The following is a 72089-nucleotide window of genomic DNA, read 5'->3' on the forward strand; positions in this document are numbered from 1 at the left end:
TAATCTACTCTGTAGGAATTTCATTCTATTTCCTCACAACTTTCTCCATCTAAAATTGTTGCGATCAAATGCTAGAAATCCCCTTATCTAATCTTGTATATGAAAGAAAACAATGCTACGATGACGCCACAACGATGGTGCTACTGCAATATTATACTTTTTATTGTTGGTATGTTACATTTTAATTTTTATTTTGTTAAATTTATTTTGATGTATAAGGTAATTTGAACTGTTAATCTTGAAATTGTTAAAAGTTTTATAAATTCGTTTTTGGATTTGCATGCGTCTTTATTGGGTATATTGTAAGGAGTTCTTACAAGTATTTGACCACTATAATGAACAACTAGATAATCAACCGGTTCGGCAGATCGAACCAACTTGATTGGGTATTTGTAAGTTTGATTGGGTATTTTGTATGGGATTCTTAAAATTATTTTTTCCTATCTTGTTTTTCTGGGTTGCTTTGAGATTGTGGGTTTGGTTTAGTGGGGGTGGATGATTGAATATTGTGGCCGGGATCTAGTAATATATTTTTTGAGGGGTTAAATTGGTGTGCTAAATTAATTTTGTTTAAATTATTTTTAGTTTGAACATTGTATTGATGAACTTTCTATGTACATTACGGGGTTCAAGCAAAGGAGGAGGTGAGTTTTTCTCTAAATTTTTTCCTGATTTTCTTCGTTCAATCTTACTCAGTTGATACATTTCCTTTTCTTTAATAACTTGTTTTTCTTGTGAATTTTAATTATGTATTTTGTACAACCCCTGTTTTTATATAGTGTAGTTGTAACTAAATCTTTTGTTTTTATAATACAAGATCTGATTCAAGAACATTTCAAATGAAGGAGAACAAATATGGAGTACTCAAGCCATTCTATTGATTGTAATTATATTTGTAAATATACGATAAGTTTATACATTTGTTTTTTAGAATTTCAAAGAGCTGATTTTGTTCATATATAACATCAATTATGTTGGTACTTGTATTTTATTAATCTAAAAGTTACCATTTTCCGCCATTGGAATAAAGATTATAAATTCAAATTTCAAAATTTAAATAAGACCCAAAATGAAATTAAATTTGATAATTTTTTTTTTTTTAAAAAAAGAACAAAGAGACCCGTTGTAAAACATAAGAGGTCTGTTAGATATGACTAAACATACCTAATATTTCTAATAACATGTCTCTTACCCTTAATAAATTTTAACTTTATACCTCACATAACATACCTCCTATCTTTAACAACGGGTCTCTTCGCCTTCTGAAACAGACCCCTCTCATGAGGTGGTCTGTTTAGCAAACAGACCCCTGAGATAGAGAGGCGGTCTCTTAACCATATTTGAACGGGTCTCTTCGCCAATTTTTTGTAGTAGTGGAGGGTTCTTACACGAGCCTTCCTATATATATATATATATATATATATATATATATATATATATATATATATATATATATATATATATATATATATATATATATATATATATATATATATATGTATATATATACATATATATACGAATTAAAACTAAATTATACCTCACTAACCTTAGTATTGTAGTGATTCACTCAAATTTGAACAAAAAATTGTGAGGATAAGCTGATGAGAGAATACGAGGCTGAGGGTATTGCTTCTAGAACGGCTTTGTTCTTCGGTTATGATGGGAAGCGTCTTTGATTTTTTATTTATAATTTCTTTTTTTTTAATTATTTATTGAGGAAGCCCCGGTTATTCTCTAGAATAAACAAAATTTGTTTATCACATGGCATTTTGGTAAATAAATCAACAACTTTATCCAATCATCATCATTGTGGGAGCCACTTTTATTAAAAAAGTTGTTGATTTATTTACAAAATTGCCATGTGATAAACAAATTTTGTGTATGTCCGAGATTAATTTGTATTTACCTTTTTTTTTTGTGTTTGTTAAAAAAAAATTGAAAAATAAAGTTCCCATTTAAAAAACATACTCGTAAATCCTTAGAAAAAAAAAAAATAATATATATATATATATATATATATATATATATATATATATATATATATATATATATATATATATATATATATATATATATATATATATATATATATATAGCTTTTCCAACAAAAAAAAAAAAAAAATCCTGAAAACAATTTATGTATTATATATAAGTGCTACCCATAATCAAAAGTTTTACACAAAAGTGTTACTATATGAAAAGTGTTACTTTAAAGTGTTATAAATTACATATGTGTTACATACAAGTGTTACCTATTATGTAAGTGCTACAAAGGTGTTACTTAAATATCTGTTTATTTCTTGAAGTGTTACCACAAAGTGTTACATTAGGCCAATTTTGTAGTAGTGTGAAATCCAGTATTAGTGCTGATAACCTTCAGAATTCTGGAAAGATATTCAACACACAGCACAAAAAGTAAAGAGGATAGAGGATCTCCCTGCCTCAAACCTCTTTTTGATCCAAAAAAGCAATGTAAAGAACCATTTATCATCAGTGAGAACCTGGGGGATCTAACACACACCATAATGAGCTTAGTGAAGTGATTAGGAGACTTTAGAGCATTCATCATTTCTTCCAGAAAATCCCATTCAACAGTATCATAAGCTTTCATCAGATCTAACTTGATAAGGCAGCTTGGAGGAGCAGCTTTCCTATTATAATTCCTTACTAGATCCTGACAGACCATGATAATATGCACAATATATTGGCTATGCACAAAAGCACTCTGATTCTCAGCTATTATCTCAGGAAGAACCTTCTTTAATCTTTCACACAACACCTTTGAGATGCACTTGTAAACCACATTGCAACAAGCAATTTGTTTGAATTCCTTGACATTTAGTCTTAGGAACTAAGGTTACAGAAGTATCGTTAATTTCTTTAAGAATCTTGCCAGTCTTTAAAAAATACAGAACTACTTCACTGATGTTTGTACCCACTATATCCCAGCATTCCTTAAAGAAATTACTCCTTAAACCATCTAGCCCCGGAGCTTTGTTCTCATCAATGTCAAACATGGCTGCTTTCACCTCCTCTTTACTAAAAGGAGCTGACAAAACATTTTGTAGATCTTCATTCACCAGGGGACCTTGCTTGACAATATGCTCATTTACAAGCATTTTTGTTTTAGCAAATGTTCCCAACAAGAACTCATAATATTCTAGGAATGCCTTGGGAATATCATCACATTTTTCACCTTTCATATTCTGAATGGTATAAATTCTGTTCCGAAGCTGCCTTTTCTTCAATGATCTATGAAAAATCATAGTATTCTGATTACCTGCTTTTATCCAGTCTACTTTTGCTTTTTGTCTCAAGTATGATATATAATCATCTTGAGCTAGAATCATATTCTTTCTGGTTGTCAATTCTTTGTCCCTCAGCTCCATATTCTTAGGATCACTATGAAGATTAGATTAACATTTATCTAGCTCAGATTTTGCCAGATTATACTGCACCTCATTATTCAAGTTCCTATGCTTATTCAGATTAACAAGCATTTTCTTCACCTTCTTGAGTTTATGACAACTTCATACATTGGTGTGCCCTTCACTTCTTCCTCCCAGGCTTGCTGCACATTATCCCTAAATTCAGGTTTCTTGCTCCACAAGTTGAAGTACCTGAAAGGTTTTTTGTCCTCCCTCTGATCTGGGAAGACATAAACTACTCCAGGACAGTGATCAAAATTAGGGTTGTGCACAATAGGTTAACCGTACAGTTTAGCCTTAACAGTACGGTTAACCGTTATGTCAGTTACTTAAAATTGCGAACTGTAAGCGGTTAACCGTTCCTTAACGGTACGGTTACAGGTTAACCATTAACCGTTTAATAAATTTTAAACCCTGCATTACTTCCAATAGCTCCAAATATCCAACTCTAATATAAACTTAAAAATAAAGTAATAAACAATAAAATTCATATTCTAATCAAGATTACAAACCCACAAACCAAATAATTACAAAGTTTTAATTAGTATTAAGTTTTTTTAAAAGCATAATAACTTAAATATTAAGTGATCCTCTTCAAAATAAGACCATGGCAGCAAGCTTGAAGATCAAATTGCATCATCAATTATCCAAAATGGAATTGGATTCATCTATCACAATTGTTGGTTGCTAGGTAGTTAAATCCTTCATCCCTATAAAATTACATTAAAGAACGAAATAGGCTTAGAAGTTAACATCAAATTTATATAATAATACAACTATACAGAAAAATAAATAATTTGAAAAAAAAAATAGTAAGATAATAGAAGACTGACCTTCCTCTAATTCTTCCAACTTAAGAAGACTCTCCTCTATTATTATAGGAGATTGAGATTGACGTAGTCAATCTTGTGAGCAAATAAGTCCTTCTACCATTTTTGAAGTCAATAAAGTTCAAAAAGAATCAAGAACTCGACCTCTAGTGCTAAATGCTGACTCAGAAGCAACAGTAGAAACAGGAATAGCTAGCACATCTCGAGCAATTCGAGCAAGAATAGGATACCTTTTTTGTGACTCACTCCACCAAATTAAAAATATCAAAATTAGGATCATTTGGCTTAACATCATCACTCAAATATCTATCCAACTCAGTTTTTTTCTCTGAAGTTCCTAGTGTCCCTTTTTCCATTCTATACCTGTTATAGTAATGATCTTGCACATTTAGATTCCCGTCCTCGCTTCTCATGTCATGAAGTGCAGATTTACTTGAAGTAGGAGTGGTACAATTGTCATCAGGCTTCTTCTTCTTTGATGAAGGCATTGAATTTTCATAAAACTTATATACAGTTTTGATAGTGACTTTAATGGTGGAGCATAGCACATTAGCATTTTCAACATCATAAGTATAACACACAACCCACTAAACAAAATTCCATTTATGCCTCGGATCAAGTAGCAAAGCTATAAATAAGAAAATGTTGATGTTATTTACATTAGCCCAATACTTGTCATGTTTGAGTTTCATTTGTTGAGCCATTTGTCTAATGCTTTCATTATCATGATCACAATAACTAGAGATCAAGTCTCCAACACCATAGATCCGAGGCACATAAGAGTTACCTGAAAATTTTAACAAAAAAAAATAAATCATGATGAAGTAGTAGGTAGTAGCTACATATCAAGTTGAGCACCATAAATCTGAGGTAAATAATAGTTACCTATCACATGAAGACTTGCTGACATCTTTAATGTAGCATCATAAAAGATGTGGAGGAAAGGTAATAAAGCGCTAACTCGATTCCAATCATTGTCATCAGGAATACCAATATTCTTTCTCAATTCTTTAGTATATGCACCACCCTTGGTGTACAAATTATCAAAAGCATTTTTGAACTTGACAGCAGCTTCAAGCATTAATAAGGTAAAGTTCCACCTAAAGGATTTATGTCTTCGTCGTGTGCAATTACTAGATATATAAATGGATCAAATTATGGAGATAATTAAGTTCGGACATTTGGGTCGTCGTTGTATCATATCTAGAGGTACTAACAATCTTTGGGCTAGTAAAATAGCTCAAAGCCCAATTGGACGGATCGTATAAGGTCACACAAAGGGTCTAGATCGGGCACGAGAGGACAAGGCCCATGATGGGCCTCATCCTCTAGTATGGCCGGCCATATGGAGTAAGTTTGAGGGTTTTGGGCTTCCTAACCCTAGTCTAATTATAATGTGATTATAAATAGACTAGGTGCCTAGGGTTTGCTAAGAAGTATGCAATTATCTGATCAGTGAGATCAAACCCTAATTAGCAAACATGAGACCAACCCCTCTCATACTCCTCTCTATCTCATGGCTCTCTCCTCCTTCCTTGCGCCGGTGTGGTGGTTCGTGGTGGTGGTGGATCGTGGTGGTCGGCCTAGTCCATTAAAGGTGGTGATCGCGGTTTTCCTCAATCACTCGACCAATCTAGTATTGGTGGACGGCTCATTCGAAGCTCGTGGACTAAGTAGAGGAGCAACGCTTGGGGCTCTATTCTCTCCCTGATTTGTCAATCAAATTGCTATGTGGAATTCACGCTTCAAAGGTATGATTATGTGTCTTGTGTGTTATGCATGTGTTCTTGGGATTAGGTACTTTTATGAATATGATTCATGATTTTCCGCTGCGTAGTAACTATAAAATCCTAAAGTGTTATTAGTTAGCCTCTTGCATGAACGCGCTTGATCATATTTATACGATTAATTTGAAGTCCATGTTAATTTTATAATCAACTAAGAGGGAGAAATTAATTTAATTATGGTTCAATTATCATATTTAATGTGATTAAACTTTTGGAATTGATTAAATGTGATTTAATTATGCTCAAAATAGCCATGAAGAGGACCGAATTAAGCCCTAGATCATTCGAAATTTTCGAACCCTAGAACCCTAATTTTTGAATTTTCGAAAATCCTAGCCCTAAAATATGATTTTTGTGCTTGATTTTTGATTTAATTCGAATTGTTTTATGTTTCATAATTTTAATCGGATTGATTTATGCATAAAAATGTTTTATGTATGATCATTGATTTAATTTTAAGAGTTAGAATTAAATTGGGATTAATTTTATGATGAACCCTAATTTTAAAGTTGAATGTGATTTAATTTTAAATTTTGGACTGATTTGATTTAATTTTGATAAAAGTTATTTTTAATTAAATTGAAAACAAAAAAAATGTTTTAAGGCCGGCAGCCGCGGCTGGGTGGCGTAGCCACGGTTGCCGACCTGGTGGCGGTCCAAGAGGGAGGGGAAGGGAGGGCGGAGGTCCGTGGTGGCTGTAGGCAACAGCGTGCAAGCGTTGCACGGCTATTGCCACGGCTGCCAATGCTGCTGCCACGTTGCTGCCCTTGCGGCAGTGGCTGCTGTTGGCAACCAACCACCGTGGCTAGCTTCGGCTAGCCAACCACGGTGGCCGGCGGTGGTGGTGTACAGTTTTTCAAAAAAAAAAAAAAATTGTGTTTTGAAAAATATTTCAAGATAATTACAAAATTATTTTGGGATAAAATCGGTTTTATTTGGATAAAATCTTTTATTTAGGATAAAATCAAATCTTGCAAAAGTTGTTATATTTGATATTATCCATATTTAAAGTTGTTAAATTGGTAATTATCCATAATTAAAGTGGTTAATTTTGGATAAGATTGATTATGATATTCTGAGCATATTCTAAAAGGATAATAATTTATTTAAATAATGTGATTATCCCATAATTAGATTAGGATATAATTGATTTTAAAAATTATTTGATTGGCTAGTAATTAGGATAGAATCTCCTAAAGTTGTTAGGATAATCATGAAAGATTAAATATGATTTATCTTTCTAGATTAAAATAAGATTTGATTCTATCTCATGCCTAAATTAAAATATATGATATTTTATGATTGGTCATGAATAATATGCGATATTATCTAATTATGATTAAAATATAAGATATTTTAGGAAATGCGTTGCCCTAATTATGAACATTCGATGTTGTAGTTTAGACAAACATGTTGAGTGATTTATTATATGACACTTTTATAATATATGATATTATGTTGCTGTATATAAACTGGTATGACCCATAGATTCTAAAATACGATATGCGCATCGTCATGTATTTTTGTAATCTAAAATACGGTCTGCGTACCGTTAAGTATTTTGTAACTTTTATTTAAAGTAAATAGATTAGTTATTTAAATAGTGTTAGTCCATAGAAGCTCATGAAGTGAAGGCCCAAATGAGCAAGGTGGATGGAGATCCATGATGATTCAAGTGGGACATTTTCATTTCTAGTTTTCTTAGGACTAAGGGGCCATACTATGTCATGTTTTATTGCATTAGTAGATTATGCATGTTAGATTTTATTTATGTTGATTGATGATGCGCTAGAGTTCACTAAATAATAACGACATAATTGAATCTAGGTCCCTGTAATATTGAGATTGCTTTTCCAATTAGATACCCAACAATCCTTCGATCGTGAGTGATGGGTCGGCCTCAGCAGAGTGTCACTTGTTATCTTGGGTAATTTGGGGTAGAACACGTTCTACATATTTAATTGGTTATGCTCAACAAGGTTACCTAAATCGTTTAGAACCTTGAAGCAAAGGGTAATAATTAAGCATGTGATGGTTAATTATTCAACCAAGAGTTACAAGAATTGTAATCAGTAAAGAGTTTACTCACCTTGAAAATGTAATGCTTGATGGTAGGGCCTCAGTCCGATCAACTATTACACAAATAAAGGATCTTGGAATCACTTAAAATTCAATTGGGATCAATTAATGTTGAATAAAGTGCTTTAAAGTTACCTAATTAATTCGTATATGGTACTTTAATGTTAAATTAAACATAAATTATTAAACTTTACCTTATTTTGACATAGATGGGTAGCCGTAATCATAATGACAACAATGTTTACAATCTTCAACCATTCCTTGAGAAGGATCGGTTGACAGGAGAAAACTTTTCCACTTGGGAAAGAATGCTAAAGCTCGTTCTGAAATCTGAAGGTAGAGAGGATGTTATTGACACCCCATTGCCAAGACCTCTGCCAGAAACTGTAACTACGGCAGAAGTCAAGAGGCACAAGGAAGCTCATGATAGAGCTGTGCCTATCACTTGCTTGATGATTGCTACCATGGAACCTAGTCTTCAAAAGCTTTTTGAGGATCAGGATGCGTACACAATCATGCAAGAACTCAAAGCCTTGTTTAAGAAACAAGCAAGAGTTGAAAGGTACGAGCTTCATCGTGATATTCTGGATTGTAGGATGGAGAAGGGTGCCACAGTTCATGATCATGTTTTCAAAATGATCGGCCTTATTCAAAGTATGGAGAAACTGGGGCACCCATACAGTGATGAGATGGCAAAAAACATCATTCTCCACTCACTTCCAAAAAGTTTTAACCAGTTTATCATGAATTTTAACATGACTGCGACTGCTAAGACTATGAATTAATTGCACGCAATGTTGGTTAGTGCTGAAAAGCAAATCCCTAAGGAACCTAAGAAGGAAGTTCTTATGATTCAAAAGGGAAAGGGGTTCAAGAAAAAGGGGCAAAAGGCTAGTGCTAAGAGCAAGGGCAAGCAAGTTGCCAAGGCTCTTGAGAAGCCTAAGGCGAATCCAAAACCCAAAGCTGTAAGTGAAAGTGAATGCTTTTACTGCAAGAAGAAGGGGCATTGGAAACGCAATTGCCAGAAATACCTTGACTTCCTCAAAAAGAATGGAGCATCAACCTCAGGTATTATGTTATAAACATTTTAACTTTCACTTAGGTATGTGATACCAAGTTGCAGTGCTTAACATTATGAATGTTGCGTAGGAACTGCAAGCAAGTGAGGCTAGCAAGGAAGTGAAGCTTGAAGGTGCACTAGAAATGTTTGAGTGGCCAGAGATAGCTTCATAGTTTTAATTTCTGAATTTTATGATGACTTTAGAACAATTTCCAAGTTTGATGAGACAATTTTCAGTGTTAGTTTGAATACTGATTTTTTTTACTTGGCTTGGACAAGTGTTGATCCATGACCAAGATGATAAATTGTTTTCATTTTGCTAGATATGAGTTATTTTTCTTTATGACATTGATATAAGTAGATCCCAAAAGCAAAGATGGTTAAAAGATAAACTTACTTGTAACAAAGTAAGATTAGGTCACATAAACCATTTGCACATCCAAAGTTACATTGGATGGACTCTTATTCTAAATTGATTATGAATCACTTGAGAATTAAAAGTCATGCTTGATAAGGTAAGATGACCAAGTTGCCTTTTAGTTGAAAGGGTAAAGGAGCTATTGACCTTTTAGAACTCATACATATGATGTGTGTGGACCATAAGTTCGAGAATTAGCAAAGAGTTTTAACTATTTCATTGCTTTTACTAACGATTTAAGTAACTATATCGATAGTTACTTAACGAAGTAAAGCTTGGAATCATTGAAATGTTCAAGAATTCCAAAATGAAATGTAAAATCAATTTGAGATAAACAATTTAACACCACAATATGATTGTTGTGATATATATTTAACTCAAAATCAATGATCATCTAAAAGGGAATTGTTGAATTAATTCACAATCCAGAAACATTACAATTAAAATGTATGTTTATAAAGAAGGAATCAAACTTTGCTTGTCATAGTTTGCTCCTAGTTTAGCTTTAATGATTTACAAATATCGTTTTGAGGATATACATTTACAACAACAATTGCGAATATACTAAACAGGAAACTTAAACAAAGTAGTAGAAAAGATGTCATAAGAGTTATGATTTGGAAATGTTCCAAAAGTTATCTTTTCTAAACAGGATTAAGGGTTATGAAATTAATGTAAAATGTTTACAAAGACGACATAATGCACCCAAAATCAGACAAATAGTTCTTCATGGGTTTTCTCATGGAAACTAAGAGGATTATTCCTACAATCGCGTAAAAACAAAGTGTTTGTTGCTCGCGATAGTGTCTTTATAGAAAGAAATCTCTTCCTACAAAGCCAAGTGGGAGTAAAGTTAGATCTCGATGAGATTCGAGACGAGCAACAAATGGATGTGGATAACACCACATCAGAGAAGAAGGCATATGAAATCAGTTAATTTGATAAACCATGTGTCGAAGCAAGCTAATTCCACTAGCGAGACTTCTATCGTCCCAACTTGAATGAAAGGCTTCAAAGAGTTGAAGAGAATAATTCTATTGTTGCTCATACCTATCTAGGATCAAACAAAAGTTTGTTGAAATCTTGAGAAAAGGTGGATTCTAAAATTTTCCTGTTGGAATGGTTAGAACCCATGCCCTACAAGCAAGCTTTGGATAAGTGCCAACTCAGAAAGTGGCTTAAGGCCAAGAAATCCAGTATGGACTCCATGTCTGTAAAGATGTGTTAGTTCATGATAGTCTTACAAATAGGGTCAGGCCTATTAGATGCGTAAGCGTATTCGGATTCTTCTAGTGATTGCTGATTTCGATTATGAAGTTTAGCAATGGAGATCAAAATCACCTTCTTGAAATATTCTTGATGGAGGATATGTATATGATACAACTTAAGAATTTTGAAATCCAGAATTCACAGAAAGTTTTACAAACTTCAGAAATTCATTTAATGGATTGAAGTAAGCATCTGGGAGTTGGAACATTCGCTTCGATTAGGCAATCAAACAGTTCGATTTCCTCAAAGAATGAAAAGGATTCTTGTAGAGACAAGAAGTTTAGTGGGAGCAATTTGTCTTCTTGGTCAGGTATGTAGATGACATACAGTTCATATGAAATGACATATCAATGCTTGAGTAAGTCAAGCAGTGGTTAGAGAGTTGTTTCTATATGAAAGGCTTAGGAGATATTGAGTACATATTGGGAATCAAGATCCACAAAATGAATCTTGAAGAATGATTGGAATGAATCGAGAGACTTATGTTGATAAGGATCTTGACAAGTTCATGAAGCAAGACTCTAAGAGAGGAGTTTCCCATGTTTCATGGTAGTACGCTCAGTAAAACTCAGTGCCTTTAAAAGCTAATAGAGTTGAGTTGTATGGATAATGTACCTAATGCTTCTGCAGAAGGGTCCATTATATGTGCCATGATATGTACAAAGCAAAATGTTACATATGACTAGTGCATGTGTAGCAAGTTTCAAGTAAATTTAGAATAAGCATACTGAAAGTTGCAAAGAGCAAATCCTTGAGTACTTAAGAAGGACTAAAGGAATTTTTCTAGCTAATGATGTTAAAAGTGAATAAGTTGTCAAAAGGATATACGGATGCAAGTTTCCAAACAGGCAAGATGGCTTTAGATGGTGATCTAAATACATTTTGAATGGAGAAGAACAGTAAGCTTGAAGAGTTCAAAGCAGAGCACTGTTGCATACCCAATATCAGAATATATGCATGTAGCTACAGTAAGAGTAGTTAAGGAGGAAGTTTGGATCAAATTGTCTTGTGACTAAAAGGACACCTTTGCCAAAACAAAGGAGTCAGGGTCACATCACAAATCCAAACAAATAGGTATGAGATATCACCTTGTTTATGAGATCAATGATAGGCGGAATGTCGTGATCTGCAAAGTTTTATTATGAGTGAGAAATCACTAAATCCCTTCCATAGACTAAGATATGAGAGTCATATTAAAGACTTGGATTGAAGCAAGTTATGTAATTCAAGTTGTATATGTTTTGAGAAAGCATATTACATAAGGAATGCATCAATTTGCAGAATTATGTTTAAATAGAAATTTCATTTCTCTTATTTAATTATGGTTTTGGAAATTAAATAAAATGTCCAAAATAATTATGGATTGATGGGCTCATTAGGTTGATTTGTTAATGACTTGGTGAATGAAGCCCCACAGGTGAACAAAATCTATATATTATTCCAGTTCCTAGTTCTGAATCATTAAACTGGACATAAATGATTTCAATTAATGGACTAGCATGTAAGATTGATTGGATAGCGCAGTTTCATGGGCTATAGGGGCATAGAGATGCTCGGTCAATCACTTGGATATGCATGAATGATGCATGATCGAACTATTGACCTACTTTGAAGTTCAAGTGTAGAGCTTGTAGATATATTAGTGGATTCCTTTGACATGAGTGGAACATTGATTTCATTCAATGATTGATGTAACTGTGTACATTCAAACGTCTTCCCGTAACTGGAGATTATAAAGGGTGTTTCCTGGTTACCTCATGATTTGAGTGGGAGCCTTGTTGCCACAAGATTGGATTGAGTCTATCTATTAAATTAGGGAATGTGTCATGGCCGCTTGAAGAGGGAGAATTCAGAAAATACGTGGCCGCGTTCAAATGCATTACTCAATAATCATTTGGTTTTGTAATTCTAACTCAGATTTCAAGAAACGATTTGTAGATTAATATGATCTCGACATGTGATGCAATCATATTATCAAATCGACACATATTGACTTAAGGAATTTGAATATTGCACACTTGTCTCAAACAAGCGGGAGATTGAAGGATTTATGTCTTCGTCGTGTACAATTACTAGATATATAAATGGATCAAATTATGGAGATAATTAAGTTCGGACATTTGGGTTGTCGTTTTATCATAGCTAGAGGTACTAACGATCTTTGGGCTAGTAAAATAGCTCAAAGCCCAATTGAACGGATCCTATATGGTCATACAAAGGGTCTAGATCGGGCACGAGAGGACAAGGCCCATGATGGGCCTCATCCTCTAGTATGGCCGGCCATATGGAGTAAGTTTGAGGGTTTTGGGCTTCCTAACCCTAGTCTAATTATAATGTGATTATAAATAGACTAGGTGCCTAGGGTTTGCTAAGAATTATGCAATTATCTGATCAGTGAGATCAAACCCTAATTAGCAAACGTGAGACCAACCCCTCTCATACTCCTCTCTATCTCATGGCTCTCTCCTCCTCCCTTGCGCCGGTGTGGTGGTTTGTGGTGGTGGTGGATCGTGGTGGTCAGCCTAGTCCATTAAAGGTGGTGATCGCGGTTTTCCTCAATCACTTGACCAATCTAGTATTGGTGGACGGCTCGTTCGAAGCTCGTGGACTAAGTAGAGGAGCAACGCTTGGGGCTCTATTCTCTCCCTGATTTGTCAATCAAATTGCTACGTGGAATTCACGCTTCAAAGGTATGATTATGTGTCTTGTGTGTTATGCATGTGTTCTTGGGATTAGGTACTTTTATGAATATGATTCATGATTTTCCGCTGCGAGTACCTATAAACTCCTACACCACCTTGTCTCAACATCCAAGCAAACCAAACTCTTGCTTTCAATATTTTCTTCTTCAATGCAAGCCTTAAATTTTTGAAGTCTAGCTGGTGAAGACCTCACAAACCTCACATCACCTCGAATTCGAGCAATTGACAAATCAAGATCCTTTAACCTATCTCTTACAAGTTCAATATATGTGCGGCACATCTCATATGCAAATACTTACCATCTAACACACAACCCCCCCCCCCCCAATGAGTGATTTTTCTTTTGGATGGCCACATCATTTGAGCTAGCATTATCTACGGTAATAGTTAAAACTCTTTTAATATTCCACTCTAACAACCATTTTTCAATGGATTTTCCAATTACTTCACCTGAATGACCCGAGACATGACAAAAATTGATTATCTTTTTGTGCAAAGTCCACTCATCATTAATAAAGTGTGATGTGAGGCGCATATAACTTAGGTTCTTGCCAAAGGTCCAAGTGTTAGTAGTGAGACACACCCTAGAAGACAGATTACTTAAAAAGTCCTTTAACTTACTCCTTTCTTCTATGTAAAGACTATAACAATCTCTTGTTATTTTTGTACGTGAAGGTGGAATAAATTCGGGACACAATTGTTTACAGAAATATCGAAATCCTTTACGCTCCACAAAAATAAAAGGTAACTCATCTACAATAAGCATTCTAGCAAGTGCCTTCCTACAACTATCTGGATCAAATTGCCAAAGCTTAGGGACTCTAACAGTTTGTGGGGTTCCATCTTCAGCTACAAATGTTTTTGTTTCAAAATCAATGAGATTTTGTTTTCTATTCAAGTTGGCAGGATATAGTTTACATCTATTAATATGATTTAACATGCCACTAGTCCCATTTGATGACGTATAAACAATTAACTTCTTACAATATTTGCAAGTCACCTTAGTATCACCAGCTTTATCAAAATGATCTCAAGCTGCAGATGTCTTTTTTCTATCAATACTTACAGAAGTTCCTGCTGACTTTTTCCTTTTCTTTTTGGAACCTTCCACAACGGTCTCTCCTTGACTTTCAGCTTCAAAAGTTTCATCTTCTAAATCTTCACTCTCGTGTATTGAGTTATCATTAACAACACTTTCCATAATCTGAAAAAATAATCATTAATTGGAAACAAATTTAATTAGACTGGTCGTATAAATGTTCAATATAAAGCTTAACTAGAATACTTGTCACATGCAAGAAAAGCATTTATAAATTTATAATTATAGCAATTAAAAACTTAGAGTACTTGTATAAACACTACAAATCAAGCACAACTATTAGAATCAAACAAAATCTACCAAAATTCATAAACAAAATTAACAAATAATACTACAATTAACATTTTCAACACACTAATTCCAAAAAATAAGCATAATTAACCATCTAATACTACCTAGTAGTCAAGTACCCAATTTCTCCAAATTGATTTGTACACTAATTCAAAAAAATAAGCATAAATCGAAAAGAGACACTGAATATTTGATAGATCTAATGTTCCAGTGAGTTAGTGAAGGCTCCGATGAGTCGATGAACGCTCCGGTGAGTCGGTGAAGGCTCCAGTGAAGTCTGAACTCAGTAAGTGAGGGTGAAGTGAGGGACTGAGGGGAGTGAGGAGTGGAGGCTGAAGAAGTGAATTGGGAAATAAGAATTTTTTTAGGGTTATCATTATATATTTTCCCTATAAAAATTAATATATATATATATATATTTATTTATTTATTTTAATGGTTAACCGATGGTTAACCGTTTACTAAAACTTGTAACCGTAACCGTTAACCGCTACATTTAGCGGTACAGTTAACCGTAACCGTTTAATTTAAACGGTTTTGTAAATTAACCGTTGAAATGAGCCAGTTACACTGGTTAACGGTTACGGTAAACAGTTACGGTTTTTTTTTGCACACCCCTAATCAAAATCACCCTCATTATGATAATACATATCAGCATGCTTGAACAAATCTATCCATTTATCATTCACAATCCTCTATCAATCTTAGAGAATACTCTTGCTGCACCTTCTTGTTTATTATTCTAGGTAAAGTAATTGCCCCCATACTTCATATCATACAGATTGTAATCATCAATACAGGCCCTAAAGTCTTCTATCTCTTTCATAGTTATAGCAGCACTAATTCTTTCATCAATCTCCAACACACAATTAAAGTCTCCAAGAGCAATCCATGCCCCATCTATCCTACCATTCAATACTCGAAGGTCATTCCACAGCACCTCTCTTTCAGCCTTGGTTTTAAAAGCATGAATGAAAGTGTAGTGAAAATTTTCATCCATACCTTTAGGTTTCATAATGCAATGAATCAGTTAACTAGCACACATAACTATGTTAACCTCAAAAGATTGAGATTTCCAAGCAACCACTATTTTGCCTTTATTACAGATTATTATTACAGGTGAAATTCCAGCCATCAAAAACCCCCAGATAGAAATTTCCCATGTTCTGAGAATTCACCATGGTTTCCAGGAGCCCAACCAGACCAGAGTTTTGAGCAACAAGAAATTGCTTAATCTTTTTATTCTTGCTGGTCAAGTTGGCACCCCTTACATTCTAGGATAGAATTCTATCCACTGCTGTTAGAGGGCTTTCCACCCTCTACAGCTTTGGTGCTTCCTGTATCAGCATTTTGAGCTAGTACCAAACTGCTTTGAGCTATCTTTCCTTCACACTTGTCTAAAATAGCAAAAGGGTTACTAATTGTGATCTTGGACACTGGTTCAAATGGTTTCCTTGAGGATTTTGTCACCTCATGGAACTCATCTTCCTTCTCCTTTCCTACAGGTCTCACATCTTGTGTAACCTTATTCTTCTCTAGAACAGGTTTATCCACTGCTGTCTTTAGGTTTACAGGTTTCTTCTGCATCTATTCTTCCTTAGGAACCCAAACCTTCTTCTTCTTGCCCCTGCAAACATCAGTTGTGTGTCCTAACTTCTTGTACAAAGAGCACAACACTAGTCTCTATTCATACTTCAAATTGACCAAAACTCTACTACCCTTCTCATTTACAAAGCTCACACTATCTGGGAGTAGTTGATCCACTCCAAATTCTAGCATGACCATTGCATATTGCAATTTCTCTCTTCTAGCAGTAGCTTGATCCATTTTCACCCAATTACCCACTAATCCAACAATCTTACTCAGAGATCTTTCCCCTTAATACTTCAAATCCAGATTCTGCACCTGAACCCATACTAGGATTATCTTGAATTCCTCCTGTGAAATTGTCATATCTGGGCCCTATGGTTTCAAGAAAACAGGCTTATTATCAAAGAAAATTCTGGGTCCAAGTAGAATCTTGTCCCTGTTCTCCATAGTCCCAAACCTAACAATGAAGATACCCTTATCCTTCATAGCTACCTTATCAATCCCCAAATTCCTCCAGATTCTTCTGAAAAACCCCTCTACTACATAAATTGGCGGATTTGCCCCACAAATGTAACACACTATCGACTAATTCCAAAAATCAATTTCTTCTTGAATGTCATCCATATCAATTTTAATGCAATCAACACTTGAATTAATGTTTTCAGCATAATCATTAGTAGTTTTATCATCATTTAATTCAATTACAACATCAAATTCCCTTGTAAATTCTTAGAAGCAGAATCAACACGAAAAACAGAGGGTTGTGTAGACACATGATTGTGCCTCCCCAAAAACCAAACCCAATGATGAGTACTTCTCACGTCATTGAATATCAAACGAGGTGAAATATTGAAGAGTCTAGTGGATTCTTCTGTTTTAATAAAAATAATTAATTTCTGTTTTTGAAAATCATTCATTTCGTATCCTATTTATGAAAAACGTCCAATATAGTTTAGTTTGATCCATGATATGGGTCCAATAATTGTGTAGTTGGATGGGGTTTGAAAAGAGCTTTCCAACGATATATTATAAGCCCAATTTCGAGTTATAACGAGGAAGTTATGGCCAAAATACTAAACTGGGTCCTAAATGAGTTTTATGGGCGGTCCAATGATCATGTGGAGGGTCCATTAATTATAATTATATTCCCAAAGTCATTAGGATTTATTCTAGTCTTCTAGAATCTTCTAGAAGGTTATTTTAAGTTCTAATGGGATTAGGATTGTTAATTATATTTATATTTGATTTTGAAAGATAAAGAATTCTATTTGGAATAAAACAAGTGTTTCAAAAGATTAAATTGGGTTTGATTAAAGATAAGTACGGACTCCAAGTAACCTAATTTTATTAGGAGCAGGACTCCGTACGGGAATTTTATCATGCAGCAACCATCGCGTCGCGATAGGTCCATCGCGTCGCGATGGGCTTATCGTCATGCGATGAAGCTATCGCTTCGCGATAGTCCTGTCGCGTCGCGATGGAGCCAGTTTTACTCCGAGTCTGATTCTGACTCCTTTTTTATGGTTTACGGTCAATTTTTCTCTATGAATAGGGTCTTTTTCCTCCGTTTTCAAATCAACCACGATCATCAACAATCATCTATTCTCTTCTCTCTCTCTCTAAGCTTATTCTTTCTTTCTATTCTTTTTCTAAGCCTAGCCTTTTCAAAATACACCATTCCTCATTCACGAGTCTTGAATACACCTAACCAAGCTCGAAGTTGCCTTAGACCTCGACGTGAAAGGTTGATAGTTCTAAGGGTGTGGTCCTAAATCTAATTTCAATTATTATTGTTTAATTGTATGATTTAATATTTTCATTGAAGTTACTAACGTGTGTATTGTTTTGATAAAAAGAGGTACGAGACATCAAAGTAAGTAATTTGATTACTTAATTATTCTTTTGATATAGAAATCATGTTTAGATTATTTTATTAATTCTTAGTATCATATTAGGATGCTTTTATTGCTTTCTAGTATCATGTTAGGGATCGGAATTAACTAATATTTCTAATATCATGTATCTTTTTAGTATTATGTTAGGGATAAAGCTTTGATCTTTATTGTTTAGTGACATGCTAGGATTTGTTATTAATCTTGTTAGTATCATGCCTAGGATCTTGCTATTATTATGCTTTGATGAGAATATTGAGATTGATATGATGATTTGTGGAATTGATGTTATTATGTTGCTTGATATACTATTGTTATTGCTTGATTATGCCCTGTCTTGCAGGTTTAAAGGGAATTTGTCCTTGAAATCACGCTTAATAAGATAATTATTAATTTGATTTAGGCTAATATGATTTTAATTCAAGTGATCGCCAATAATAGATTTGTTTGCGCATTAATAATCAACCAACATAGATTAAACAGGTTTAAGATTAATATATTGATTGTATGTTAATTGGAAAGCGCACATGAATATGAGAAGAACAAAGTAGAGGTCTATTTAGGGCAGGTTCAATCTTTTTTAGGTTGGATTTGTACCTTCATCCCCAAATATCCAGTCATGGTTCGGGACCACTATGGAGTTAACGATCTATGTGATCGTGAATGGTTTACAAGTTCCTAAAACTTGTTGGAGACTCTTTTTCTCTAGCTTCCTTCCCTTTGGACGCCACCATGCTTAAGTGTATGATCACAAGTTGAAAATTCCCTACAGGTTGAAAATCTGGGTTACCTTGCATGTTTGATTTGACCTTCGAGCTAGCTTTCACAGCACTAACCTAGTCTGAAAATGTCTGCCTAACCCTGTCTCGCTGCTCCAATTCTTCCATCGAAGCTTCTGGTGAAAGAATTTGCTCCTCCATGAACTTTTCAATATCTGGGTTTATACTACCATCCTCCATTATTTCACTAGTACTACATTTCTCCTTATTCTTCTTCGAGTTCTTAAGTTTGTGTGTGTATTTCTGTTTATTTCGCACAATTTCCGAGGAAGATTGAATGCGTGTGCCCACTGCCATGGCAGCTCAAGCTCATGCGCTTGAGCAAGGCTACGCACTCTTTCTCTCTCTAGAATGTTAGTTGTAAATAGTTTTTGTTAAAGGAAAGGAGGGATTTTTGGTAACTATTTTTTTTATAACTTTTTTGTTTTAAGTTTGTCATAGTTATATTCGTCTATAGCTATGACATGTTTGTTGTTTGAGTCATTTTTGTTTAATATATTTTTTATTATTAATTTTGGTTTTGATTTTTTTTTCAGTTTGCCGTAGTTATAATTATCTATACCCATGAGCTATGACACACTTGAATCCTTTTTTTGTTTTATTTTTTTTAAAAAAGTTAGTTATAGCTATCTATAGCTACGACATAATTTAGCTATATTATACAACCATATGCAATCAATATATACACTACTATACTTACACTACTAAAACAACAGAAAAAAAAAGTGTACACTACTATACTTAAAAACCAAGTTGTCTGTTGCGTGCATTGCACGTGGTGGTTCAACTAGTAACTATAAGAAAAAAAAGAGTCAAATGATCAGAAAAAGAACATAATTTGAATGGAAGTAACACTGACTTTAACGCGCTACGTTGGGTCTGACGTGCCGCGTTGGGTGTTGATGCGCCATATTGGTCCTGGCGTTGCGCAATGGTTCTAAAAAAAGATATTAAAGCCGTACGGAGTTTGATTTATAATGGAATTATGTTTGTGAAATATATCCAGACGTCTTTTAATTTGAACGGGATAAGGACTATCATATGAAAATAATCGGCTTCGAACTCTTTTGATCTTCATCTTTTTGGAAATGATATATTAGAACCTTCTAGAGGATTCTAGAAGTCCTAAAGAATCCTAATTGATTTAGGATTGGAAGTATGATTATATAGGGCCTAAATAAAGTATTTGGACCCCATATAACCATTGTGTCGCTTTTATGGTTTGGACACGAAAGATTTGAAGGACACAAAATAAATGATTTTGGGTATAAAAGCACGAAATGAATGATTTTGGTTAAAAACACCTTAGGTAAGGTTAGAAATATGGTTAAGGCTTGAGGAAACTTCTCAAGATTTCAACTCTTTACTGAACTCGTTAATCAAAACGTGAAAGGTACTCATCATTGGGTTTGGTTTTTGGAAAGACGCAATCAGGTGTCTACAATGGCCAACAATCTTCTACACAACCTGGGAATTAGGGAAAATTTGTCAATTACTACCCCAAAAAAGCGTTTTGTAAATTACTACCCCTAAAAAAGTTGTTAATTACTATTGATAAGTGACTTTTATGTAGGGCTGGCAAAAACTGACCCGCATTACTACAAAATTGGCCAAAGAGATCTCAAGTAAGAGACCATTTAATTAAATAGGCAGTCTCTTAGTTTCAAGAGACCTATTATCTCAAATAAATGGTCTCTTTGATATTTCGAGAGACCATTTATTTGAGATAATAGGTCTCTTGTAGTTTTTCAAAATTTTAATTTAAAACGGGAGAGACCATTTTTCTACATAAGTGGTCTCTTTTTTTTAAGTACATATAAAAAAAACAAAAAAAAACAAACGAGAGACCGTTGGAAAGCTAGTATGGTCTCTACATTATTTTCCCTTAGCTTTTTTTTTTTTTTTTTTTTTTTTTTTTTTTTTTTTTTGGAAGGAATTAGTTTCCCTTAGCTTCAGTCAACACATTCCCAATTAATTTTCATTTTCACGCAAAACCGCCAAAAACAAATTTCCAGCAACCTAGCTTCCTCCGCCATTTTCACCTTCGTTTTCCACCTTTTCCATTTTCATCTTCCTCCATTTTCATTTCCAAACCCATTTTATGAAATTCATTACACTCTTTTGAAGTTCAAAACCCATTTCCAAACCTTCATCGTTGTTTTGGAGTTCTATATTTCTCCAGACCACAAACCCTTAAACACGCACCGCGTGACTCTCGCAATCGCTCCACCACCTAGGGTCGCACGGCTAGCCGGAAAACACCACCTACAGTCGCCTACTGCGCTTCTAGCACCACATAGGGTCGCAAGGGTAGCAATTGATTGATTGTTTTGGGCATTGAATTTGCAATTTAGTACTACTGCCCTAGTCGCACAACATTGCTAGGCTCCACAATCGACTACTGACGCATTCTACCTCCGGCCAACCACTGCCAAGAGGACCAGACGAAAAACCCTAACCAGCCCCATTAAGGTTACTACAACTAAGCTAGGTATCATATTTATTTTGATTTTTTTTTGCAGATATTATTTTGAATATGAATTTTGTAATTGTGTTTATTGATTGTTGTTCCATATTTCATTTGGCTTATTGTTGGAAACTCCCGACAGCATTCCTTATAAAAAATATATTTTAGTTTGAATTTTGTAATTGTGTTTATTGATTGTTTTTCACTTTGATTTTGCTTGCCTTTATTTATATGGGGTATCTTTATTCATTCCTTATAAAAAAAAATATATTTTAGCAAAGTATGGTAAAATTTTCCAAAATGATAGGAAGAAGATATGGTCTTCTCTCCAATCATTCATTCACGAAATTGTATGCTATTGCCAAAGATTAGCATAGATTTTATGTCACAAGTACTTGATTAGTGACCATCAAAACAAAATAATACGTTGTCAATACATTCTTTAGATGCTATCAGGAAGTCTAGACTCTAGTGTACGAGAGTGAGGAATAGCTTAGGTGGTTAGAGTATATTAGTGTGGATATCCAATATGTATCACTTTGTTTGTGAGTAATCAATAAGTTTTATTGGTTTCAATTTTGTGGAATGACATTAAAGACCCGTAATCAAATCTTGTCTATTTCATTTGTCTTTATAGCTAATAATTTTGAGCGACCGAGGAATTGAAGTAATCCGAATCCAACTACAACGAAGTTGAATGCAGTACAATGAACTTTATTATGTTACAAAAACATCCACGTCTCTATTTGAAGTGTGAAATATGTGTTGAAAGGCAAGGAAGTGGGAAGTAGGGAAGCTAAGATAGTAAGCTAGAGTTAAGTCTGATTGTATAGGAAATGGACCAGCTTTGCCATTTTGAAGGGACATATACAACTACTTTTCAAATCTAACTACAACTCTCTGGAAACTTGTTTCTTCTTCAAAGAGATAGTTAAGGTTCCGCGGCTGACACCCTCATTCACTCACTAAGATGCATGGAGAGTGGATGTCTTTTGCCATTGCAGTTGCTTCTGTTTCTGTATTGTGGCTGCTCCTGTTCAGTTTCCGCCATTGTTCTATTTCTGTCTTCTGTTTCCGTTTCTGTCTTGTGGCTGCTTCTGTTTCTGCTCTTGTGGCTACTCTTGTTCACATAATCTTAATGTTTTTTTTCAGTTTGCTTAACAACTTAATCTATAGGTTGTATTATATTACTAATCCTTATGTTGTTGTTGTTAGTTCTTGGCTTGTCCTATTTTCCTCTCTTTGTACTTCTCTACCAAGGCCTTATTTTGGACTTATGTTTTGTGGCCTGGTAGAAGTATTGATTTTGTTGTAAGATATACTCTAAGGCTGTTTAGCCAGTAATATATTGTTCTTTGTTGTGTGTTAAAAAAAAGATTGTTTGCAATGATGTTCTATTGTTATAGTAATCTGCTCTTGTTCACATATGAATCCCATTTTCAATTACTATCGCGATAATTGAGATATTGTTCTTGTTAGATTTGTCTTGAGGTACACCTTCAAAATACCTTTTATGATTTTACTTGTTAGAAGTGAAGATTTTAAGGAGTTCGTGTTTTGTTCTTTGCGCTTAGAAATGGATCGAAGTTGGATAACAACAACAAAGCCAGGTGACCCGGAATATCAACAAGGTGTTAAGGAATTTATTAAATTTGCATTTGAAAATAGTGGAGGTCGCTCCAAGCTACGTTGTCCTTGTTTTATGTGTCATAATTTTTTGCATAAGAGACCGGATGAAATTCTCAATCATTTAAATAAATGGGCATTTGATAGAACATATACCCATTGGATTTGTCATGGGGAACGTAGCGACATGCATGCGAGTGATAGTGGTGAGACTAGGGATAATGTGCGTGGAGTTCATGATGTTGATGAGGGTGATCAGTTGGAGGACATGTTGCATGCGGTTGAAGATCAATTTGATGACAACCCTTCAATGCTTGAGAGCTTGTTAAGCGACTCTGAAAAGCCATTGTATGAAGGTTGCACCAAGTACACGCGATTATCCGCTATTCTCAAGTTATATAACTTGAAGGCGGGTCATGGTTGGACTGACACTAGTTTTATTATGTTATTGGAGCTAGTGAAAGATATGCTTCCCAAAGATAATGTTCTTCCTGATGGTACATATGAGGCAAAAAAGACACTAAGCTCAATGGGTTTAACTTATGAGAAAATCCATGCATGCCTTAATGATTGTGTATTGTATTGAAATCAATACAAATCATTAGAGAGTTGTCCAATTTGTAAAGCTTCACGGTACAAGAAAAGGGAAGGAGCAGTACCAGCCAAGGTATTATGGTATTTTCCTATAGTACCAAGGTTCAAATGATGGTTTTCAAAAGCAGAAGATGCAAAGAAGTTGACATGGCATTTCGATAGTCGAGTAGACGATGCAATGCTTAGACATCCAGCCGACTCTCCGCAGTGGAGGTTTATTGATGGAAAATTCCCTGACTTTGCCAATGAAAAGTGTAATTTACGCCTTGCATTGTCTACAGATGGGTTCAATCCATTTGGTTCCTTGAGTAGCACATATAGCACATGGCCAGTTATGTTGGTCACCTACAACTTACCTCCTTCATTGTGCATAAAGAGAAGGTATATGTTCTTGTCGTTGTTAATTCAAGGTCCAAAACAACCGGGCAATGACATCGATGTGTATTTGACACCACTTATTGATGATTTGATTATGCTTTGGGAAGAAGGTGTTGAAGTGTTTGATGCACATCGCAATGAGAAGTTTAATTTGAAAGCAATGCTATTTTGCACTATTCAAGATTTTCCGGCTTATGATAACCTTTCGGGGTACACTTTAAAAGGGGAAACAGCTTGTCCCATCGGTATGGAGCATTGCAAGGGAACTTGGTTAAAAGCATCTAGAAAGCATGTTTATCCGGTTCATCGTCAATTTTTGCCGCCTAATCATCCATATCGCAGGAGAAAGAATGTGTTCAATGGGAAGCAAGAGTTTAAAGGGCAACCAAAAGTCATCTTAGGTGAAGAGGTGTTCGATAAGGTGAAAAATATTGAAATCACATTTGGCAAGAAACATAAATCGACCCTTTCTACGAAGGGGTTCAAAAAGTGTTCATATCTTTGGCGGCTTCCTTATTGGAAATATCTTTTTGTGAGACATTCACTTGATGTTATGCATATTGAGAAGAATGTGTGTGATAGTTTGATTGGTACCTTATTGAATATCAACGATAAGACTAAAGATGGCAAAAAAGCCAGGGATGACTTGAAGGATATGGGGATTAGAGGTGAACTCCATGCTATTGATAATGATACAGGTCGAACGTACTTGCCTCCTGCTGCTTACACTTTGTCAAGAAAAGAGAAAATCTAATTCTGTGAAAGCTTGGCAGGAGTGAAAGTGCCCGAGGGTTATTCTTCTAATATTCGCAGCCTTGTGAATATGGAAACCTTGAAACTTGTAGGCCTAAAGTCTCATGATTGCCATGTTTTGATGCAACAGTTATTACCTATGGCGATTCGCTTAATTTTGCCTAAAGATGTTCGTTTTGCTATTATCAGGCTATGTGGCTTTTTTCATGCGATTTTATAGCAAAGTCATTGGTCCTAAAGAGTTAACTACTTTGGAGAATGAAATTGTTTCAATTTTGTGTCAATTAGAGATGTACTTCCCTCCATCATTTTTTGATATTATGGTTCATTTACCGGTCCACTTAGTTAGAGAGATAAGATATTGTGGTCTGGTTCACATGAGAAATAAGTGGTGTTTTGAGAGGCAAATGAAAACCTATAAGGGATATGTGACGAATGCTTTTCATCCGGAAGGTTGTATAGCTGAACGACTGTTTTATGAAGAAGTTCTTACTTATACTGGTGACTTTTTTTTTTGAATTCAAAGCAGATTGGGCTTCCTATATCTCGTCACAGTGGAAGAATGGATGGTGAGGGGACCATAGGTCGAAAACAGCGTGACTTATCTAGTGATGATTGACATAAGGCGCATTCATACATTCTTCATAATGAGGATGAAGTCATGTCATATGTGGAGCAACACATGAGTTACTTGAGGAAGTGCAACAGAAAGGCAAATGAGAAATCATTAGCTGCCGAACATAGCAGATCATTCATTAGTTGGTTCAAAGTGCAAGTAATGACAGAGCTAATGGATTCTTCTACTGTAATTTCTGATTGATTGAAAAGTTTGGCATTCGGGCCTAATTTCAATGCTACTTACTATTCTGGATATGTTATAAATGGTTGCACATTTTACACAAGGTTCCAAGATCAATAGAGTACTATGCAAAATAGTGATGTTACTTTAGAGGTCGAAGCCTTGCATTTTGCCAGTGCTAAAGACAAAAATCCCGTGAGTGGTTTGATGAGGTACTATGGGGTTATTGAAGAGATTTGTGAGTTACATTACTCTACTTTTTCAGTACCACTTTTTAAATGCCAATGGGTTGATAATAAAAATGGGGTCAAACATAGTAATTTTGGGCTTACATTGGTTGATCTCAACAAATTTGGGCATAAAGAAGATCCTTTCATCTTAGCAAGTCAGGCAAACAAGTGTTTTATATGAATGACCCGTTAAACAAGAAAATGTCAGTAGTTATAACACCGAATCCTTGACATATTGATGATGATCATGGCGATGATAGTGTGTTAGACAATGGTTATGTTACGCATAAGGTACAAGGATATAATGAGGATGATGTAGCCAATGATGTTTCAATATATGTGAGAGATAACCACAATGAAGGCGTGTGGGTTGAAAAAGAAAAAAATGGAACTAAGCAAAAGCGTGATAAAAAAACTTTGTAGGTGAGTGATAAATGTGTGCTTGTGCAAATCATCTTCATTTCCTCGTTACTAAACTAAACTTCTCCATTTTGTTCAGTTTTTGACAAATGGTTTTTTTGTTTTGAGTTTAACTACTCATGTGACTCTAAATGTTATCTTGACCTTTTGTAGATGGCTCGAAAGAAATCGCAAGTGCACGCAATGGATAATTCTGAGTGCGAGGAAGAAAGAGGTCGTACCATACTCCGAATGGTTGGGAGAGCTATTCAGGTTGGGACAAAAATCCCTTTACAGTGGCATACAACTAGGAGAATCCCTATCGGTGTTCATAGAGGTCATTTCTCCACCTACATTGGTGTAGTTGTCCGTGAAAAAGTGAGCATCACCTACAGAAAGTGGTTAGACCTGCCGAAAGCACTCATTGATGATTTGTATGAGAATATCACGGTATGAAAATAACGTTTTTAGGTTTTAAATGAAGAGAAACTGAATTATATATAGATACTTTTACATATATGACGAATGTCTAAATTTCTTTTGGATACAGAGGGGGTTTCATGTCCTTGAGGGTCGCAAAGGTTGGATTATGAAACGAGCTTGTGTTCGATGGAGAGCTTTCAAGACTAGATTAAGGCTCAAGTGGTTGTCCCTGAAAGATGGAACAATCAACGATTCTCCACCATTGAAATATCCTTTTATATCTAAAGATGATTGGGAAAAATTCATTCAAGCTTGTAATTCTAGGGACTTCAAGGTGCAAGCTCACTACGTTGGCATTCATTTTGTCAATATTTTTTTGTTTAAATTTAAAATTTTTGTGGATTAACTCTGACTCAAATATAATTATTGTAGAAATTGAGTGAAAGAAATCATGAAAGTTCGAAGAAGAGGACCTCAAAATATCGAGGTGGGAGACTTGGCTATCAATATTTTGAAGAAACAATTGTAAGTATATGGTAAACCTTTTATAATTACTTTGTGGAAACACTGAGTTCTTATTGTTGTAACCTTCTGTTTCTGTCTAAAAAAAAATTTAATACCTGCTGTTCTAACTACTAGCTGGTGTATCATATCCTTTTATAATACTTGTTGTGATCAGTTGATGTTAAAATAGAGCTGCAAAAGCAGGTTTGAAAGCATACTATACTTGGTAGAAATGGTGTTCAAGTGTAGCTCCCAACTTTTTGTAAAAACTGCATTCAGTTCTCTCTCTGCTATTTCATGATTCAGAAGATTTTTTGCTTTCCTTCCCTGTAATATTGTCCCTAATCTGAGATATATTAATACAGTAGTTGGGAGAAAAGAGAAGTGTTCTGTTTTTTACCTTTGCCTCGTTGCTTAGCTTAATAGTGACAATCCTCACCATGCTCTTTCATGTTAATTTAATAAAAGAATATTAGAGAACTCAATTGAGAATTTTAGAACTTTTGAAATCGTTTGTGCTTCAGCTATACATTCTATTTTTATTTCCAATGGTAGGAAAAAGAGCTAGAGAAGTAAGGAGTACATGTTTCATACGTGCCTCGGCATTTGACTTGGATTAAAGCTCATTCTCACGTGAAGAATGGAGTTTTAACTTTTGATAATCCTGTAGATAAGGAAATCCATGATGCAATAGTAAGATATATATTCATTTGTTTTTGGTGTTTTTCAGTCAATAAGATTATTATTTGGGCACTGATATAATTCTTTGTGATAATTTCCAGATTAGGTTGGAGGCGCAAGTTCAAAAAGGTGAAATACTCGCTACAAGTAGAGATGACATCTTAGCAAGAGCGTTGGACAAGCCAGAACGGGGTGGTTCTGTTAGGGGTGTTGGATCTGGAGTAACTAACACAGTACTTTGGGTTCAACAAACCACCTACACCTAGCGAAGTCAATGCTAAAATGAATGCGATGAACTCAAAGATGGCATCTATGATGAAGCAGCAGAATTTTATAGTGTCATTCATGATGTCATGCTTGAACCAAGAGCAATTGAGAGCATTCATGGCTGGTGGTGCTCAGCAAGGTGTTTTTGGTGGTGACACTGACACTACAGATTTAAATGGCCTGCTTGGTGTTTTTGGTAATAATTTCTGTTTTGGTGGCGACTCCAATAGTTCTACAAACCAAGGGGAAGATGGTATTGGGTTCAATGATGCTCATATAGACAAAACTTTTGGTCATGAGATCCCATTGACACAACTCTTAATTGGAGGTATGGAACGCCATGATGGTAAAGGGCCACAATTTAGACACGATTCACCAGGGGATAAATCTCATGAAGAGGCCCACTATGCACATGAAATTGAGTCAAATGCAGATGCTCATCATACAAACAACCCTATTGTGCATCAGCCTCATCTTCAGAACCTTGAGACAGAGCCATATCGTGTCTAATGGCATGAGGTGAACCATATCCATCAATTTGCACATACCACAACCCCCGCACAGCTAAGTCAAGTTGTGGATACCATTAGCAACCATACATTTCCCGAGGTCAGCCATACTTTGCACATATGTTTATGTGAAATTTTAGCTATGTAGCTTTAATAATGGTATTAGCAGTAGAGCTTATATCTGCATATATTATGAGGTTATGTCCTTCCTAATAGAATCTGAAATCTAGCATAATCATCAGAAATTGAAGTTTAAAATTGTAGATCTGAACTGAACTTTAGAACCCATAATTCAGAACTGACCTGAAGATCAAAACTTATATATGAATTTGCATTGAACCACCGAGTCTACACCATATACTATGTTGTGACAACACTTGTGTGCTCATTTTTAGGGATGGAGTGACTGTTGCTTTGCAGTTGAGGGAAGCGACAAATCTCTACAAGTTGTTGCTAACGGACAAGTCCTCATAGAAAGCAGCACCGAAGTTCTTGGTAATCATAACACATCGTTGCCCCCAGGTCATCGTCGAGTCACCATTATAGAAGATATTGTGCCAACTGCTCCTCTTCCATGCCCAAACAATGGATTGCTTTTTGTATGTCATGCTAAGAGATCTTACACAGCTTGGCCTAATCATTTGATTTTCCCCAAAAAGGTAGTATTCTTCCTTGTTTTTAAGCTGCTGTCTACTACTGTCTTTAAGCTTCTTTATATTTTTTTCATTAAGCTACTGACTGTTGTGGCAGCGGCAGCAGCTTATTTTTTTGGTTCCTATCCCCTCTTAGTTTTCGGTGTGTTGTTCCTTGCATTTTTGATGATAGTCTTGTTTTATTTTTCATGTGAAAACATATTATAAAGGCTAACAGCCAATCAGATAAAGAAGTTGATGTGACCACACCATCCCCACAATCTACATCCTCCCACGCATCAACAACTCGTAAGTATGTTATTACCGACAAGGATTGTGAGAAGGTGACATCTACTTTGATGCGTGTTATGAGAAAAAAAGCTATGGGGATGCAAAATACCGGCGATACCATCTCTATCACTATTCCAGAGAGCATGTTTCTTAATGAAAATGGGTTAAATGTTTCACTTGATTACGAAGACTTGCTTGATTGGTGTTTCCAAAGGGAGGTTGGAGAATCGCAAATGAATATATTCATGAAGTAAGTTCACCTCCAATTTAGTTTCCAATTACAATGTGGAATATTTTTGGTCCATTCTCTTATATATTTACAACTTTTGATGGGATAAGGATCTTGAAAGAACATTGTCACAAAGAAGGTATCTCGGGAATGTATGGGTTTTGTGACTCTAATGTTCTATCGCCTTTGACACCAACGACAAACGAGCAAGTTCGATCTAACTATTTAGCTCGTGTTTTTGGGTGCAATGAGGGGAAGAACTATAATCAGCTATTCTTTGCTCCTTTTAATGACAAGTAAGTATAGTTCCTTTGTTATGTAATTATGTTACTTTGATTATTATTCTTGTTCGTTATTTATGCTTTAATATATGTAATTTCAATTTTGTTAACCTGATTGCTTCTATATTGCTATGCTATGCTATTTTTACTAATAAATTCCTCTTAAAGCAAAGAAAGTCAGGGCAATATTGCTATGTTAAACAGTTTCTGCCCCCTTTTACATTTTGTTGTTTTTCTTATCCATTCTTCCTTCTAAAAGTGCCTTGCTGCTAATTTAGTATGCATTGGACGTTAACTGTTATTAGTCTGTGGAATGGGTTGGTGTATTGGCTAGATCCACTTGGAGCAGAAAATAAAATCAACTCATTCGCTGAAAAGATCATCACTGAGTATGTATAAATGCAATAATTGTGTCATTAACTTCTTATTTTAATCTTACTGTGTATTTGGAAACTATTACAATTTTCCTATCTTCATGTAATTGTGTAGAGGAATCAAATAATTCAGCTTGGTCCATCGGAAGGACATCAAGAAAATAAAAAAGAATGCATATATTAGGTGGGAGCAACCACAAGTAAGTTATCTAAAGTTTTACAGCAGTTGATATTATGCAGTTTAATCCTAAAATCTAATATCTTGTTAATGATTAATTGTTTGCATTATCATAGTGTCCTCGTCAACCAGCATACACCAAGTATTGTGGATACTTTGTTTGTCGATAAATGCTAGATATTGTGCAGAAAAGAGTGCTATGGGTTTCCAAGCAGGTATATTACAAATATATGTCATTTAAATTGGTAAAAACTGTCCTCAGCTCTAACCAACTGTCTGTCTGTCTGAACTGTGAAACCAACTTGTTATGTATTGAATTCGGCTAATGTATTTCACACAGTGATTGTAATTTTAGGATGAAAGCTTGAGTATTTTGATTGATTGAAGAACGATTACAAGGGGATAAGCATAACTTGAGGTTATGAATCTCTCTAGTAGCTTTAGGCTACAAGTCTCTCTAATGTCAACTCACTAATTTCTGGATGATCTCTACCGATGCCAAAACTACCATACATATACTCAAGACTTAGATAATACATGTGACATTAATTAACTAGAATAGAAACCCATAGTGAACATGATTAAAGGAGGCTTCTATCTTTCCTTAACTTCTCTTTAAATGGCTTTGTCCTGTTGCTCCTTGTTGCTGACTTCCCTTGACCCTTGCTGCCCCATCTTTGCGCGCCTCGTATACACCAAAAGTGGTGGCTGAATTGTGGTGTTGACCCCATTGACCCAATCCATTACACCAACTGTCTGAACTGTGAATGTAACTCTGAACTGTGAAACCAACTGTGAATTAACTCTAAACTGTGAAACCAACTGTCTGAACTGTGAATTTAACTCTGTCTGTCGTTGCTCTAACCAACTGTCTGAACTGTGAATGTAACTCTACAGTCTGCATGCAGCTTAATCATATTAACCACAAAAAATAATCATCTTATGCAATCTATAATAGCTATAAGGTTTTGTAAATTCTGATCTGTAGTTCTGATTGTAGTTCTAATTGTCGAGTCTACTTTTCATTTTCGAATCAGTCTTGAAATTAAGTTAGGAATGAAATTTGAAATTGGAGTTCTGATCCCCCTTTGGAATTTCATTAAAGTTGTGATTTTTAGTTCTGAAATTCATTTCTTTTCATTGCTTTGTTATGTCTGAAATACACCAAGTCTTGAAATTAAGTGAGCTAAGGGTGTGGATTGAGGATGTTCGTCAATATGCTCTTTTGCTTTTTTACGTCTGATTTTTCAGCTTTTGGTTAAATATCTCTCTGATTTCCGTAAAAAATAAGTAAATAAATAATACTCTTATTTGTTGGCATATGTTGTATGTTGTAGGTCTTTCCCCCAATTTGTACATATTCTTCGGAAGACATTGATGAAATGCGAGATTTGTGGATTAAATATGTTCTTAATCATGAGCCAGATGAAGAAGATTCATGATGGATGAGCTTAATGATGAATCAGCTGAGCTTGAGTACGAGATAAGCTTAGTGTTAATCATTATACTTGTGAATCTAGCTCTACTTTTGACTTTTTTTTTTTTTTTTTTTTTTTTTTTTTTTTTTTGAGGAAAAGCTCTACTTTTGAGTTTTGTTTTTGAATATTAGAATTAATGTAAATTTTGGGTTTTATTTCTATTGCAGAGAATTAGTTTTTGTATTAAAGATTTTTATTTATATATATATTATTTGGAAAATTTATGTTTCTATATATATGTATTAGCGGCAGGTTCAGCAACGTAACATATTGGCGCCAAAATTTATTGCATGAATATGAATTGCAAAAGGGATATTACAATTTATTTTTATTTTTATTTTTTAAAAAAAAGCGACCTCAGAGAGACCACCTATTTAAAATAGATGATCTCATTATTCAAAAAACAAAGACCACTCATTTAAAGTAGGTGGTCTCAGTATTTAAATCCAGAGAACGCCTATTTAAAACATATGGTCTCAGAATTTAAATCCATTTAGAAACATAATCTACAACAAGCACAATGTAAAGATTACCAAAAGAAGAAGGAAAGGGGCCCATAAAATCAATTCCCCACACATCAAAGATTTCACAAACTATGATTCCATGTTGAGGCATTTCGTTTCTTTTAGAAATATTACCTATTTTCTGACATTGCTCGCAAGATTTACAAAACATGTAAGCATCTTTAAATAACGAAGGCCAATATAGACCACATTACAGTACCTTAAACGCGGTTTTTTGAGGTCCAAATGACCACCAACTTCAAGAGAATGACAGAAATTCAAAATTGAAGAAAATTCAGATTTATCTACACACCTTCTTTTCATCTGGTCAGAACAAAATTTCCACAGATGTGGATCATCCCAAAGATAATATTTAAAATCAGATTTAATCTTATTCTTTTGAGCTTTTGTCAGTGTAGGGGGAAGTGTTCCAGTCACTAGATAATTAACAATATTAGCATACCAAGGAGTGTCAACACTATATAAAGATGCAAGTTGCTCATTAGGAAAAAATTCAGTTATTAAAGGCCAATCCTCTCTAGGTACAATTCTACTTAGATGGTCAGCAACTGGGTTTTCAACACCCTTTCTATCTCTAATTTCCACGTTAAATTCCTGTAATAGAAGCATCCACCTAAGCAACTTAGGTGTTGAGTGACTCTTCTTTAACAAATATTTAAGAGCTGCATGATCAGAATAAACAATCAAACGAGTGCCAAGTATGTAGGTCCTAAACTTTTCTAAAGCAAAAACAATCGCAGACATCTCTTTTTCAATTACAATATAATTGCATTGGGCATAATCCAGTGATTTAGAAGCATAATGGATCACATAAGACTCTTTATCCTTCTTTTTCCCTGAAACTGCTCCTACAGCCTTATTACTAGCATCACACATAATTTAAAAGGCAAAGACTAATCAGGGGGTCTAATCACAGGAGCACTTGTCAATTTGTCTTTTAAATCATCAAAAGCCTTTTTGCATTCATCATTAAAGTCAAAACAACATCTTTAGCAAGCAAGGCGCATAAAGGGGAAGCTATCTTAGAGAAATTTTTGATAAAGCATCTATAAAAGCTAGCATGTCCTAGAAATGATCTAACTTCACGGACACATGTAGGGTAAGGCAAAGAACTAATGACATCAATTTTAGGTTTATCAACCTCTAAACCTTTGGCACTAACAATATGACCAAGAGCTACACCTTGTTCAACCATAAAATAACATTTTTCAAAATTCAAAACAAGGTTAGTTTCAACACATCTTTTCAAAACTTGAGATAAAGCATGAAGACATCTATCAAATGAATCGCCAAACACAGTAAAATCATCCATAAACACTTCCATATCTTGTTGAATTAAATTAGAAAATATACTCATCATGCATCTTTGAAATGTTCCAAGAGCATTGCAAACCAAAAGGCATTCTTCTAAAAGCAAATGTACCAAAAGGACAAGTACGTAAAAGTGGTTTTATCTTGATTTTCAGGAGCAATAGGCACTTGTATGTAACCAGAATAACCATAGAGAAAACAGAAAAAAGATTGTCCAGCAAGCTTTTCTAACATTTGATCAATAAATGGAAGGGGAAAATGGTCTTTTCTAGTAGCTTGATTAAGCTTCCTATAGTCAATACAAACTCTCCATCCATTAGAAACTCTAGTAGGGACAAGCTCTCCTTTATTATTTTCTACAACAGTTATTCCACTTTTTTTAGGCACCACATGAATGGACTACCCACTAAGAATCAGAAATAGGGTAGATCACCCCTGCATCTAACCACTTTAAAATTTCCTTTTTAACTACTTCCATCATTGAAGGATTTAATCTACATTGAGCCTCTCTAGTTGATTTAGCATCTTTTTCAAGAAAAATTTTATGCATGCACATGGCAGGTTTAATGCCTTTTATGTCAGCTAAAGTCCATCCTAAGGCTTCCTTATGATTTTAAAGCAAATTCAATAACCTAGTCTCTTGAGATTCATTTAAAGAACTTGAAATAATCACAGGTAGAGTCTCATTATCACCCAAATAAGCATACTTTAGATTAGAGGGAAGGGGTTTCAATTCTAATTCAAGTGGCTTAACGATAGAAGGAATCAATTTAGGCACAACAGAAGGCAAAGATTTTTCGCATCCATCAGAAATATCAGATTCAATCACATCAAACGACGCTACAAAAGAATCAACCATTTCTGTTTTTTCAACATCACCAAAAACACCATTTTCAAACAAATTTCACACCACTCATCAAAAAAATCTTGAGCCATCCAATCACATGCATCAAAAGAATCTATAGAACTAACATTATTTATATCATTAGGGTATTTCATAGCATCAAATATGTTAAATTTAATCATTTCGCCATCAAATTCCATTGTCAAATTACCTTCATGAACATCAATTTTAGTCTTGGAAGTCTTTAGAAAAGGTTGACCCAACAATAAAGGAACAATATGAGATCTATCTCCCATATCAAGCATATAAAAATCAGCTAGAAAAACTAATTCATTCACTTGAACAAGTACATCTTCTAAAACTCCCATAGGATATGCATTAGATCTATCAGCTAGTTGGATAACAACATTAGTCTTAGACAAAGGACCCACATTCAAGGTATCATATACAGATTTAGGCATGACATTGATTGAAGCACCTAAGTCTAGCATGCATCTTTCAAAAATAGAGTTACCAATTTTACATGGAATAGAAAACATGCCAGGATCCTTACATTTAGGGGGAAGTTTCTTTTGAATTACTGCTAATATATTTTCCCCCTTACTTACCTTTTTAAAAGGGCGAAATTGTCTTTTATTAGTGCAAAGTTCCTTAAGAAACTTTGCATAGTGTGGTACCTACTTAATAGCATCAATCAATCAATCAATCAATCAATCAAAGCCTTAATCCCAAAAGTGGGGTCGGCTAACATGAACCAAATTTGATTATTCCGTGTAGTCATCAACATAAATCTTTCTCCTCCATCCCTTACGATCCAAAACTTCATCCTCACGTAAATCCATGCACTTCATATCCTTCCTCACTCCTTCCAACCAAGTCATCTTTGGTCTCCCTCTTCCTCGTTTAATCCCTCCATGGTCCCACTCTTCCACTCTTCGCACCGGTGCACCCTCGGGTCTCCGTCTTAATAGCATCAAGAAAGGGAATATTAACTTTAACTTTCCTAAAAGTCTCTAGAATTTCATTGTCCATAGCTTCTTTCTTAGCTTTAGCAAATCGAGAAGGGAAAGGGGAAATATCTTTTAAACGAGAAACATCAAAATTCACATCAGAATTACTCTTTCCTATGGGTTCTTTCTCACTCTCTTTATCATGTTTTTCCTTACTCTCACCAACTACATCCTTAGGTCTGACTTTTACCTCTTTCTCTACTGCTCTATTCTTTATTTTAGGTTTTGTTAACTCTTTACCGCTCCTAAGTGTTACAGCTTTAGCATGTTCATTTGGATTGGCAAGTGTTTGAGAAGGAAGTCTATCGAGAGTTGAGATTCCAAATTACAAAGAGAAGTGCTTATTAGACCTATTTGAGTGTCTATGTGATGTAGGTGAATGTCAGTTTTCCTTTGATATTCAACACCATGATCGTGAACCTGTCCTATTAGAACTGTTTCACCAAATCTTCTAATGAAGGGCTAGCAGGTTTAGGTGGTGGGTTTTATTGACCATGTTGCTTAAATTGATTGGTGGGTTTTATTGACCATGTTGCTTAAATTGATTAAACTGTTGAAATTGTGGTCTATTTCCATACCTTAGATTAGGGCGGTCTTTCCAGCCTTCATTATAAGTTTGTGAGAAAGGATAATACTTCCTATTTTGTTGACTAGAAAACCCCCTAAAGCATTAACATCTTCACTCTGTAAAGTAGGACATTCATCAGTAACATGAGAAAAATCAGAGCACACACCACACACTCTAGCCTTAGACTCATTACCAGGAACAATCTTAGACACTAAGGTGGTTAGAGTAGCAATCTGTTGTGCATTTTCTTGTAATTGATTTTTAATTCCACTCAAGTCCACATCATTAACTCTTCTAACATTATTCCTACTACTATGTTGTTGAGTATTTTGCGCCATATTAGAAATTAGAGTCTTAGCTTGAGAAGGTGTTTTGTCAACTAAGGCACGCCCACTAGCAGCATCAATCATTCCCCTATCACTAGGCAGCAATCCCTCATAGAAATATTGAATTAAAAGTTGGTCACTAATTTGATGTTGGGGACAAGAAGCACATAACTTTTTAAAACGTTCCCAATACTCATATAGTGACTCACCATGTTGTCTAATACCACATATTTCTTTTCTAATGGACCCAACACGACTTGCGGGAAAGAATTTTTCAAGAAAAGCTTTTTGGACAGCCTCCCAAGTTGTGATGGATCTAGAAGAAAGAGAATACAACAAATCTTTAGCTATATCATGCAAAGAAAATGGAAAAGCATGCATTCGAATATGATCTTGTTCAATTCCTTCAGGTTTCATAGTAGAACACGCAACAATAAATTCTTTTAAGTATCTATGGGGATCCTCACCTGTGTTCCCATAAAATTTAGGGAGAAGATTGAAAAAACCTGAATTGAGCTTCAATAGTTTTTTCCGAGTAGGAAAAACAATGCACAGGGGCTCATCCTCCAGCTTTGGAGCTCCTAGTTCCTTCAACGTCCGTTCGGCCATGAATGTGTATTTGATTGGTAGTGGATCTTCTAATTCAAGTTCAGGTTTTGCGCTAAAAATGTGAAGTAGCTTCTCTAGTTCTACCTCGTTTAGGAAGCCTACGTACACTTTTATGCGTTGAAGTCTTGCTTCTGTATAGTACGCGTACATGCACCTATAAAGAAAACAAAAACTAATGAGAAATGAGCTTGAATTATTAGTGTAGAAATGTAAACTTCAACAATCAATTTTTAGTCAGATCTTAGAAGCTTATAATTAGGCAAGATTTATAGCTTTAATAGTTCTGAAGTAATGAGATCAGGTCTTCTGACAAGAAATTTTAAATTTCATGTAACTGGCAGTAAGTATACTAAATTTTCAGTAGCAATTCAGCATCTGACAAGTAATGATATGACCAGATTAGTAATCCAACGGATTGGCAGAATGGTTTTCCTGTATTTAGGATTAGTCGTACCAATGCTCATGCACCCATATATCAAAATTCAACATATAAAGCTAGCTATTGCCAATCTTACTCTGTTAGATTATTTATAAACTACTTGTTTTTCTCTGATTTTTAGATTATCATTATATAATAGCACAAAAGTAACTTATTAATGGACACTAACTCATAACATTTCTTCTGCCAGGTATTATTAGAACACTTTTGTAGCATGCATAATTCAGTTTTTATAGTTTTGTTATCAGATTTCTCATCCAAGGTTAATACTAACATAAGTGGAAAAGTAAAAAAGTACAAGAATCCTTTTGAGCAGTATCAAAACATAAACCTAACCTGCATCACAACCATATAATTTGAATTATATCAGATGAACTTGAAGCAAAATATTGCTAGCAGAACAAGTTTGACCTTAATTTCAGTGTGCATCTAATAGAGGTAAAGCTCAGTAATTGAATTTCATTGGGTACTCTACCTACCGTTGTGAGTCAGTTTATTTTAGAATTATCTATAACTCAACTTATTTTTGTCTTGACCTTTAAAAGCTATATAAACAGTTACAAATCTGCTACTAATATTAATGTTCATAAAGATACTTGACTACCCTACAGTTAGGCATGAAATCATATGAAAGCACATTAATAGCGAATCAATATAAGTCAACTTATCTTTCAGACATATATAATGTATCTATAAGTTTCTAGCAAAGATAAACATCACTACATCAGGTATAACTCACGTTCCATGAAAATATTTTTATTTATTTTTAGAAAAAATTATTTATACTTATATTCAAGCATAAAAATTATCTAACTCAACACTTTTCACAGAATAGTGTGAAACCATAACTAACGAAGTTAGACTTTGAATTTTCAAGTATACAATATCTCCCCGGCAACGGCGCCAAAATTTGATACGGGTCGTTTACCGTATAAAATTAATTAATAATTTAACTCAACTTAAACCTTCAAAAATATTAACAACTAGTAAAAAGGGTAAGTAAGGGTTGAACCCACGAGGAGATTAATTAACTCTATAAACTCAAAATCAACTCGAAACGTAAACTATATATACATAAAGAATAATATTTACACTATATACATGAGAATGGGGGGTTTAATCGAACGAGTAACTAAACCAAAAAAGATAAAATAATATACTAATCTATTATTTAGAATAGACGACAAGCAAACCACCAATGTGATACCAATTCGTTCATTGATTAAAACGACATAACTTAGTTCCCAACTTCCTTTCATAGTCTCCTTCAATATTCAACTTAATACTTAGGTAGTCAAATTACCGCCGTAGTCAATTTGAAATGTACAGCTCACTAGAAATTAGAATCTTACTAATACACTTTCTACCCTAATAAACTTGATTTATTAGACCAACCCACAAACTCAACAAAACTACGATTGAGCCGCTCAAACTAGTAGTATCGAGTCATTCACTCTAAATTATTAATTAACGCCGCATCAAGTAATAATTTAGCATAGTCTAATTACTTCATACTAGCAATAATGTCCAATTACAAGTATAAATAAATTAAACGTTCATATAAAAACAAGGAAAGAATCATGTGAATCAATTAAATACCAAACTTGAATATTGAAATACGATTATACTCAGCGTTTAAACGATGAAACATAAGTCAGGAAATTATAGATCAAATTACATCCAATTCACCAAGTAGCAGCAAACAAATTAATCACAAAATTAAAAGATGAGGAGTAAATTAAGGAGAACTTAAGAACTGAGCCAAGAATCAAACAGCCGTTGCTCGAATTCACCGTCAAATTCGACCCTTTGCCTTCCAATACCACCCAATCGATCAACCTTGGACCAATTCGTGGTCTACTAAGCCTCACGAACTTCCTATATTTTTTTGTGGTAATACTTGTGTGTCTTTTAGGAGGGATAATTGGGGATTTTTATAACCGAAAACAACCTAGGTTTTCTGGGTTGAAGGGATAGAATTTTAGAATAGGATATAACTTCATCTTCTTCATAATTTCTCATAAATTTCGGATTGAGCTTATTGAAGATAAACCTGACAGCTTCTTGAGGTACTTAGCTTTTCACGCCTCTTATTAGTTAAGAATCCTCCTTATCTTTTTTTGCTTTTCTTTTATTTTTCTTTCATTTTAATTTGCAATTCCTTGGGTGTTCTTCACGTGACTTTGAGCTAGTAGGAAGTAATTTGCCTCCATTTCCTAATCAAAATAATGATAACATATTAAGTACTCTAATATAAGAAACTTAGTAAAAGAATAAATCTAACATGAATATACTACTAAAATTGTAAAAGTAAAAAAATTCCTAAAATAAATTAATAAAAGGCAATAATAAAACTAATATTAGGGACTTAAAATATGGTATATTATGCACTTATCACGCGCGATTCTCCAAGTTATCGGTATTTCTTAAAAGATGATAGGTTATGGGTGTTTGTTTCTGTTCGGGTGATATGTCTATTATGTATAGTGTTTTACCCCCGTCCTTTGGTCATAATTAGTAATGTTTTTGGCTCATTAGAGCCACCTTTATTACTAATTGGTGTTTTCTAGTGTTTTCGTAGTTTTGGTTGAGTTTTGTAAAAAATTGCATCTTTGGAGCTTTTTCCCGGGATTATTGCAGTACAACTACGAGCATTTGAAGGCATGACCGATTGCTTTTGGACACCGAGTATTCAAGACCCGAAGTGGAGATTCGAATTGGGCCAAGAATGAAGCCTAATCCAAGTCCAGCATAAAGCAGGCCCGATCGGGCGAGCTTTAGCCCGATCGGGCGGATGCCCAGAACGAGTGGGCGAAGAAAAAGGCGGGCCCGATCGGGCGCGTGTTTCTGAGGAGAAGTTTAAGCGTCGTTTAAGTTGTTTTAACTTAGGATTTTCGAGCTTAGTATAGATACACTTTTGTTAAGCGAGTTTAGTATTCTTTTCTCCTTTCCCTTACTCTCTCTCTCTCCTCTTAAACTCTAGTATTATTTTCTCTCTCTACAACTCTTTTTTTAGTTCCATCTCTTGTTTCCTTCAACTTTGGTAACGATTTCTTCTCCTTTAATCTCAGTTATTTATTCTCTCTATTTCATCATGACTTGTTTAATTGCTTTGTTTAGTTTATATTTAATCATGTGTGAGTAGTTTTCTTTCTAGGGTTATGGGGACCCATAAATAATATGAAGGGATAATTTATTATTGTTAATTGTCAATACTTGATTAATTTCCTATTGATTGATTTAATGCTATGCGGTTAGATTTGACCAGATTTAATTCGTATGAGTTTAGCAATATTGATTCGAGATTCGAGAGATGAGAATTGATGTTTAGGCTTAGTTTCAATAGGCAGACTAATTTATAAATGGTTAGGTCGAGATTCAAGAGATGAGATTTAATACCGGTATATTTACTCTGTGATTGTAATACGTAGAGAAAGCCCTTTATGATCTGATTAATTGATGCATTGATGATTGATTGTTATGTTTTACCCTGTAATATTATTTATTGGTGAACCTATGCCCTAGGTCTTTTATCATTTAATTTCTCCCTACTCATATTCTTCGTAGTATAGTTCCTTTAAATAACAACTTTTGGTTATTTAATAATTTAGATTATAATAATTAATTAGGAATAGAAAGACTTGTTTCCCTGTGGATTCGACCCTACTTCCGTATCTATTATTAGTTAGAGGTTTTAGGAATTACTTTTGATTAGGTGATACGACTTTAGCCTGTCAAAATTTTGGCGCCGTTGCCAGGGAAACGATTTTATTTTTATTTCTGATTGTTTTTATAGTCTAGATTATTTTCTTTCATCCCAAAGAACGTAAGTTCTTTGGGACAGTTCACATATTTGTCGTCTAGTTCTTTGTGTATGCCCAGGTGTCCTAGATCGGGTTATATCCCATTCGACCCTGAGATCGAACGCTCTTTTCATAGACAAAAGAATCTTTACAGGCAAATCCTGGCGGGTTCTGGGGATAACAATAATCGCCGAGCTCTCCAACTGATTCTAGTGATTCAGAAGTACCTTCAGATTCAGAATCAGAGATGACGACACCTAAGAAGCTTAGTGATTATTCGCAGCCGACACTTACAGATTTTCCACATCTTACTCCCACTCCGGCTCTTGATGGGGTGCAAATTTGAAATTAAACCCCAATTTATCACGATGATAGAAAGGAAGCAATTCAGTGGAGCTAAGGATGAACACCCAAATCTTCATATTGCAGACTACTGTCAATATTGTAATACCATCAGGCAAGCGGGGGTCACATTGGATCAAATCAGGGAGATTCTCTTTCCTTTTTCTTTATGTGGAAAAGCCAAATTATGGTATAATGGATTAAATAGAACTGCACTTGGCATTACTAACTGGGAGACTCTTGTTTTAAATTTTTATAATAAATATTACCCTGCAGAGAGGACAACTTTGCTAAGAAGCGCAATTCAAAACTTTGCCCAAGAGCCAGATGAGACTTTGTATGAGGCTTGGGAAAGATTCAAGGTTCTGCAGAGGGAGTGTCCCCACCATAATTTGGCACAGTGGCAGTTATCCAAGCCTTTTATAATGGGATTGGAAATTCATCTAGAACAATATTGGATTCTGCAGTAGTGGGAGGTTTATGAACCTTAATGTTGATGATGCAGGTCAAGTTATCGAAGATATGGCAATCCACAACTCCCAATATGGGAATCCTAGAGGCTTTGTTAACTAAGAGAAACATAGTGTCGACTCCACATCCTTTTTACAAGCTTAATTAACCTCTATTTGTCAAAAATTAGATAATCTTAGTACTACAAATATAGCTAATGTTTATGCAATTAATAATAATGCTAATGAGGCTTTATGTGAAAACTGTGGAATTGTAGGTCATTGGGAGCAAGATTGCAGGAGTTCTGTGGAGCAAGTCAATGCCTTTCAAGCTTATAGGCAGAATGACCCATACTCCAACACCTACAATCCTAGGTTCCGGAATCATCCATACCTTTCCTACCGGAGCACCAATATACAAAACCCTTCACCTCCACAACAAACACAACAAGCACAACTACAACCATAGCAGAAATACTACCACCCCAATGCTAGCCAGAACCAACCACAACAACCCTCCTCATCTTCCGACCCTGCTTTGGCAGAAATTAGAGCGATGCTGGCTAGTATGCAAAAGCACATGGAGAGTAGAGATGCTCAAATTTATTCGATCATAGCACATAACAAAATAGTAGATAATCAAATTGTGCAGATTTCTTCTACTCTACAAGCCCGTCAACAGGGAGCCCTGCCAGCGCAGCCAACCAGGCCTATGGATCAAGCTTTTGTAATTACTTTAAGGAGTGGTTCACACTATGATGAGCCCCCTATGCCCAGAGATGATGAACCTATTTTAATGAATAATGCTAATCTTGATTCCATTAAACCTAACAATGTTGCTAATAGCCCTACAGGGCTAAAAGGTTGTACTTATATTTCTGATTTTACATTGCAGGGTAAATCTCCAGGGAAGGTTGCAATTCAAGATAAGAGTAATGATGCTCCAAAGCCAACTATCAAACTACCATTCCCCAATCGACATTTGAAAACTAAAGTGGATAAGCAGTTTGGTAAGTTCCTGGAGATGGTGAAAGATTTGCAGGTAACAGTTCCTTTCACAGAATTAATTACACAAATTCCTGCATATGCAAAATTCATGAAGGAAATATTGACTAGAAAGAGATCTATTAGTGAGGTAGAGACAGTCGCTTTTACTGCAGAATGTAGTGTCGTACTACAAAATAAATCTCTACCTAAACTAAAAGACCCTGGTAGTTTTTCTATTCCTTGTCATATTGGCAATCTGAAGATTGATAATGCACTATGTGATCTGGGTGCTAGTGTTAGTGTCATGCCATTGTCTGTGTGCTCAAAGCTTATTATGGGTAAATTAAAATCTACTAATATTACTCTGCAAATGGCCGACCGTTCTTTTAAATACCCCCTAGGTATTTTAGAGGATGTTCCCGTTAGAGTAGGTAAATTTTTTATACCTGTTGACTTTGTTGTTCTTGATATGGCTGAGGATTTGCAAACTCCAATCATTTTAGGTAGACCATTCCTTAATACTGCGGGAGCAATTATAGATGTACAAGGTGGCAAATTGACACTATCAGTAGGGGATGACAATATTGTTTTTAATTTAAATAATACCCCTAAAAGCCCCATGATTGAGGAGAAGTGTTTAAGCATTAATGTGGTTGAAAATAATTGTTCTAATGAGCCCCAAGCTCTTGTTAAAGACCCTTTAGTGGCGGTATCTTGTGTTGCATCTTCTACAGGTAAAACTAAGACATGTAAGGAAGAAGTGGATGCAATAGAACGAGCTCTATATTGTGAAGGGCTTGGTTTTGATGATGAGCACGAGGAGCTAGGTGAATAGGTTGCGATAATTGAGCCCTTAATGAGAATCCCACCTGATTGAGTAGTAGTGGCTTAGTCAAGTGGGGAACCAAGGCAATTTGAGCCTAAGGAGGTGCCCCTTGCAATTAATGATAAAGAACCTCCAGTACATGCTACGGAAGATTCGCCCGATCGAGCGAAGTCTCGCCCGATCGGGCGTGAGAAGAAGAAAGATTGTGGCCTTAATTTCACCCGATCGGGCGAACCCTCGCTCTATCGGGCGGGAGAAGAGGTCCGTATACGACAAATTTCGCCCGACCGGGTGCGTGAAAGAACTTTATCGAGGACACAAAATCGCCCGACCGGGCGAACGGCCGCCCGACCGGGCGCGCCATACCCCCCTTTCCCGCTTTATCTTTCTTTTTACTTTTTCTCTTTATCTTTTCCCTCTTTGCCTTGTCTCTTTCTTAAAACAAGATGACGTTTAGCAATGCTAGGCTAATTCCTGAGCCAATGAGGATACTGTCTGATTCTGGCTTTGGGGGACTTTTCGGATTGAGGTATGGTTTCTTTCTTTTATTGCTTTCTAGTATAGTTTTATTGCTTTCCTATATGAAAAATACAAAAAAAAAATTTGAAAAATCAAAAAAATATAGAAATACGTTCCAATGAATTGTAAATCATGCTTCCCTATCATACTTGAATAAATTTGTTTTGATTCTTGGTATATGACGATGAGCATCGTGGATTTTTTTGATCATGATTTGAATTTTGATTGCTTAGATATCCTAACATGCGTCAATTTTGTGCAACTACCTTTGAATATAGTGCTTGACTAGTTGATTTGGTAAGGAATGTGCGTTAGTTCCTGGTATGTCAATGAAGTTGAGTATTGGTTTTTAACTTTGAGTAATGTTTGTATGGCTCACCATTATGCACATTGTGGAGGATGAAGGCGTTCATTCTTTTAGGTATCCTTCAGACGATATTAGCTACATTTGTTCCCTTCTTGCTACCCATGTTGTTTCTTGTGCCCTTTTGTTGTTTTTTAGCCACATTACAAGCCTTTTAGCCCAATTGGTTACTAGTCCCAAGCTTGGCTTGGGGGAGTTTTTAGTTAGTGAGGTGAGGGAGTTGTAGTGTGCATATAATTTGCACAATGTAGGAATATAAGATGAGTAATTTGTTCTTTGGTTTTGTGATTGGAAAAAAATAAGAATTTTTGTTTTAAAGTTAAATTCCAATGTGAGATAAAAAAGAAAAAAAAAAGGGCAAAAGAAAAAAATTATTTCAATATTCAAGTGTTCTAATTGAAGGTTACTCAAGGAAAAATTAAAATTATTAGTTTCAAAGAAAAAAATTAAGTTCGATGAAATTGTTTTTGTTAAAGTCTATTTATTCACTCAAGTTCTATAATATTATATTTATATGAGTGAAGTTATAAGTGTTGGAAATATTATTAATATTGGTTGGTTTGTTTGGTGAATTTTTGGTGGAGTTGAGTATGTTGGAGTTGTTTGGTCATTATTTATTTTTGGCCTTGGGTTTTACTAGGATAGCTTTTCTCTCACTTTTTCCCAAATATTTCCTACCCTTTACCCTAGCTTTACATTACAAGCTTTAAAGACATTCTGACCTTTGTGCATAGAGTTGTGTGAATGTGAAATTAGTTGTTTATCAATGCAAAGAATGATTTGATATATTTTGAGTCGACTATTAGGTTGAGTGCATGTCTTTTAAACACACGATAGTATGAGTTGGGAGGGCATTGTTCACATAAAGGGGTTGGGATGGAGAGCGATCGAGTACATCTTTTACTCGCCACATAAATGAGAGTTGAGTGTGTGAGCACTAGTCTTGAATTCTATATGCTCTTGTGGTTAGCTCTATTTGACAATTGTTAGGGAGGATGAGTGATTGGATGGATGAGATTGGTTAATGGTGAAGCATGTTTATTAGATTTGCCTTGAATTGTTTTTGCTTGATTTTGACTAGTTAGGGTGAGGCATGCATTTATTTATTCATTGATGAGATCTTTGCTTAGGGACAAGTAAAGGTTCGGCTTGGGGGAGTTTGATATGTCTATTATGTATAGTGTTTTACCCGCGGCCCTTGGTCATAATTAGTAGTGTTTTTGGCTCGTTAGAGCCACCTTTATTACTAATTGGTGTTTTCTAGTGTTTTCGTAGTTTTGGTTGAGTTTTGTAGGAAATTGCATCTTTGGAGCTTTTACCCGGGATTATTGCGGTACAACTACGAGCATTTGAAGGCATGACCGATTGCTTTTGGACACCGAGTATTCAAGACTCGAAGTGGAGATTCGAATTGGGCCAAGAATGAAGCCCAATCCAAGTCCAGCATAAAGCCGGGGCCGATCGGGCGAGCTTTAGCCCGATCGGGCGGATGCCCAGAACGAGTGGGCGAAGAAAAAGGCGGGCCCGATCGGGCGCGTGTTTCTGAGGAGAAGTTTAAGCGTCGTTTAAGTTGTTTTAACTTAGGATTTTCGAGTTTAGTATAGATACGCTTTTGTTAAGCGAGTTTAGTATTCTTTTCTCCTTTCCCTTACTCTCTCTCTTTCTCTCTCTAACTTTTTTCTCTTTCTCTCTCCCCTCTTAAACTCTAGTATTATTTTCTTTTTCTACAACTCTTTGTTTAATTCCATCTCTTGTTTCCTTCAACTTTGGTAACGATTTCTTCTCCTTTATTCTCAGTTATTTATTCTCTCTCTTTCATCATGACTTGTTTAATTGCTTTGTTTAGTTTATATTTAATTATGTGTGAGTAGTTTTATTTCTAGGGTTATGGGGATCCATAAATAATATGAAAGGGTAATTTATTATTGTTAGTTATCAATGCTTGATTAATTTCCTATTGATTGATTTAATGCTATGTGGTTCGATTTGGCCAGATTTAATTCGTATGAGTTTAGGAATATTGATTGGAGATTCGAGAGATGAGAATTGGTGTTTAGGCTTAGTTTCAATATGCAGACTAATTTATAAATGGTTAGGTCGAGATTCGAGAGATGAGATTTAATACCGGTAAATTTACTCTGTGATTGTAATACGTAGCGAAAGCCCTTTATGATCTGATTAATTGATGCATTGATGATTGATTGTTATGTTTTACCCTGGAATATTATTTATTGGTGAACCTATGCCCTAGGTCGTTTATCATTTGATTTCTCCCTACTCATATTCTTCGTAGTATAGTTCCTTTAAATAACAACTTTTGGTTATTTAATAATTTAGATTATAATAATTAATTAGGAATAGAAAGACTTGTTTCCCTGTGGATTCGACCCTACTTCCCTATCTATTATTAGTTAGCGGTTTTAGGAATTACTTTTGATTAGGTGATACGACTTTAGCCTGTCATGGGGCAGTAAATTAAAGAGACTCTGTACTATGGTTTTTACTTTTGGTGTGTATCATATACGTAGGAGGTAAGAAACAAAGTGGTAAAGAAAGTTCAAACAGATGAGGCAATTATGAAATTATTTGGAAGGTTGTTGGAGAGAATTGTATAGCAATCTTGAAAATGTAGGTGACTGGAACTTGGATGATACTAATGCAGAAGCTAGTTTGTTTGGTGCTTTCTAAAGTAAATGGTTGGAATTTATGGAAATCTTGGACTATTTATTATGCAGTAGAGTTATGTACAGGTTGAGCTTTGAAGCTTAATGATTTTGTAAACAGAGCAGTTTACCACCTCTTTTGTCAAAACCTCTTGTAAACTTTACAGAGAAAATCTTGTATAAGAAGGTTTAAAAACTTAAAGCAATAGCTTCCTAGAGCATTACCTTGGTATATGAGGGATGGTACATCAGTACATGTTTATTGGAAGGGTGTAAGACAGATTGAGAAAGTGTGAGGTGGAAAATAATTCCAAATTTGCTTATTCATGATCACAATGAGGATTTCAGTCATCACAAATTGGAAAAGGTATCAGCAAAAATTGATAGACATAAGTTAATAATGGTTGGCTAGCTGAGTTGATTTCATATCATTAACTCCTTGAGAACCAAAACAGAATTCGTTTCATATCAGAAAGTAACAAAAATATAATAGAAAATTCAGGGTAAATTTGACCAACTGAGCCTTTACCAACAATATTCTCTTAATTAATGCTGTTAGTTGCAGTTTATAGAGATTCAACTGTATAAATTTCTAGATTCACCAAAAGTAAACCAGTTTGACCAATCTTATTTTGGACAGTGGTGAGACTCATGAGGGATATGGTGATGGGATATTTTAACCTTAGAGTTATAAGGATAATTAGCTTGGTTTATTGCGGATGTGAAGAATAATGTACGTATTCATCAAGGGTGTGGTATAACTGTGTGCCAGTGAGTATAAATGTAATGACCAGCCATGTTTGTATGAGAAACATAAGGGAATTCAATTGATATAAAGCACGCAAATGGACCAGTAGTAATGTAACAACTTCAGTGCAACTAAATATCAAAATTAAAGCACTTTAAACTTTTAAATTTCAAAGACCAAGCATAATCATAATCTAAATTCAACTTATGAATGACAGAGCTCATCTGAATCTTGCCTAATTGCAAGATTGTTGTCCTGAATAGAGGCTCTAGTATTTGTATTGCTTTTTTTTTTTTTTTTTTTTTTTTTTTTTTTTTTTTTTAAATATTTACATACAACAAGACAGTGGAAATAAAGAATAGGAATATATAAGAAATATCGTATATCGCAAGACAGTTCCACGTGCAACTTATAATAGTTATATTTAGACCTAATTTCGCATAAAACATTGGAGGATATATAAGTTTTAGTAGTTAGGGTTTAACATAAGCAACAAAACACAAAATAGAATATGTCGTCAAAGAAATTAGACATTTAGTACTGAATTATCAAAGATAATTTAAATCATACTTGTAGGGAATATTTCAAGCATCCCACTCTTAAGCCCCACTGTGATCATACACTTAAGTATGGTGGTGTCCAAAGGGAAGGAAGTTAGAGCAAAAGAGTCGCCAACAAGTTTTAGGAACTTATAAACCGTTCACAGGGTGAAGGTTACACCCCTTCACGATCCATGAGATCGCTAACTTCATAGTGGTCCTGAACCATGACTGGATATTCGGGGATGAAGGTACAAATCCAACCTAAAAGAGATTGAACCTACCCTAAAAATAGGCCTCTACTTTATTCTTCTCATATTTATGTGCGCTTTCTGACTAACATACAATCATTAGGTTAACCCTGAACCTGTTTAATCTATGTTGGTTGAGTATTAATGCACAAACAAATCTATTATTGGCGATCACTTGAATTAAAATCACATTAGCCTAAATAAAATTATTAATTATCTTATTAAGCGTGATTTCAAGTACAAATTCCCTTTAAACTTGCAAGAGAGGGCGTGATCAAGCAATAAGAATAATATATTATCAAGCAACATAATATTATTGACATAACAAATCATCATAATAATAATCTCAAAGCATAATAATATTAGCAAGATCCTAGGCATGATACTAAAAAGATTAATAACAAATCCTAGCATATCACTAAACATTAAAGATCAAAGCTTTAGCCCTAACATGATACTAACATGATAGAAGAAATAGAAAGCAACATAATCATGATACTAGAAAGCAATAAACAACATCCTAACATGATATTAGGAATTAAAATAATCTAAGCATGCTTTCTAAAGATATAGCAATAAAACAACTTACTTTGTTGCCTCGTATCTTTTTCTATCAAAACAATACACACGTTATTAACTTCAAGGAAAATAAAATCAAACAATTAATTTAAATAAGGATTTGGGACCAAACCCTCAGAAATTATCTACCTTTCACATCTAGGGAGAAGGCAACTTCAAGCTTGGTTAGGTGCGTCTAAGACTCGTGAATGCGGTATTGTATTTTTGAAAAGGGAAGGCTTAGAAAGAGGAAGAAAGAACAAGCGTCTAGCTTTGAGAGAGAATAAAATTAGATGATTGTTATTGATCAAACTTGTTGGTGATTAAAACGGAGGAAATAGACCCTATTAATAGAGAAAAACGTCCGTAAATGATTAAAAAAGAGTTAGAATTCAAATCGGAATAAAATTCCTTTTGACGCGGCAAGATAAGGACTACCGCGGCGCGATAGAATTATCAAGTCGCGATAAAAATAATTTTTTTTACGGATTTTGTTTTTATCATAACTTATGATCCAGAAGTCCAAATAAAGCATATAATATGTCGTTGGAAAGCTTTTGAAGTCTAATTTCCATTAAAATTAGAATTAGATTAAAATATTTTGTATGATAAAAGATATAGCCAAAATAGTGGAAGGGTGTCAGTTTTGGATAGAGTTTCGTATTTCTTTCATATCTTTTTCGTTATAGCTCAGAATTAATATTATAATATATCATTGGAAAGATAGTTTCAAGATCTATCCAACCATATAAGATTTGGATAAAAATTATAAGGCAAGAAAATAATATCTGAACATATTCCATTTCGCACAGAACAATGATTCTCAAAAAGAGAAGTTTTATTTAATTTCAAATTCTTTAATCTTATCTTATAAAAAAAGGACAATTAAAATCTCTTAGAAACTTATAGAAGATTTTTATTAATCCTAATTAGTTTAGGAATGGGATTCAAGCCTTTGGACCCTCCACATGATCATTGGGTCATAAGTAAAATCCGATTTGGGCTTAGTTTAGTATTTTGCCATAACTTCCTCATTATTCATCGGAATTGGGCTTATAATATATCGTTGGAAAGGTCTTTTCAACCCCATCAAAATACATAATTATTGGACCCATATTATGGACCAAACTAAACTGGACTGGACGGTTTTATAAACAGGGTACGAAAAGAAAGATTTTCGAATATTAAAAACAGAGATTCACCAGACTCTTTCACATTTCACCTCGTTCGATAATCAATGACGTAAAAGGTATTCATCATTGGGTTTGGTTTTTAGGGAGACACAATCAGGTGTCTACAGAAGCCCCCACTTTGACTGAGTTTTGAGAAACGTAAGTTTCAAAAACAAAAGTCAAAGTAGCAATAGGGACGGAGAATGATTCAGAACGTTCTGCGATCCTAAATCACTCTTGTAATGCCGATACCTGCAAACCAGCGTTAGTTTAAACAGATAAAAGAGTTTAAGAAACGTGTATCTTGCACCGTCGAGTACATGTCTCTAGAGTAACTGATTTGTTTGTTGCATTTTTGTTGTGACGACCTCCACAAGCTAGGGAATATCGCTGAAGACCGCCGCTTGTAGCCATCTTCAGTTTTGCTGTGACGTCCTTCCACGTCTCGGGAATTCTATCGCGAACCACTACGCCTCGAGCGATCCACTGGACGACAATCTTCCACACTTTGGGAATTCTATCGCAAACCACTACGCCTTGAGCGATCCATTGGATGACGGTTTTTCACGTCTCAGAAAACCTTATCATGAGCTTCTACGCCTTGAGAAACTCATAAGTGAATGACGACAAATTTCCTCACCTTGGGCAACATGTCATAGACTCCTTCGTCTTGAGCAGTCTTCTAAATGATGATTTTCCATGCCTTGGGAAGCTTAATAGCTTAATAGTTTCCACGCCTTGAGATCATGAGCTCTTACGCCTTGAGTAGCTCGTAAGTGAAATACCGGTCAATACGCACGCCTTGGGATGCAATCGCCAACTTCTATGCCTAGGGAATTGTACATCAATCGACAATTTTTCTTCGCCTTGGGAAACTTGTCCGATAATTATGGGTCTCTTCGCCTTGAGAAACTTGCTGTGTAAGTCGCCTATGCCTTAGAACACAATCAATTTTTGTTGAATCAAAGTTATTTTTTTTGGCAACCTCCACATCTTAGGGAATGCCGTCCAAGATTGCTTCGCCTTGAGCTATCCTCTCAAATTCGGTGACACATTTCACATCCTAGGGAATGTTGTCAAAGACCACTACGCCTTGAGCCGTCTTGTCAAATTTTCTCATCTCCTCGCCTTCGAAGTGATAGCTTTGTATGTCTTTGAAAACTTGCGTCCTTTGCCTTAGATCTTTGTAAAGATCACTTGTCCGTCTGGGACTTAGTGCACCTACATCTATGTTTTGGACTATAGGACTTTGCTTATGTTTTTCTTAGGGTTGACCTAAGGTTTGTTGTGCTTAACATTATGATTACTTTGACTTGAGGTTGACTCAAGGTTTAGTGTGTTTGACTCTCGTGACTTAATGTGTTTTGACACATGTGTTAGACTCAACTCGATATGATATGACACGACATGACTCAATGTGCATGACTCGTGTGTGCATTGTATTGTGATGTGCTTGACTCAAAATACAGAAAAGCAAAAATTTTCCGTCATTTTTGTAGAGGTTACCGACTTTCTCCCGAAAAAGAAAGATGTGAAAAGGAAGAAGTGAAGTGTTTGAGAGTGCATGTTGGATGAGTTTAGTCAAATGTATGTGCTGATGTTGTATCTCATGGTGCAAGGATTGTAACATCCTAAGCTATCTCAATTGTTGACTTGATGATGAAAGTATTTAGGTAACTTAGGCACGGAGGCTAAGCACTTCATACTTTGTGATGCAATGATGATTACAAGTGATGAGTGATTTTGATATGAAAAGGCGTGCATGCTTCAACTTTATGTTAAGATTTCATGACAAAGGGTTCCTAAAGGAAGGATTATTTTGTCATGTATCTGTGATGTGTGTGAAAGTGACACTACGGTTAGGCCGCAAGAGCTAAGTGTGTGGAAAAGTATTTTGAAAAGAGTCAAATAATGGTGACTCTTAGGTTGTGTAGGCTAATGAAGTAAGGATCAAGCCCCCAAGTCTAGCTCTAAATGGATAGGGATAAACACTGAAGATCTCTTGATATGATCATGTATGAATGTGAATGTGAATGTGAATGAATGCAATTTTATTACGGTCGCACCCTAATGTGAGGTTGTCTACGCATCCGTTGGGAATCAGGCCGAATGTAGCTCTGGTCGAACCTCGCACAAGTATGTGTATACCTCAAATAGGTCTTTTGATGGGTTGTTGATATGTCCATTTTATATAATGTTTTGCCCCCGTCCCTTGGTCATAATTAGTAGTGTTTTTGGCTCTTTAGAGCCACCTTTATTACTAATATGTGTTTTATAGTGTTTTCGTAGTTTTGGTTGAGTTTTATAGGGAATTGCACTCTTGGAGCATTTTCCCGGGATTTTATGGAGCGACTACGAGCATTGGAGGAGCACGACCATCTTTCGTAGCCCAAGATCGGTTAGAGTCATCGAACCGGTGATTAAGGGCTCGACTTATGAGAAGATGAGGCATTGGATCGAATGATTAAAGCCCCAAGGAGGATATTTGGTTTGGGCCGAGTTACAAGCCTAAACAAGGGTCTTCGCCCGAAGGCGCGCCCGATCGGGCGCGAGAAGAGAAGCTCACGAAGAAAAAAAGGCGGGCCCGATCGGGCGCGTGTTTTCTGAGGAGAAGTTTAAGCGTCGTTTAAGTTGTTTTAACTTAGGATTTTCGAGCTTAGTTTATATACGCTTTTGTTAAGCGAGTTTAGTATTCTTTTTTTTCTCCCTTTTCCTTACTCTCTTTCTCTTTCTCTCTCTAACGTTTCTCTCTCTCTCTCCTCTTAAACTTTAGTATTATTTTCTTTCTCTACAAATCTTTGTTTAATTCCATCTCTTGTTTCCTTCAACTTTGGTAACGATTTCTTCTCCTTTAATCTTAGTTATTTATTCTCTCTCTTTCATCATGACTTGTTTAATTGCTTCGTTTAGTTTATATTTAATTATGTGTGAGTAATTTTCTTTCTAGGGTTATGGGGATCCATAAATAATATGAAGGGGTAATTTATTATTGTTAGTTGTCAATGCTTGATTAATTTCCTATTGATTGATTTAATGCTATGCGGTTAGATTTGGCCAGATTTAATTCGTATGAGTTTAGCAATATTGATTCGAGATTCGAGAGATGAGAATTGATGTTTAGGCTTAGTTTCAATGTGCAGATTAATTTATAAATGGTTAGGTCGAGATTCGAGAGATGAGATTTAATGCCGGTAAATTAACTCTGTGATTGTAATACGTAGCGAAAGCCCTTTATGATCTGATTAATTGATGCATTGATGATTGATTGTTATATTTTACCCTGGAATATTATTTATTGGTGAACCTATGCCCTAGGTCTTTTATCATTTGATTTCTTGACGTGGGGAAAACTATGTCGTTGAACTAATCCTCCCTACGGTCAAACAAATTTATAATCACTCAACTACCTAAATACAAGTATAGAGGTAAGTCAAGGGTCGAACCACTAGGAACGGTTATGTTCAAGTATTTCTAATTAACGCCTAAGCTAGGTCGAAGTCTAAGGTGAAAGGTGACACTATTCTACTTCCTAAATCAAGAAGCAAACAAATGAAACACTAGGGAGTGGGGATCAACATGCATTCATGATAACCAAACTAATTAGGGAGTCAAGCAATCCAAGCAATGCAAAGACAAATAGTAGGAGCAATTAGGGGCATTCAACTAATCATCCTCACACTCTCTAACATAGATTTCTCTAGTGCTAAACAATATGAAGAAACATAATCAAATACTCAACTAATTATGATCAAATCGATATCAAGTGGTCATGTCAATCAATTCAATCATGCAATCAATGCTAGCAATCATGGTTAGCTACTCCAATCAAACTTATGCAACATGCAAACCTCTATGAATCAATTTAATCACAACACAAGAACTACTCTAATTCCCAAATCAATCTCAATCCATCAATCACACATGTTTACCCAAACCCTAGCAAGTAAACTACTCAAGAAACATGATCAAATCTACTATCAACTATAGAGAACAAAATACCAAGAACAATTACTCTAATCAAACATAAAATAACAAAATCAAACCAAACAAACATCAAATTAAACAAAGCAATTGAATGAGATAGATTTTAGAAATGCTCATTGATAATAGAGAAAATCTCAAACACAATTGTCACACTTGCATCTTCAATATCTCAATCACCATTGAAATCTCTCACTTTCTCTCTCTAAAACTACTCCTAAAATAGCCTAATCTAGAGAGAGAAGCTCTCAACCTAAGAGAGAGAAAACTAAGCTAAGCTAAACCAAAATAGAATAATAGTTGGATTCTAATTATCCCCAAAAATGGGTATTTAAACTAAGCTAAGAAAATAATAAAAGAAGGAAAATAAAATAAATAAACTAGGAAAAGGAAAAAAATAAGTTAAGAAAAGAAATAAGAAAAAGAGAAATAAAATAAAAAGGAAAAGGAAAAGAAATAAATAAAAAATAAAAGGAAAAGAAAAATAAAATAAATCCCCAAAAATGAAAACAAATCAGACCATCTAACTCCCCTCCTTCTCCATTCGTGGCTGTTCTGAATTCCCATCATCACCGTCCATCAATCATCATCAACTCCAATCATCACCGCTCATCTTCATCATCTATCATCAAGCATCAATCAAGGCCGTTGGTCTCCTTTAAAAATCACGTGAGAAGCTTGTGATACGGCTCAAAATGAACCCAGAAAGCCGCGCCCGCGGTGGTCTAAGCCGCGCCCTCTCCAGAGCCACCGCGTCCGCGGGAAGACCTCGGGACAACCGCGGCTACTTACTGCCTGATTTGTGACATCGAGCCCGCGTCCGCTACTCTCCCACCCGCGTCCTCGGGGAATTTCAATTGAATTGTGGCTGATTTAGTGCGGTGAAAAAGGGTGGTTTGGCTTGATTTAACTGGCGAAGGAGGCAGCAGGTGGTGGCGGTTTTGGGTGGTCTTGGGGCTGTGGTTGCTGCGGGATTTTGGTGGTTGTTTGCGGGTGTTTTACGGCTGGTGGTTGCTGCGGTAATGTGGGCTGCAAATTGTGGTGTAGGTGGTAATTGGTGTGGCGATGTGGGATGGTTGTGAGTCGAATTGGTTGCGGGTTGCGGGGGAGCTGGTGGCGTGTAATTGGAGGTGATTGGGTGCGGCTGGAGCAGGGGCAATTGGTGGTTGTTGCGGGAGCAGGGGAGCTGCGTGAGGATGGTTATTGCGGGATGATTGGTGGCGGATTCGGTGTTTGCTGGTGGTGGAGTGTGCGGTGGCAGCAGCTGCTTTGGTGTTGATGTTTGCGGGATTGAAAGTGGTGAAGGTGGCTGGTTGTGTTGCGTGGTGGTTGAGTGTGTGATGGTGGCTGGTTTGATGTTGATTGCGGTGGTGAGGAGATTTGCGGGATTTGTTGTTGTGTGTTGCGTGTGTGGTGGCTGGCAGGTAAGGGAAAATGCGTGGGTGGCTGTGGTGTTTTGTTGGTTGCTGTGGATTGGTGAAGCAAAGGGAGAGCAGGGGAGATAAATGGTGTGGTGTAGGATAGGATATGGTGGGGTGTAGGATAAGATGGCAGCAAGGGGATAAGACATGTTGGCTTGTGATCGTTGCAACACTTAATTGACTTTGAACTTAAGACCTCGAAACATCAAGCTTGAATATCGGAATTCCGAATATGACAATGTAACTCGTGTCTTGTCCCAAGCAATAACCTACAAGAACAACCAAACATGAGGGAGAAATAGAAGACAAATAAAATAAATAAAATGAAAATAAAATAAAGTAAAGAAAATGAAATGAAAATAAGATCAAATAAACTAAAATAAAATAAAACTAAATCTATAAAATCTAAAATAAAGAGAAAACAACTAAAATAACGAAAATAAAAGAAATACGGGAGAAAATACTAGAAAACCATAGAAAGGTAGAAAAGAGAGAGAAAGCATATAACCGAGCATTTATTGAGCAAGAAAGTTATGAAAAGAGGATAAAAAAGGACCTAAATGTTCATCAAATGTGTGCCATTTATGACACACATCAAATACCCCCAAGCTTACCTTTTGCTCGTCCTCGAGCAAAACAAAACCAAGGGAGTGAAAATGACGAGCTTATTAAAACAAACTAAACAAGAGACGAGATGAGAATATACACTAACTCACTGTCGTAGGAATCACGGTTGTTTTTAGCTACAACAAGCCCTTTAAACCCCAAAGTCGCCTATGAGGACGAGTGAGGTCTCGTAAGGGTATCCTAAGAGTTTGACCCATAACTCTCATAGTAATATAAACAAGGCAAAGCATGAAAAAGAAAACAAAATACAAGAAAAGCAAACAAATGTTCATGAAAGGACTTTTGCAAATGTACAAGCACAAGTGGATGCAAATCTTTCTAAACAAGTAAGGGAGTGCACGTTCTAAGATACCCAAGGTTGATTGAAACATAAATATGCTAAGCATAGGAACTAGCTTTCACAATCCACTTTCATCCCAAACGATCTTACCGCGTCCTTCCTAATAGCTTCAAATCGACCTCTAATGAGCATCCCAATGATTCCACGAAGGAACCGGAAAAAGAGAATTTTTAGGCTACTCGACATCTTGACTTTTGCATTCCTTCTCCCTATTCCTAAAACTCACATTCCTCTCCACCGATGAGTGACTCAACCATTTAGGTCAAAAGGTCTTTCCCCAAGGTTGTAACGTAAGGCAATAAGGGTGAAGGTAGGCTAAAAATTTGAAATTTGGTGGTTTTCCTAAAAGTGAAGCAAAGAACGGCCAATTCTTAGAATCACAATCAAGTAGACACCAATCCAAACAAAAATACTCACAGCCCCAAGCTTATTCAAAGCTATAAATCACAAACATATACACAAAAAGCGTGAGAACGCTTCCCCCCAAGCTTAAATGGAGCATTGTCCTCAATGCTCAAAAAGGGAGAAAACTCACATCAAAATATTTTTGGATTTTTTCATTTTTCACTTTTTTTTCTTTTTTTGTTTTACTTTCAAAAATGCTTTGTCCTCGCCTTTTTACTTCGGACGGCTTTTTCGACTTTGCACTTATTTGTCCATGCCTTTTATAATATAGGACGGCTTTTACTCATACTCATTTGCCATTATTCACAAAGAAGATAAAACACAATCTTGCTTCATAAGAACCAAACATTTCAACTTCTCCACCACAAACTCCATCTAGAATGATCAATTGCTTCAAAAAAACCAAGAAAAGAAAGAAAATGAAACAAAAGGCCAAAGATCTAAAGATGTGGCTTGAAAAGAAGGGATAAGGCTCAAATGGTTGCAAGAAGGCAAATGTAAACCCAAAAATAACAAAAATGAATAAAACTATCCTAAAAAAGAAAAATACCACCCCGAAAAAGGTGCCTTTGTCCTCCCTAAACGGTTCGGTCTCGGATTCAAGATCTATGAGTCAAGTTTCAAGATTAGGTTTGCGAAAAGTCAAGGATCCATGCCGCTCATACAAGTATAGGTAGAAGGCTTGAAAAACAAAGAACTCACACGGATGTAGCAAAAACTCACTATTGGCGTCAAAACGACTATAGGAAGCAACTACCAAACATGCCACAAACAAGTAGAATCCGGCTTCATGTTCCCACTAGTTCTAACCAACTACCTTAGCATGCTTTATCCTAGAATCAACCAAGCGTACTCTCAAACCGTGCACACCGTTACCATTTAGGAAGAAAATCATTCAATTATACAAGTCCAAATGTTATTATGTCCAAAACAAGAACAAAACAAAACACATTGCAAATTTGCCTTGATAGAAACAAAAATATTTTTGGAATTTTTCAAAATATAAGAACATGGAAAAGCATATACAAAGGTGCATAGTATATATGAATCAACATCCCACCAAACATGATAGAATACCCTCCCCCAAGCTTGAATGAGACATTACACTCAAACATAAACCAAATAATCCAAGGGAGGGGAAAAACAAGGAGATCAATCCAATCAAACCAATATATGTCCAGCAAGTCATCATTCACTAGAGAAAGAGCAAGGAAGGATATTACCGGATATTAGGTGGGTGTAAATACCCGCAAATGACACAATTTTACCCTTTCAAGGCTAACAACCTCTAGTATTGAATTTGCCTTCCTTATGCTAGCAAAAATAGGAGTCAACCTTCCTTGATTCTTAATCCATATTGAAGCACCAAAGTATATCAAGTCATGTACCTAGCAAAAGGCACATAAGCATTTCCATGAGATAAAATCTATTCTAAAAAAGAAAATAAAATGAAAGCAATAAAACACGGGTTACTTCCCGAGAAAGGCTTGCTTAAGGTCCAAGCTTGACCGCTCTAGGAAATAATAATTCAACGATCGCAAAAGCTTGTCAAATGCACTACTACACATTTCATATGATAGAATGTAGGCAAATGACGGAAGAAAAATGTGCAACAAGATCATTGCACGCAAGTGAGAAGGGAGGTGCCAAAAGAAAGAAGAAGAAGGATCAAAAGGAAAAACAAGAGAATAAGAAGAAGAAGGGGGAAAAGAAAAAGAAAAAGGCAAATCCTCCTCACTAAAATATTTTTGGTTGGCAACATCACCCTCTTCCTTAATTAAAGACAAATTAGCCACAAGCAAATCCTCATAGACAAAAGGGTCCCCAATAGGCTTACCAACAAAGGAAGGGAGAAAAATAGGGCAATAGGGGATGTGGTCAAACCTTTGAGAAAAAGGGGTATGAGAATTAGGCAAAGGGTTCGCGACTCCCTCAACACAAGGTCTCACATCGCCAATGAGGGCATGAAAATCAATCATAGAATCCTCAAAAGAAGAACACTCATGATCACCATCTCCCTCAAACATCCAACTCCCAAGAGGAACCACATAATCTCCTCCACTACCTTCATGAACAATAGCTTCCTCAACTTCCTTAAAGCCTAAAGTCTCAAACCCATGCATGAATGGATGTAAATTCATTTCAAACTCATCTCTCTCACATGAAGCATTCTTAATAAACTCACTCAAGAGGCTATGGGTTTTCATTTGACACTCAAAAAACATATTAGACATAACCTCAAGTGAATCCAAATACTCATGGATAGAAGAATCACAATCATGCACTAGAGACTCGTCAAGATGGGAAAGAGGGATAGGATTTTCAAAATCAACACTCTCTTCATTCTCAACTCCTTCACCATCACTCAAATGCTCACAAATGGGATCCTCACACTCTCTTGGTTGCTCAAAATCATCATCATCATCCTCAACACACACATTAAATTGGGATTTTTCACAAATAAGCATCAAGGATGACAATTGGCCTTCTAACTCTTCTTTTCTTCTCTTTCCCTCCTCAAGACGCTCCTCACTCTTTTTCATTATCTCTAATTGACCTCTCATAGAATTAAGAATCATCTCCTTACTAGGCTCAAACTCATTATCAAGCTCAATGTGCCTAATTTGAGATTCAAATACATCAAGAAGAGATTCAAAAGATGTAGAAGGTTGAGGTTCAACAAGAGGAGAAGAAATACAACCAAGATTGGAAGAATCAACATTAAGATCATGAGCATATACATCACATTGGGGAGTGGGGGCAAAATCAAGAACATGAGATTCATCATTAAGGGAATGAAGCACATCACAAGAAGGCATGGTAAATAATGAAGAATATTGAAACACACCATTAGCATCAACTTGAGCATGTACTTCATCATCATGAACAAAAGGGGAAATAGAGTTGAAATCATGTATTCTAGGTTCACCAATAGGATCATGTGACAAATCATGGGAATTCATGCTAATATTAGAAGAATCAACACATTGCATATCAATATTAGGATCATGATTACCCCTACTATAGACATTCCTAGCAAACCAAACATAAAAATCCCAAGCATTATCAATTGACAATGCTCTAAATTCACCATTATACATGCATTCAACTTCTTCCCTAGTTTGCTCATTCAAACCAAAATAACAAATCTCACAAGCCTCCCAAATATTACAACAATTACAATCAAGAAATCCCTCTAGTCTATTAAAATATTCACAAAAAGGCTCATTGTCAAATTGAGGAAATGAGAGACATGCCATTTTTTTCCAATGCAAACAAAAAGAAATAAAAGAAAAGTATAAACAAAGACCTAGACTCAAGCAATCAAAAACACTCAAACATAGACACCGTTCCCCGGCAACGGCGCCATTTTGACGTGGGGAAAACTATGTCGTTGAACTAATCCTCCCTACGGTCAAACAAATTTATAATCACTCAACTACCTAAATACAAGTATAGAGGTAAGTCAAGGGTCGAACCACTAGGAACGGTTATGTTCAAGTATTTCTAATTAACGCCTAAGCTAGGTCGAAGTCTAAGGTGAAAGGTGACACTATTCTACTTCCTAAATCAAGAAGCAAACAAATGAAACACTAGGGAGTGGGGATCAACATGCATTCATGATATCCAAACTAATTAGGGAGTCAAGCAATCCAAGCAATGCAAAGACAAATAGTAGGAGCAATTAGGGGCATTCAACTAATCATCCTCACACTCTCTAACATAGATTTCTCTAGTGCTAAACAATATGAAGAAACATAATCAAATACTCAACTAATTATGATCAAATCGATATCAAGTGGTCATGTCAATCAATTCAATCATGCAATCAATGCTAGCAATCATGGTTAGCTACTCCAATCAAACTTATGCAACATGCAAACCTCTATGAATCAATTTAATCACAACACAAGAACTACTCTAATTCCCAAATCAATCTCAATCCATCAATCACACATGTTTACCCAAAACCTAACAAGTAAACTACTCGAGAAACATGATCAAATCTACTATCAACTATAGAGAACAAAATACCAAGAACAATTACTCTAATCAAACATCAAATAACAAAATCAAACCAAACAAACATCAAATTAAACAAAGCAATTGAATGAGATAGATTTTAGAAATGCTCATTGATAATAGAGAAAATCTCAAACACAATTGTCACACTTGCATCTTCAATATCTCAATCACCATTGAAATCTCTCACTTTCTCTCTCTAAAACTACTCCTAAAATAGCCTAATCTAGAGAGAGAAGCTCTCAACCTAAGAGAGAGAAAACTAAGCTAAGCTAAACCAAAATAGAATAATAGTTGGATTCTAATTATCCCCAAAAATGGGTATTTAAACTAAGCTAAGAAAATAATAAAAGAAGGAAAATAAAATAAATAAACTAGGAAAAGGAAAAAAATAAGTTAAGAAAAGAAATAAGAAAAAGAGAAATAAAATAAAAAGGAAAAGGAAAAGAAATAAATAAAAAATAAAAGGAAAAGAAAAAGAAAATAAATCCCCAAAAATGAAAACAAATCAGACCATCTAACTCCCCTCCTTCTCCATTCGTGCCTGCTCTGAATTCCCATCATCACCGTCCATCAATCATCATCAACTCCAATCATCACCTCTCATCTTCATCATCTATCATCAAGCATCAATCAAGGCCGTTGGTCTCCTTTAAAAATCACGTGAGAAGCTTGTGATACGGCTCAAAATGAACCCAGAAAGCCGCGCCCGCGGTGGTCTAAGCCGCGCCCTCTCCAGAGCCACCGCATCCGCGGGAAGACCTCGGGACAACCGCGGCTACTTACTGCCTGATTTGTGACATCGAGCCCGCGTCCGCTACTCTCCCACCCGCGTCCTCGGGGAATTTCAATTGAATTGTGGCTGATTTAGTGCGGTGAAAAAGGGTGGTTTGGCTTGATTTAACTGGCGAAGGAGGCAGCAGGTGGTGGCGGTTTTGGGTGGTCTTGGGGCTGTGGTTGCTGCGGGATTTTGGTGGTTGTTTGCGGGTGTTTTACGGCTGGTGGTTGCTGCGGGAATGTGGGCTGCAAATTGTGGTGTAGGTGGTAATTGGTGTGGCGATGTGGGATGGTTGTGAGTCGAATTGGTTGCGGGTTGCGGGGGAGCTGGTGGCGTGTAATTGGAGGTGATTGGGTGCGGCTGGAGCAGGGGCAATTGGTGGTTGTTGCGGGAGCAGGGGAGCTGCGTGAGGATGGTTATTGCGGGATGATTGGTGGCGGATTCGGTGTTTGCTGGTGGTGGAGTGTGCGGTGGCAGCAGCTGCTTTGGTGTTGATGTTTGCGGGATTGAAAGTGGTGAAGGTGGCTGGTTGTGTTGCGTGGTGGTTGAGTGTGTGATGGTGGCTGGTTTGATGTTGATTGCGGTGGTGAGGAGATTTGCGGGATTTGTTGTTGTGTGTTGCGTGTGTGGTGGCTGGCAGGTAAGGGAAAATGCGTGGGTGGCTGTGGTGTTTTGTTGGTTGCTGTGGATTGGTGAAGCAAAGGGAGAGCAGGGGAGATAAATGGTGTGGTGTAGGATAGGATATGGTGGGGTGTAGGATAAGATGGCAGCAAGGGGATAAGACATGTTGGCTTGTGATCGTTGCAACACTTAATTGACTTTGAACTTAAGACCTCGAAACATCAAGCTTGAATATCGGAATTCCGAATATGACAATGTAACTCGTGTCTTGTCCCGAGCAATCACCTACAAGAACAACCAAACATGAGGGAGAAATAGAAGACAAATAAAATAAATAAAATGAAAATAAAATAAAGTAAAGAAAATGAAATGAAAATAAGATCAAATAAACTAAAATAAAATAAAACTAAATCTATAAAATCTAAAATAAAGAGAAAACAACTAAAATAACGAAAATAAAAGAAATACGGGAGAAAATACTAGAAAACCATAGAAAGGTAGAAAAGAGAGAGAAAGCATATAACCGAGCATTTATTGAGCAAGAAAGTTATGAAAAGAGGATAAAAAGGACCTAAATGCTCATCAAATGTGTGCCATTTATGACACACATCATTTCTCCCTACTCATATTATTCGTAGTATAGTTCCTTTAAATAACAACTTTTGGTTACTTAATAATTTAGATTATAATAATTAATTAGGAATAGAAAGACTTGTTTCCCTGTGGATTCGACCCAACTTCCCTATCTATTATTAGTTAGTGGTTTTAGGAATTACTTTTGATTAGGTGATACGATTTTAGCCTGTCAAAATTTGGCGTCGTTGCCGGGGAAACGGTTTTGTTTTTATTTCTAATTATTATTAGAGTCTAGATTATTTTGTTTTATTTTTTTATTTTTTTTATGAGTTGAAAATATCCATGCTTACGCCACTACAAGAATTATATAATTTTTATGCAGCACCTAACTACTGTAGTTGTCAACGTCTTTGTCATGAAAATCCTGAATGCCCTTATAGTGAGTTTTTTGTGCGTGCTCCGGATGATTTTAGAGTCTTTCCATATACATATGATCATATTCAGAAACGATTAGTTGCTAATGTAAGTTATTGGAAGGCTCTTGATGAAAAATTCTATGGACACTATAATAATACGAATGTTATTGAGGATGAAGAACCATCGATTATAGAATTTGTGGTTGAAAAATCATTGGTTGACGAATCGGTGATTGAAAAATCATTAGTTGTAGAAACGGTGGTTGAAAATTCCTTTGTTGATGATGAGGTTATTCGTAAGGGTGAAATTTTCAAGTCATTATTGGATGATAAAGACAATGACTACCTCCATGTTCGTTCTATTAATTCTAAATTTTTAACGGAGGAAGTAGAAGGTTGTGGTGTATTTTCATCTCTCTCTTTTGATTTTTCCACCTACCTTGAGTTCTCTTTATGTGCTCCTAACCTTTTCTTTATAGGGATTAATGTGCTTGCAATTAAGCCCTATATAGTGTTTAATGAAATGTTTGCAAAAGCGTTTGATAAATTACTCAAGGCGTTGAATTCTTCCGATTGAGAAAAGGAGTATGGTCGAGCCGGACCTTGATAAACTAGCGCTTTGCGGGAGGCAACCCGTACTTTATTTTGCTTTTTAGTTTAGTTTTTTCTTATTTTGTGTGTGTGTGTGTGTGTTTTTTTTTTTTTTTTTATTTTTTATTTTTTTTTTTATTTTTTTTATAGAGGTAAGGAGAGTGTAACTTATGCTTGTGGGAGTTTGTTTTTGTGCAGATTTTGAGGTAGAGAAGGCTTCATTCACGCTGGAACTGCACTCGTATTCGATCGGGTAGAGCTTGCCCGATCGGGCGCGCGTAGCGTCAGCAAAATTTGTCAAATTCGATTGGCCATAACTTTTGCGTTTCTTATCGGATTTAGGAGTTTGACCTATCGTTGGAAAGATTTTCAACTCTACTTTCCAATTCAATTAGAATCATTTCATTATCACTTATATATCAAAAGTTATGATCAAAGTAGTACACCTGACTCAAATTTGGACTTTTTCCCACCAACACTTTGTTTCTTTCTTGCCCAAATTTGTTCCAAAGAGATGCATTGCAATCCTCGAGGCTTTGGCGACATTATTGTGGTGATGTTGAGGAGTAGTCACCTTGACTACTAGCTTCCCTTTAAGACAATGAGGACATTGTCTGATTTAGCTTGGGGGGAGGTTCTCGTGTTCGTATGGTATATCTTTCAGAGGTTCTCGTGTTCGTAAGGTATATCTTTCACTCTCTCTTTTTATTTATTTTTTTTCTTGGTGTTCTTAGTATAATTTTTTATTTATTTCTTAGGTTAGATCAGGCGCGTGTTTCTGAGGAGAAGTTTAAGCGTCGTTTAAGTTGTTTTAACTTAGGATTTTCGAGCTTAGTTTATATACGCTTTTGTTAAGCGAGTTTAGTATTATTTTTTTCTCCCTTTTCCTTACTCTCTCTCTCTTTCTCTCTCTAACTTTTCTCTCTCTCTCTCTCCTCTTAAACTCTAGTATTATTTTCTTTCTCTACAACTCTTTGTTTAATTCCATCTCTTGTTTCCTTCAACTTTGGTAACGATTTCTTCTCCTTTAATCTTAGTTATTTATTCTCTCTATTTCATCATGACTTGTTTAATTGCTTCGTTTAGTTTATATTTAATTATGTGTGTGTAATTTTCTTTCTAGGGTTATGGGGATCCATAAATAATATAAACGGGTAATTTATTATTGTTAGTTGTCAATGCTTGATTAATATCCTATTGATTGATTTAATGTTATGCGGTTAGATTTGGCCAGATTTAATTTGTATGAGTTTAGGAATATTGATTCGAGATTCGAGAGATGAGAATTGATGTTTAGGCTTAGTTTCAATATGCAGATTAATTTATAAATGGTTAGGTCGAGATTCGAGAGATGAGATTTAATACCGGTAAATTAACTCTGTGATTGTAATACGTAGCGAAAGCCCTTTATGATCTAATTAATTGATGCATTGATGATTGATTGTTATGTTATACCCTGTAATATTATTTATTGGTGAACCTATGCCCTAGGTCTTTTATCATTTGATTTCTCCCTACTCATATTATTCGTAGTATAGTTCCTTTAAATAACAACTTTTGGTTACTTAATAATTTAGATTATAATAATTAATTAGGAATAGAAAGACTTTTTTCCCTGTGGATTCGACCCTACTTCCCTATCTATTATTAGTTAGTGGTTTTAGGAATTACTTTTGATTAGGTGATACGACTTTAGCCTGTCGGTTGTAACATGGTTAGACTAAAGGTTGAAGAAGAAGGGGATAAAGGCTTAAGATCCTAGATAATCCCCCAAGGTGTGCAACCTTGCTTTTGAATCTTTGTATTTGTATGCTTGAGATTTCTCTCTTTTAAACTCTTTTTTTGTTTATATTTTAATCTCTCTTTTTTTTTTTGCTTTTGCATTTTTTTATTTTGATAAGCGTGGTCAATCCCGATCATGCGGTCTATCATTCACTTGGCATTCATGTTTCTCAGGCACGGTACCGAGCACTCGATAAGAGACGCAATCTGAGACATGTTCTTATCAATGACGTGTTTATATCAATGTCATTGGAACACTTGCCCTTTTGATGTTTTAATCTTTATAACATCACTCAAGCTTTTGTATATGACAATTGCATAAGTTGCACATCATCCCATCCCAGGGTTAGGTAGATATGGGTTGAAAAAAGAAAGGTCTATCCTTAGACGAGGCTCAAAGTGGTTTATCAAAAAAGGAATTATATATTCGAAAAGGTGAAGGTGATTGATATGATGTGGCTATAAGAGGTGCCTCAAATCATTGGTATACCTTGTTAGTCCGACAATGATTTTTTTTTTTTTTTTTAATGATGCAATGCAATGATCATATGCAAAGAAATAAATGCTCATTTTATTAAAATGGAAAAGGATAAACAAAAAAATCTTAATAATAGTTTTGTTTATGCATTAATATTCAACCAACATAGATTAAACAAGTTTTATGATTAACCTAATGGTTGTATGTTAGTCAGAAAGCGCACATTAGTATGAGAAGAACAAAGTAGAGGCCTATTTTAAGGGTAGGTTCAATCTATTTTAGGTTGGATTTATACTTTCATCCCCGAATATCCATTCATGGTTCAGGACCACTATGGAATTAGCGATCTCATGGATCGTGAAGGGGTGTAACCTTCACCCTGTAAACGGTTTACAAGTTCCTAAAACTTGTTGGCGACTCTTTTGCTCTAGCTTCCTTCCCTTTGGATGCCACCATGCGTAAGTGTATGATCACAGTGGGGCTCAAGTGTGGGATGCTTGAATTATTCCCTACAGTTTTTGGCATTGATTTAGAATGAGTGGACGAGACTCGAAAAATTCTAAGTATTCATGTGCGTAATTTTGATTGACATTATTAGCATAAGCATAAAAAGGTCCGTATTGGATAGACCATCCGTAATGCGTCAAAAACATAGGCATTTTTACACGTAGGAAATTTGGGAAACATCTTTCACAACTAGAATAAAAAAAACGCTGTGAAAACTGGAAAATTCTAAGAATAAATAGAGCTGCTGAGGCATGTAGGAACTGGCGCTGAGAAAACAGTGCCCATCGCAGTGCAATGGCTCTATCGCTACACGATAGCAATATCGCGGCATGATAGGGCTATCATCTCGTGATGGTCCCTGTTGTCTCACGCTACGTTCTTCCAATATCGAGCCAGAAATCTGCGTTCTTGCTTTGACCGGTTCTAGTACTGTTTGCTCGATTTTACTTCGTGATTGAGTTTTTCTCACTTTTCTGAACCCATTTGTGTTCTACATATGGCCATATCCCTCTGGGAATTCACGATCCATCTACCCAATCGAACGCTCATTACAACAACGGGTACATCCGAGTTTGTGAATTCACCAAAACATGGAAACAAGTTTAACTTGTGGGGTCCCATCCACACGCGACATCCCTTCCAAAGGTAAGGATTCCGCGCGATGCATCCGGATTCATAACCATGGACCCTCTTTGACTAACCCTTATCCTTGAACTTTAGAGAACTAGAGCCATGGTTAGGTTGCAAACTCATTGCATCATATTGTGATTACTTGAGCATAATCTATATGTGTTTACACTAACCATTTGTTTGACTTGTGTATAAATCTAAGTAAACTAATTAATGACTATATAGGACTTTGCTTAATTAATTAATTAATTAATATGATTAATTAAAGCTTAATAAATTGACTAAATCTAACTTAGTATGACTATAGGCTTGTCCTTTTAGGGAAGAACACTGGAAACAGTTCTAGACTAACCTAACGTTTCAGTAATGACGCGAAGGTTTGACCTGTGGCGCGACACGAAAGTGTCCATCGCGACGCGATAATGTTATCGCGCCGCGATGGACCTGGCGTATCGCGACTGTCCCGTTGCTTCAGTGATGGTTCAGCTTTCTACCTGAGTCCTCACGCCGAGTCTAATTAATCAGTTTATTATTAACTAATGCTTTATTTAGTCCTTAATTGTGTCTAAGCATATAGTCCTATGGTCTTACACAAGCGTCAAAGCATGCCACTTTCACTCTCTTTCTAAGCACACACTTTGTATATATGTTCACCATGACCATGTCTAAAGAGTCTTGTGTGCGCGTGTTTTCCTTCATTTTTTTAGGGGGGTAAGTCGGATATTAATCGTCCGAACATAACCATGTTGCTTGAACCCTATACTTGATTCCCAAAAATATGCACCCTATTTTTGCTTTTGCTTTTTAAAGCCAATGAAGTCAAAGTCAATTTGAGTCAAGTCATTAAGTCAAAATGGTTTAATATTTACAGCGCTTGGTCAAGAAAGGAAGGACGACTAATCAATGACAATACTTTCGTCCAAGTCTTACTTTTTGATAAACCGTTTCGACAAAGAAGAAAGGCTAGAAAGAAAATGGCAATCGAAGAAGAAGTTAATGAACTAAGATAGAACATGGTTAGCTTGACCGAGATGTTTAAAACTCTCGCTCTTCAAGTTAATGACCCCTGCGAAACAACAACCAACTTGAGCGAATGGAAGAGAGCTTGAGAAAAATCTCCGATGACTACAAGTTCCGAGGGATTAGCTCACAAGGGGTCTCTGTGGACAAGGAACTTCTTCCGCAAAAGTTCAATGCCAATGACATCCCTAAGTTCAAGCCAACTGATAACCCTTACTTTCATTTAAGAGCTTTTGAAACAATAATGAACATTAAGGGAATTGATAGGAAAGCTTTCCATTCGTTGTTCTCTTTATCTTTAGAAATCGTTTGTCAACAATGGTTTTTCTCCCTTGATAAGGAGAAAATCTCCTCTTGGGATTCTTTAACAAACGCTTTCATTGATAGATACAAATGCAACATTCAAGTTGAAACTGACCATAGGGAACTTGAGATGTTGAAATAAAAAGAGAACGAAGGATTCACTTCCTTTTTCAATAAGTGGAGGGAAACTTCCGCTAAAATGGTTGAGGTGCCCACTGAAAAGGAATCTGTGAGGTTATTCATCAAGAACCTCCAAGAAAAGTACTCAAAACATCTAAAGTTCCAAAGTAACTTGAATACTTTCAAGGCCGTCTACGGAGGAATTGATATTGAAGACGACCTTGCAAAACAAAAAGCTGCTAGCAACTCTAACAGTGGCTGGAAAGGAAATAAGAACGACAATCCTTCTTCTTCCAAAACCACCCACTCAAACAAAGTTAGCACTGTTATCCTAAACGAGGTCTTGGCTATGAACAATCAAGGACAAAAGAAGCCATTTAGGAGAAACTTCACACCTATTGGCATGAATTATGACACCGCATTCGATCGTCTTCATGCTAAAGGTCTCATAACTCCTATTGGACCATTTGGAGATCCACCAGTCGAAAAGAGGACAGCTAGTTGGAACCCCAATACAAATTGCAAGTACCATCAAGGCAGGGGCCATCTCACTGAGAACTGTTGGAAGTTGAAGGAAGAAATTCAAGACTTAATTGATAGTAATAACCTCCCATTGCCTCCTACAAGTAAGAAGCCAAGCATCAATAGTGCCCCACTTTCAGACTCCTTGGCAATTTCTGATGAGGAAGGCCACGCTGATCCATCATTCCTCTTTTAACCGATGGAAGAAACTCATTTATTGAAGAAGTGGAGGAAACCTTTTTCGATGCCATGAGCGATTCTCCTGTAGGAGAACAACCGGCCACTAAAATGGATGTATGGCTTCTCATAAACACCATGAGGGAAGCAATAAGATATGTGTCGTGAGGCCCTCGATTATGCAAAGTTGGTACAAAGTAAGCATGCCACTGAAAAAATGATGCCTAAAAGGAATACTGAGAGAAAACCATTTTCTCTCAAAGTAGTTAAAACACCCAAAAGAAGTAACAAGGTATACACACCTATTAGGACTTCCTGCGTGAACATGTTTCAAATGCTCTTCGAGAATGGGAAGATCAAACCTCTCGAGCCAAGACCATTTAAATCGCTGAAAAGAACATATAGGTTCTACTGTCCATATCATCAATTAGAAGGACATACCATAGAGCACTGTTTTAAATTCAAGGACCTAGTCCAAGGATTAATTGACAGTAAGAAGTTAGTTTAAATTCAACTAGAAAAAGATGTTAGCATCAATAGAGTATGGGACAGTGATGATGAGGATGTTTACCTTAAAGATATAGAAGAAACTCCACTCTCCTCAATTTATCCAGTCGATGACATTTGGGATGAAGAGGATTCCCCTATCGATGTCCTCACAAGATCAGGGAGAATGCAACCTCCCATTGCAACACAACCTATTCCTACCACTTAATAAGTTCCCATACCAATCATAGAGGACAACGATGTTGTCAAACAACTAAAAAAGACTAAGGTTCGAGATGAATGTATAGAAACTATTAGCTACATCCCACGAGCATAGGCTCGTAGTAATGGATGCTTTAGCTACAGTAGGAATAGACTCATAAACCACTCCTGAGGGGTTGGCTAACTTCCTCACAAGTGATCTTCCTAGACCTATCAATATAATCACCTTTTCCGACAAGGATTTACCTCCTGAAGGTGATAAACATATTAAAGCCTTAAACCTCACAGTGGTGTGTAAACGAATGAACGTCCCAATGACCCTTTTAGATAATGAGTCGGAAATTAATGTTTGTCCACTTAGAACTGCAAGAATGCTAGGAATAAGGGATGAAGACTTGTCCCCATCAACACAACGCATAAGAGCTTATGACAACACTCGTCGTCAAGCTCTTGGAACTATTACTATGAATGTTATAACAGGGGTTATTGAACATGCTACCACTTTTCAAGTGGTAGATATTAAAGCCTCCTTCAACCTATTATTGGGAAGCCATTGGCTTCACGACCTTAAGGTTGTCCCTTCATCCCTTCATCAACAAGTTAAGTTAATAGTTGGAGGACTTCCTATCATAATTGACGCTTCTCCTATGAGGATCAAGGCAATTCATAAGCCTCTCATAAATGTGGAGTATGATGAGAATGATGTAGATTTATGGGGCTTCAATGCTGAAGAGGTCTCTTTCATCGAGGAAGATGAGAAGACCCCTCTTCACTACGACCTCCATTCGAACATGATAGTCAATGGCATTCTCAGAAAGCAAGAACACTTTCCTAGAATGACTCTAGGAAAGAAGAAGGGAGTAGCAACACAAATGGGATTGCTTAGCCTTT

General features: G+C 35.8%; 4 protein-coding genes and 1 long non-coding RNA gene across 7 annotated transcripts; 2 read left to right on the forward strand and 3 right to left on the reverse strand.

Moving 5' to 3' along the window:
* The first annotated feature begins 23507 nt into the window (after positions 1-23507).
* On the forward strand, positions 23508-25664 carry LOC145581111 (uncharacterized). Its single transcript, XM_081638175.1, has 4 exons — positions 23508-23817; positions 24043-24990; positions 25235-25368; positions 25575-25664. The coding sequence occupies exons 1-4, from the start codon at positions 23508-23510 to the stop codon at positions 25662-25664; spliced, it is 1482 nt and encodes a 493-aa protein (XP_081494301.1).
* A 1661-nt stretch (positions 25665-27325) lies between these two features.
* LOC145583116 (uncharacterized) lies at positions 27326-32316 on the forward strand. 2 transcript variants are annotated; one of them, XR_014100057.1, is made up of 3 exons: positions 27326-27421; positions 30959-31057; positions 32180-32316. It is a non-coding gene; the product is annotated as an uncharacterized LOC145583116 (long non-coding RNA). The 2 variants fall into 2 exon arrangements; XR_014100056.1 differs by lacking the exon at positions 27326-27421 and adding an exon at positions 30780-30864.
* LOC145583115 (uncharacterized) lies at positions 31187-40085 on the reverse strand. Of its 2 annotated transcripts, none has more exons than XM_081640269.1 (2): positions 36588-40085; positions 31187-31740 (listed from the first exon to the last, which is right to left on the reverse strand). In XM_081640269.1, the coding sequence occupies exon 1, from the start codon at positions 37660-37662 to the stop codon at positions 36589-36591; it is 1074 nt and encodes a 357-aa protein (XP_081496395.1). In that variant the 5' UTR covers positions 37663-40085; the 3' UTR covers positions 31187-31740; position 36588. The 2 variants fall into 2 exon arrangements, with proteins under 2 accessions (XP_081496395.1, XP_081496394.1); XM_081640268.1 differs by lacking the exon at positions 31187-31740 and having other exon boundaries at positions 32509-37666; positions 39709-40085.
* On the reverse strand, positions 32959-33720 carry LOC145581112 (uncharacterized). Its single transcript, XM_081638177.1, has one exon. It carries the CDS (start codon positions 33718-33720, stop codon positions 32959-32961), a length of 762 nt encoding a protein of 253 aa, XP_081494303.1.
* LOC145581113 (uncharacterized) lies at positions 33738-36419 on the reverse strand. The gene is made up of 7 exons (XM_081638178.1): positions 36415-36419; positions 35949-36311; positions 35608-35676; positions 35211-35494; positions 34788-35016; positions 33926-34118; positions 33738-33797 (listed from the first exon to the last, which is right to left on the reverse strand). Exons 1-7 carry the CDS (start codon positions 36417-36419, stop codon positions 33738-33740), a joined length of 1203 nt encoding a protein of 400 aa, XP_081494304.1.
* Positions 40086-72089: the final 32004 nt, after the last annotated feature.

Source organism: Chenopodium album, chromosome 15 (genome assembly GCF_948465745.1).
Source record: "Chenopodium album chromosome 15, dcCheAlbu1.1, whole genome shotgun sequence".
Lineage (NCBI taxonomy): Eukaryota > Viridiplantae > Streptophyta > Magnoliopsida > Caryophyllales > Amaranthaceae > Chenopodium > Chenopodium album.

What these genes read in the sequence shown, in the direction of transcription:
- LOC145581111 (XM_081638175.1), top strand. Translation starts at nt 23,508, where the DNA reads ATGCATGCGAGTGATAGTGGTGAGACTAGGGATAATGTGCGTGGAGTT. An exon ending in TGCTATTGATAATGATACAG is followed by an intron (nt 24,991 to 25,234) that starts GTCGAACGTACT and finishes TGCTATTATCAG; the next exon opens with GCTATGTGGCTTTTTTCATG. An exon ending in CATCATTTTTTGATATTATG is followed by an intron (nt 25,369 to 25,574) that starts GTTCATTTACCG and finishes AATTCAAAGCAG; the next exon opens with ATTGGGCTTCCTATATCTCG.
- LOC145581112 (XM_081638177.1), bottom strand. Translation starts at nt 33,720, where the DNA reads ATGTGTGATGCTAGTAATAAGGCTGTAGGAGCAGTTTCAGGGAAAAAG.
- LOC145581113 (XM_081638178.1), bottom strand. An exon ending in AATTTCGCCCTTTTAAAAAG is followed by an intron (nt 35,495 to 35,607) that starts GTAAGTAAGGGG and finishes TATTTTTGAAAG; the next exon opens with ATGCATGCTAGACTTAGGTG. An exon ending in ACCCTACATGTGTCCGTGAA is followed by an intron (nt 33,798 to 33,925) that starts GTTAGATCATTT and finishes GAATGCAAAAAG; the next exon opens with GCTTTTGATGATTTAAAAGA.
- LOC145583115 (XM_081640269.1), bottom strand. Translation starts at nt 37,662, where the DNA reads ATGTACGCGTACTATACAGAAGCAAGACTTCAACGCATAAAAGTGTAC.